We start from the raw sequence: 72,089 nt of genomic DNA on the forward strand, positions 1-72,089 counted from the left end.
AATTACCTAGATAACCTTCAAATTATCCTGAAAATCTATGAATTCAGCCTGAGATTTAAAGAGAGAACAGCTGGAATGCTGCAGTGAGAAGAGTTTGCACTTATATCAAGGTAGGAAGACGGGGAAAAAAGAAATAAAGAAACGAAAGGCCTCCAAGGGGGAGGGGCCCCCGCGAGGAGCCGGGCTGAGGCCGGGTTGAGTGTCCCCAGGACAGGAGAGCCCCGTCCCGGAGACGCAGGAGCTGCACCAACCTTCCCGGGCGGAAAGGGGCTCCCAGGGAGTTGGAGCAGGACCCAGGAGGGCGGGGATGCCCTCGGGTTCCCTGGGACACTAACAGACACCTGCGCCCCGGGGAGAGCGCGCCGAGCTCCCTGAAGGGCTGCAGCGCGCACAGCTGGACCCGGGAGCAGCTCGGAGGGGCTCGGGCAGAGGAAGAGGCTCCGTGTGGAGGGGGCTGCGCGGCCCGGGAGCGCAAATCCAACAGAGCAGGCCCGGGAACACAGGTGCCCGGGGACACAGCCCAGGATCCGGCCTCCCCCGGGACAGGCAGAGGCCGGGAGGGCCCAGGAGAGAAAGGACGCTCCTGCCCCTAGCTGAGCCGATCAGCGGCCCTGCACCGGAGCCTCCAGGCCCTGCAGGCTGAGAGCTCTGGAGTTAATGTGGGAGCTGACTCCAGGGCTCCAGAGCTGGCCGCCGCCAAGGCCTCACGCCAGGCAGGGGACAGAGCAGCTCCCCCAAGTGCTGACACCTGAAAATCAGCACAACAGGCCCCTCCCCCAGAAGACCAACTACACGGACAAGTTCCAGGGGAAGTCAAGGGACTTAAAGTATACAGAATCAGAAGATACTCCCCCGTGTTTGGTTTTTTTGTTTGTTTTGTTTTGTTTTTTGCTTTTTGATGTTTCGTTCCCCCACCCTTTATTTGCCTTTCTTTCCTTTTCTTTCTCTTTTTCTTCTCCCCCTTTTTCTTTTTTTCTTCCTTTTTTCTTTTTTCTTTTTATCTTTTCTTTCCTTCCTTCTCTCCTCTTTTTCTCCTTTTCCCAATACAACTTGCTTTGGGCCACTCTGCACGGAGCAAAATGACTAGAAGGAAAACCTCACCTAAAAAGAAAGAATCAGAAACAGTCCTCTCTCCCACAGAGTTACAAAATCTGCATTACAATTCAATATCAGAAAGCCAATTTAGAAGCATTATTATACAGCTACTGGTGGCTCTAGAAAAAAGCATAAAGGACTCAAGAGACTTCATGACTGCAGAATATAGAGCTAATCAGGCAGAAATTAAAAATCAATTGAATGAGATGCAATCCAAACTAGAGGTCCTAACGACGAGGGTTAACGAGGTGGAAGAACGAGTGAGTGACATAGAAGACAAGTTGATGGCAAAGAGGGAAACTGAGAATAAAAGAGACAAACAAATAAAAAGATCATTAGGATAGATTAAGGGAAATAAGTGACAGCCTGAGGAAGAAAAATCAGTGTTTAATTGGGGTTCCTGAGGCCGCCGAAAGGGACTGAGGGCCAGAGTATGTATGAACAAATCCTAGCTGAAAACTTTCCTAATCTGGGAAGGGAAACAGGCATTCAGATCCAGGAAATAGAGAGACCCCCCTAAAATCAATAAAAACCGGTCAACACCTCGACATTTAATAGTTAAGCTTGCAAATTCCAAAGATAAAGAGAAGATCCTTGAAGCAGCAAGAGACAAGAAATCCCTGACTTTTATGGGGAGGAGTATTAGGGTAACACCAGACCTCTCCACAGAAACTTGGAAGGCCAGAAAGGGCTGGCAGGGTATATTCAGGGTCCTAAATGAGAAGAATATGCAACCAAGAATACTTTATCCAGCAAGGCTCTCATTCAAAATGGAAGGAGAGATAAAGAGCTTCCAAGACAGGCAGGAACTGAAAGAATATGTGACCTCCAAACCAGCTCTGCAAGAAATTTTAAGGGGGACTCTTAAAATTCCCCTTTAAGAAGAAGTTCAGTGGAACAATAAACAAAAACAAGGACTGAATAGATAACATGGTGACACTAAACTCATATCTGTCAATAGTAACTCTGAACATGAACAGGATTAATGACCCCATCAAAAGGCGCAGGGTTTCAGACTGGATAAAAAAGCAGGACCCATCTATTTGCTGTCTACAAGAGACTCATTTTAGACAGAAGGACACCTACAGCCTGAAAATAAAAGGTTGGAGAACCACTTACCATTCGAATGGTCCTCAAAAGAAAGCAGGGGTAGCCATCGTTATGTCAGATAAAATAAATTTACCCCGAAGACTGTAGTGAGAGAGGAAGAGGGACACTATATCATACTTAAAGGATCTATCCAACAAGAGGACTTAACAATCCTCAATATATATGCCCCGAATGTGGGAGCTGCCAAATATTTAAACCAATTAATAACCAAAGTGAAGAAATACTTAGATAATAATACACTTATACTTGGTGACTTCAATCTAGCTCTTTCTATACTCGATAGGTCTTCTAAGCAAAACATCTCCAAAGAAACGAGAGCTTTAAATGATACACTGGAACAGATGGATTTCACAGATATCTACAGAACTTTACATCCAAACTCAACTGAATACACATTCTTCTCAAGTGCACATGGAACTTTCTCTAGAATAGACCACATACTCGGTCACAAATCGGGTCTGAACTGATATCAAAAGCTTGGGATCGTCCCCTGCATATTCGCAGACCATGATGCCTTGAAATTAGAACTAAATCACAACAAGAAGTTTGGAAGGAACTCAAACACGTGGAAGTTAAGGACCATCCTGCTAAAAGATGAAAGGGTCAACCAGGAAATTAAGGAAGAATTAAAAAGATTCATGGAAACTAATGAGAATGAAGATACAACCGTTCAAAATCTTTGGGATGCAGCAAAAGCAGTCCTAAGGGGGAAATACATCGCAATACAAGCATCCATTCAAAAACTGGAAAGAACTCAAATACAAAAGCTAACCTTACACATAAAGGAGCTAGAGAAAAAACAGCAAATAGATCCTACACCCAGGAGAAGAAGGGAGTTAATTAAGATTCGAGCAGAACTCAATGAAATCAAGACCAGAAGAACTGTGGAACAGATCAACAGAACCAGGAGTTGGTTCTTTGAAAGAATTAATAAGATAGATAAACCATTAGCCAGCCTTATTAAAAAGAAGAGAGAGAAGACTCAAATTAATAAAATCGTGAATGAGAAAGGAGAGATCACTACCAACACCAAGGAAATACAAACGATTTTAAAAACATATTATGAACAGCTATACGCCAATAAAATAGGCAATCTAGAAGAAATGGACGCATTCCCTGAAAGCCACAAACTACCAAAACTGGAACAGGAAGAAATAGAAAACCTGAACAGGCCAATAACCAGGGAGGAAATTGAAGCAGTCATCAAAAACCTCCCAAGGTACAAGAGTCCAGGGCCAGATGGCTTCCCAGGGGAATTCTCTCAAACGTTTAAAGAAGAAACTATACCTATTCTACTAAAGCTGTGTGGAAAGACAGAAAGAGATGGAGTACTTCCAAATTCGTTCTATGAGGCCAGCATCACCTTCATTCCAAAACCAGACAAAGACCCCACCAAAAAGGAGAATTACAGACCAAATCCCTGAAAACATGGATGAAAAATTCTCAACAAGATACTAGCCAATAGGATCCAATAGTACATTAATAAAATTACTCACCATGACCAAGTAGGATTTATCCCCGGGACACAAGGCTCGTTTTACACTTGTAAAAAATCAATGTGATTCATCATATCAGCAAGAGAAAAACCAAGAACCATATGATCCTCTCATTAGTTGCAGAGAAAGCATTTGACAAAATACAGCATCCATTCCTAATCAAAACTCTTCAGAGTGTAGGGATGGAGGGAACATTCCTCAACATCTTAAAAGCCATCTACGAACAGCCCACAGCAAATATCATTCTCAATGGAGAAGCACTGGGAGCCTTTCCCCTAAGATCAGGAACAAGACAGGGATGTCCACTCTCACCACTGCTATTCAACATAGTACTGGAAGTCCTAGCCTCAGCAATCAGACAACAAAAAGACATTAAACGCATTCAAATTGGCAAAGAAGAAGTCAAACTCTCCCTCTTCGCCGATGACATGATACTCTACGTAGAAAACCCAAAAGTCTCCACCCCAAGATTGCTAGAACTCATACAGCAATTTGGTAGCATGGCAGGATACAAAATCAATGCCCAGAAATCAGTGGCATTTCTATACACTAACAATCAGACTGAAGAAAGAGAAATTAAGGAGTCATTCCCATTTACAATTGCACCCAAAAGCATAAGATACCTAGGAATAAACCTAACCAAAGAGGTAAAAAGGATCTATACTCTAAAAACTATAGAACACTTCTGAAAGAAATTGAGGAAGACACAGAGAGATGGAAAAATATTCCATGCTCATGGATTGGCAGAATTAATATTGTGAAAATGTCAAAATTGCCCAGGGCAATTTACACGTTTAATGCAATCCCTATCAAAATACCATGGACTTTCTTCAGAGAATTGGAACAAATTATTTTAAGATTTGTGTGGAATCAGAAAAGACCCCGAATAGCCAGGGTAATTTTACAAAAGAAAACCATACCTGGGGGCATCACAACGCCAGATTTCAGGGTGTACTAGAAAGCTGTGGTCTCAAGACAGTGTGGTACTGGCACAAAAACAGACACATAGATCAATGGAACATAATCCAGAAGTGGACCCTCAACTTTATGGTCAACTAATATTCGACTAAGCAGGAAAGAGTATCCACTGGGAAAAAGACAGTCTCTTCAATAAATGGTGCTGGGAAAATTGGACATCCACATGCAGAAGAATGAAACTAGACCACTGTCTTGCACCATACACAAAGATAAACTCAGAATGGATGAAAGATCTAAATGTGAGGCAAGATTCCATCAAAATCCTAGAGGAGAACACAGGCAACACCCTTTTTGAACTCAGGCACAGTAACTTCTTGCAAGATACATCCACGAAGGCAAGAGAAACAAAAGCAAAAATGAACTATTGGGACTTCATCCAGAAAAGAAGCTTTTGCACAGGAAAAGATACAGTCAACAAAACTCAAAGACAACCTACAGAATGGGAGAAGATATTTGCAAATGACGTATCAGATAAAGGGTTAGTTTCCAAGATCTATAAAGAACTTATTAAACTCAACAGCAAAGAAACAAACAATTGAATCATGAAATGGGCAAAAGACATGAACAGAAATCTCACAGAGGAAGACATAGACGTGGCCAACACGCACATGAGAAAATGCTCCGCATCACTTGCCATCAGGGAAATACAAATCAAAACCACAATGAGATACCACCTCACACCAGTGAGAATGGGGAAAATTAACAAGGCAGGAAACCACAAATGTTGGAGAGGATGCGGAGAAAAGGGAACCCTCTTGTACTGTTGGTGAGAATGTGAACTGGTGCAGCCACTCTGGAAAACTGTGTGGAGGTTCCTCAAAGAGTTAAAAATAGACCTGCCCTACAACCCAGCAATTGCACTGTTGGGGATTTACCCCAAAGATTCAGTTGCATTGAAACGCCGGGACACCTGAACCCCGATGTTTCTAGCAGCAATGTCCACAATAGCCAAACTGTGGAAGGAGCCTCGGTGTCCATCAAAAGATGAATGGATAAAGAAGATGTGGTTTATGTATACAATGGAATATTACTCAGCCATAGGAAACAACTAATACCCACCATTTGCTGCAACGTGGATGGAACTGGAGGGTATTATGCTGAGTGAAGTAAGTCAATTGGAAAAGGACAAACATTATATGTTCTCATTCTTTTGGGGAATATATATATAGTGAAATATAAATAGTGTAAGGGAATATAAGGGAAGGCAGAAGAAATGTGTGGGAAATATCATAAAAGCAGCAGAACATGAGACTCCTAACTCTGGGAAACGAACTAGGGGTGGTGGAAGGGGAGGAGGGCGGGGGGTGGGGGTGAATGGGTGATGGGCACCGGTAGGGGGCACTTACAGGTTGAACACTGGGTGTTATTCTGTATGTTGGTAAATTGAACACCAATAAATATAAATTTATTTAAAAGAAAAAGAAAAATACATATCAGTATAATCAATTTGTATGGAAGAATAGTCAGGCAGTAAAAAACAGTACTGGAACTCCTCTGTACCTATCATTCATTTCTCTTCTAACTGCTCTATGTGGCTTCCATCAGAGAGATACAAATGCTAAGGGACTGCTGCTGCTTCTCTGTAAAGATGCAATTGATTTTAAAAGGTCCTTCCCAATCGGTCTGTTGCCTCTCATTTTGCCCCCTCTCTATGTACCTAATAAGAACTTTCTTCTCAGGAACATAGCACATACTTTCAGGCATAGTAAATACACTTCTGCTGAAAAGCTCAATATAAAATTTCTATATCTTATATGATCTATTGTATTCTTGTCCTCATACTCTCAGCACTCCATAGTTGAATCTATGTTTCAACTCTTCACACTGTTCCATTGAGTTATATGTTTATCCTTAAATCAATGACACACTTTCTTGACCAACTAGCTCTATAGTAACTTGGAATCAATGTGAATCCTTCAACGTTTATTTTTTTTCAAAATTGTTGTGTCTATTCTTTTTTTTAATAATAAATTTATTTTTATTGGTGTTCAATTTGCCAACATACAGAATAACATGTTGTGTCTATTCTAGTTCCTTTATATTTCCAAGCAAATTTTAAAATCAGACTGTTATTTTCTGCAAAAGCCTGTTGTTCCTTTGTGGTTTTTTCTCTTAAATTCCACGTATGAGTGAAATCAGATGGTATTTGTCTTTCTTTGATTGACTTTTTTAGCATAATAATATTTAGGTCCATCATTGTGGTTGCAAATGACAAGATTTCACTTTTTTGTGAGGTGTGAGGTGATGTCTTATGGGTGTGAGGTGATATCTCATAATAGCAAGGGGAAAAAAAGAAAGAGAGAGGCAAACCAAGAAACAAGACTCTTAAGCTTAGTGAACAAATTGGTGGTTACCAGAATGGATGGTGATGGGGATTAAGGAGTGCATTTGTGATGAGCATTGGGTATTGTATGGAAGTGTTGTATCGATATGTTGTACACCTGAAACTGTATGTTATCAAATTGGAATTTAAATAAAAAATAAAAAAACCTGCTGTTATTTTTATTTCATTTGTGCTTTATCTACAGATCTTCTTGAAGAGAACCTTATATTTTAACTATATTGAGACTTTCTGTCCATGAGCCTGTTATATATTTCCATTTTTTTAGTTTCTTAAATTTTTATGGCAATGTTTAATAGTTTTCAGTGCCAAAATCTTGCAAATATTTTGTTAAAATATATCTTGACTTCATGTTTTTTTGTTTGCTTATTTGTTTTGCTATTATAAGTGGTATTGCTTCTAAAGTTTATTTTCAAATTGCTTTCTAGTAATAAATAAGAGATACAATTAATTTTTCTATTTTGACCTTGTGCCCTACACCTTGCTAAATTCACTGCTTAATTCTAGTGGATATTTTTTTAGATTCCTTAGGATTTTTTAAATGTGTGTATATATATATATATATATTTAAATTAGTTTATTTTTTATTGGTGTTCAATTTGCCAACATATACAATAACACCCAGTGCTCATCCCGTCAAGTGCCCCCCTCAGTGACCGACACCTAGTCACCCCCACTCCCCGCCCTCCTCCCCTTCCACCACCCCTAGTTCATTTCCCAGAGTTAGGAGTCTCCCATGTTCTGTCTCCCTTTCTGATATTTCCCACTCAATTTTGTCCTTTCCCCTTTATTCCCTTTCACTATTTTTATATTCCCCAAATGAATGAACCATATAATGTTTGTCCTTCTCCGATTGACTTATTTCACTAAGTATAATACCCTCCAGTTCCATCCACGTTGAAGCAAATGGTGGGTATTTGTCGTTTCTAATGGCTGAGTAATATTCCATTGTATACATAAACCACATCTTCTTTATCCATTCATATTTCGATGGACACCTAGGCTCCTTCCATAGTTTGGCTATTGTGGCCATTGCTGCTATAAACATCGGGGTGCAGGTGTCCTGGCGTTTCATTGCATCTGAATCTTTGGGGTAAATCTCCAAGTGTGCAATTGCTGGGTCGTAGGGCAGGTCTATTTTTAACTCTTTGAGGAACCTCCACACAGTTTTCCAGAGTGGCTGCACCAGTTCACATTCTCACCAACAGTGTAAGAAGGTTCCCTTTTCTCCGCATCCTCTCCAACATTTGTGGTTTCCTGCCTTGTTAATTTTCCCCATTCTCACTGGTGTGAGGTGGTATCTCATTGTGGTTTTGATTTGTATTTCCCTGATGGCAAGTGATGCGGAGCATTTTCTCATGTGCGTGTTGGCCACGTCTATGTCTTCCTCTGTGAGATTTCTGTTCATGTCTTTTGCCCATTTCATGATTCAATTGTTTGTTTCTTTGCTGTTGAGTTTAATAAGTTCTTTATAGATCTTGGAAACTAACCCTTTATCTGATACGTCATTTGCAAATATCTTCTCCCATTCTGTAGGTTGTCTTTGAGTTTTGTTGACTGTATCTTTTCCTGTGCAAAAGCTTATCTTGATGAAGTCCCAATAGTTCATTTTTGCTTTTGTTTCTCTTGCCTTCGTGGATGTATCTTGCAAGAAGTTACTGTGCCTGAGTTCAAAAAGGGTGTTGCCTGTGTTCTCCTCTAGGATTTTGATGGAATCTTGCCTCACATTTAGATCTTTCATCCATTCTGAGTTTATCTTTGTGTATGGTGCAAGACAGTGGTCTAGTTTCATTCTTCTGCATGTGGATGTCCAATTTTCCCAGCACCATTTATTGAAGAGACTGTCTTTTTCCCAGTGGATACTCTTTCCTGCTTAGTTGAATATTAGTTGACCATAAAGTTGAGGGTCCACTTCTGGATTATGTTTCATTGATCTCTGTGTCTGTTTTTGTGCCAGTACCACACTGTCTTGAGACCACAGCTTTCTAGTACACCCTGAAATCTGGCGTTGTGATGCCCCCAGGTATGGTTTTCTTTTGTAAAATTACCCTGGCTATTCGGGGTCTTTTCTGATTCCACACAAATCTTAAAATAATTTGTTCCAATTCTCTGAAGAAAGTCCATGGTATTTTGATAGGGATTGCATTAAACGTGTAAATTGCCCTGGGCAATTTTGACATTTTCACAATATTAATTCTGCCAATCCATGAGCATGGAATATTTTTCCATCTCTCTGTGTCTTCCTCAATTTCTTTCAGAAGTGTTCTATAGTTTTTAGAATAGATCCTTTTTACCTCTTTGGTTAGGTTTATTCCTAGGTATCTTATGCTTTTGGGTGCAATTGTAAATGGAATTGACTCCTTAATTTCTCTTTCTTCAGTCTCATTGTTAGTGTATAGAAATGCCACTGACTTCTGGGCATTGATTTTGTATCCTGCCACACTGCCAAATTGCTGTATGAGTTCTAGCAATCTTGGGGTGGAGTGTTTGGGGTTTTCTATGTAGAGTATCATGTCTTCGGCAAAGAAGGAGAGTTTGACTTCTTCTTTGCCAATTTGAATGCGTTTAATGTCTTTTTGTTGTCTGATTGCTGAGTCTAGGACTTCTAGTACTTTGTTGAATAGCAGTGGTGAGAGTGGGCATCTCTGTTGTGTTCCTGATCTTAGGGAAAAGGCTCCCAGTGTTTCCCCATTGAGAATGATATTTGCTGTGGGCTTTTCATAGATGGCTTTTAAGATGTTGAGGAATATTCTTCATATCCCTACACTCTGAAGAGTTTTGATCAGGAATGGATGCTGTATTTTGTCAAATGCTTTCTCTGCATCTATTGAGAGGATCATATGATTCTTGGTTTTTCTCTTGCTGATATAATGAATCACATTGATTATTTTACGAGTGTTGAAACAGCCTTGCATCCCAGGGATAAATCCTACTCGGTCATGGTGAATAATCTTCTTAATGTATTGTTGTATCCTATTGGCTAGTATCTTGTTGAGAATTTTTGCATTCATGTTCATCAGAGATATTTGTCTATAATTCTCCTTTTTGGTTGGGCCTTTGTCTGGTTTTGGAATTAAGGTTATGCTGGCCTCATAGATCGAGTTTGGAAGTAGTCCATCTCTAGAATTTATAGAATAATATATAGGATTTATATTTAAATATATACTATCATATCATCTGTGTATAAAAATAGTTATTAACAGCATTTATAACATCAATTTTTAAAATTCTTATCTGTTATTTCCATTGTTTCTCAGTCTATTTTTATTGACACAGTTTTATCCATTGTTTTTGGCCACATTTTTATGGTTCTTGCATATTTAGTAATAGTGAGTGAATACTGAATATTATGAATGTTTCAGTGTTGATTATCTGGATTCTGTTGGGCTTCATTATGACAGGCAACTAAGTAGTTTGTAAATCATCTTGGTCATTTTAATGATTGTTTTAAGGCATTTTTAGGGTAGATCTGGGGTTGCTTTCACCTTAGAGAGAGTTTGGTCCTATTACTAATGAGAGGTTCTTTCTGGGTTGCCATTGAATGTCTTTTAATTAAATGAAGTCATTTCAATCTGCCTGGTCTGTCCTGGAAGGTCCTTCAGCTCTGCATGACATTTAGGAGTTGTTCAGGTTACAGTGTATGGTGTTCTTTGTCCATATATTCATGGGTTATCAAAAGACTTGCTGGGACAATTATGTAGATCTCTGAAGCTTTTTTCTTCATTTTTCTTTCTTTTGTACTGTATATTCCATAAATCCCAGTCATTCACCCGTATGACTGCTGACCTCTGCCTATGCCTTCTCTTATCATAGTGGTTGCACTGCTGTTTGGGATGCCCTTTCTCTCTCTCTCTCTCTCTCTAAAAGATTGTATTTATTTTTTTATTTATTAATGATTGACAGAGAGAGAGAGAGCGAGGCAGAGACACAGGTAGAGGGAGAAGCAGGCTCCATGCGGGGAGCCCGACGTGGGACTAGATCTGGGACCCCAGGATCACACCTTGGGCTGAAGGCAGCGCTAAACCACTGAGCCACCTGGGCTGCCCCTTTCTCTCTTCATTGTAGTTAGAAAGTGCCTCCAGGCAGAGTGGATCAAATGTTTGTTTGTCTTCCTCTCTAGGATCAAGTTGTAAGTTCTCTGCTTCCAGTGTTTGAAAACAATTATTTCACATTTTTTTCCAGGTACCTGATTGTTTATGACAAGAAAGTAAATCCAGTCCATGCTCTGGCTTAATGACTAGAAACAAAGATCCTATCATCCTCTTAATTCTCTTCAATCTACCAGAGGTAATAGTGAAGGCAGCTGCTGTACACTCTGAACATGGCACAGAATCTGGAATCTGGAAAGACCCCTCCAAGTAAAGAGGGTAACACTGCTTCTTGGTGCCCCAAAATGCCATGGTTTTAGCAATTCAAGAACAAGCTCTCTTAATAGCCCTAATTTTAATATTCTGTCTTATGTCTTGTTATATGACCCAACATATTACAAGTAATCTGCCTTTAATTTGTATAGCCTTGTAGAAGCCTAAAATGAGAAGTATTGGTAGCAGGGATTATAAATCATATTAATTTGTTTTGGGTAGTGATAGTTTAGACAGTTTACTGTTCCTGACATACTCAGTCTTCTAGGTTCTTTGTAAGCCCACACAAAATGAAAGTATCCTGTCCATTCAAAGTTAACATAATGGGGGATCCCTGGGTGGCGCAGCGGTTTGGCGCCTGCCTTTGGCCCAGGGCGCGATCCTGGAGACCCGGGGTCGAATCCCACATCGGGCTCCCGGTGCATGGAGCCTGCTTCTCCCTCTGTCTGTGTCTCTGCCTGTCTCTCTCTCTCTGATGTGACTATCATAAATAAATAAAAAAAATTAAAAAAAAAACAAAATTAACATAATGGGATCAACAAACGCATACAATGGAATACTATTTGGCCACAAAAATAATGGACTGATATATGCTACAACATGGAGAAACCTCAAAAGAATCATATACTAAATGAAAGAAGTCCATCACAAAACAGCATGTATTACATGACTTCATTTGTATGAATTGTCTGAAATAGGCAAATCTGTAGATAAATAGGCAAAATGTAGATTAGGATTTGCTTAGAATTGAGGCTGATAACCAAAACACACAGTGATTTTATGGTGACGAAAATGTTTTAAAATTGACTGTTGTCATAATTGCACATAGTTTTGACTATATTTAAAACAATGGCATTACATGTTTTATTTTTTTGCATTACATGTTTTATATGGGTGAATGATATATTATGTGAATTTTATCTCAGTGAAGGTGCTTAAAATATATAAAATAATGATCCATCAAGAGCCAATATCAGAGTACAGAACTCAAAATTCAATTCCCCAGATGTGACATGAGCATAGGTGGGCTATGTAAGGCAATTTCCTATATGTAAATGTAAATATAAATAATAAAATATAACATATCACAATATAATTGTATTATATTCTATACGTAGGATGTTTTATATTAATAAATAACATAAATATATTTAAAGTATATAATATATAATAAATAATACATAAATGTATATGATATAGGCACATATAATAAATATATAATATGTATTTAGGTATATATTTAGGCATAAAATGCATACTTTTATTTATTTAGATATATACTATATATATAAACATATGTATAATATGTACACATATATATTAGAATATATATATGTAGTGTTTTCTCTGTGTGTGTGTGTGTGTGTGTGTGTGTGTATTCTAGAAAAACAGCCCTTCAGAAACAATTGTTTTCAGGGGCCTGTGTGTGTGGCCTTTGCAATGTATAAGGCAGCAAATATATATGAGGCAAATGGTGACAAATTGATGGTATAGAGGAGCTAATGGGAAAATAAAAATATATCCTTCCATGCATACAGTGATCTCAGAAGAGGACTAAGGCTGACTAAAGATCCTTAAAAGAACCATGAGGAGATGTCCTCCTGGGGTTCAGGGTGCTTCTTATTTATTCACTACCGCCTTTTCCTTCTACTGCCTATCTAAATCTTCTCAGATATTTTACTGGGTTTTATGACTCACTGTTTTTTTGTCACTAGTTTGAGTTTGTCTTTTCTACAGATTTACACAAGTGGAATCACAGCATATAATTTTCTATTGTAACCTCTTTTGTTGAGCATACATTTTAAATAATCATCTATGCTGTGGCATATGTCAGTAGCATTTCCTTTTTATTGTGGAGCAGTACTCTTTTTTATAAAAACATCACCATGTGTTTATCTGCTTACCTGTTGAAGGATATTTGGGTTGTGCCTGGATTGAGGCTAATATAAAGAATAATGCCATGATTATTTCTGAATAAATCTGCAGATACCTACTTAATAAATAACTAGGACTTGGTTCGCCAATTCCTATTGTGAGTGTATGTCTAACTTCATAAGAAATTAACAAACTATTTTAGAAAATAATTATATATATATCCTGAAGACATACAATGCTTAACTATCTTAAAAACTCAGTAGCCTTCTAATTTATGCGCTTCTAGTCAGGTCCTTGTACCAGGATCCATACAATCACTTTTGAGAATTTGCCAGTTAATGGTTTCTTTGCGTTCTCATCCCCAGGATTTTCTCTTGCAACATAAAAGAGGGGGGTGTGGGTGAGGGGGGGGAAGAGGTATCTTTAATCTATTAGGAACAGAAAGGAGAAAGGCTACAACTTTTTGATACTTTTGGTGAGGTATGTTAACCAATCAGTGAATTTTCTTGACCATTTTCTTTAAAAAATATTTATTTTTTAAAGATTTTATTTATTTATTCATGAGAGACACAGAATGAGAAAGATAGAGACATAGGCAGAGGGAGAAGCAGGCTCCCTGTAGGGAACCCAATGTGGTACTTGATCCCATGACTCCAGATCACATGCTGAGCCCAAGGCAGACGCTCAACCGCTGAGCCACCCAGTGTCCCTAAAAAATAATTTAAAATCTCATATCTGTCCCCATATTTTTCCTTCTTTCAATTGGCCTGAACTTCTTACCTGATATCTTTCTTATGGTATTATACTAAATATAGGCAATAGCTGCCAACTTAAGAACTAAGATTCTTTTTTCCAATGTCTTTCCTTCAAGCTGCTGGCTCAGGATGCATGTGGTTTACCTCACAACTTAACGAGGACAGCTGAGTAACTCTATATTTTGTCACCATCAAAGATAGATGATCATCTTTCTAGTCTCAAATATCAGTTTCTACACTGCCTCCTAGCAACTGCTAAACTAATATCAGGTTTTAGTTTTAATGTTATTGTAGCATGCTGATCCTCTGATTGCTACATTAGGTTAGTTCATATTATATTGTGGTAACAAACTTAACCCAAAAGTATCTGTGGCTTAAAACAACATTAGTTTGATATGTACTCATGCTACACATACCACATAGGTGGTAGATACCTGTCCTCCACATAGTTTCTCAGGGACTCAGGATACTAGAACTATAGATTTCACACAGTGTTTTGTTGTAGGCCTTTATCCCACACATTGCAAATATGGAGCCACACATGGAAAGATTTGTTTCCCTACCTCACCTCATTCTCCTTGAAACTCTAGTCAACAAGTAGGCTATCATTTTGAAATCAAACTTAGTCCAAAGTTTATTTCAAGCCATGGGAACATGGGAGCAGTAAAAATGAATGGGCATCAATTACAAAACAAAAATTACAGAATGAAGTCAATGAATTCAGAATCTTTCATGTTAACAGAAAGGAAGTTGCCTTAGCAAGGTGATGCATGTGGGCATAATAAAAAAAGTTATACAAAAATAGACTCACAAATACATAGAACAAACTGGTGGTTGCCAGAGAGAAGGGGCCTGGGAGAATGTGTGAAATAGGTAAAGGAGATTAAGAGGTACAAACTTGGGGGCAGCCCTGGTGGCTCAACAGTTCAGTGCCGTCTTCAGCCCATGGCGGGATCCTGGAGACCCGGGATCGAGTCCCACTTCGGGCTACCTGCATGGAGCCTGCTTCTCCCTCTGCCTGTGTCTCTGCTTCTCTCTCTCTCTCTGTCTTTCATGAATAAATAAATAAAATCTTAGAAAATAAAATAAATAAGGCATGGGGATAACAAATACTGTAGGAAATATAGTCAAGGATGTAATAACATTGTATGATGAATGTCTTTTTTAATTTGATGTGAGACTGAGACCTACACAAATATGAGCCTGGATAGATTTCTTCACCAATCAAGTAACTAAAATATTCTAGCTTAGAGTATTCAATGGTGTTAAATAGACTTGGTGCCCATTCTAGCTTCCAATTATCTTTTAAAGAAGAAAATGCCTGTTCAGATAGCAAATCTCAGATTTCTGCAATCAGGACTACTATACCTGTTATTCAAGTGTAATTAATATGCAGTGTTAAATTAGTTTCAGGTGAACAATATAATGATTCAACAATTCTATACATTACTCAGTGCTCATAATGATAAAGTACACCCTTAATCCCCTTCACTTATTTCATCCCTCCCCTGAATCCACCTCCCCTTTGGCAAACACCAGATTGTTCTCTGTATTTAAGTCTGCTTTTGTTTATTTCATTTTTTGTATATTTTATTTCTTAAATTCTACATATGAGTGAAATCATATGGTCTTTGTCTTTCTCTAATGGACTTATTTTACTTAACATAATACACTCTAGGTTAATCCAGTTGTTGCAAATGTCAAGATTTTATTCTTTTTATGGCTGAGTAATATTCCTTTGTATATATGTACCACTTCTTCTTTCTAATTCATCTATGGATAAGCACCTGAGTTGCTTCCACATCTAGGCTGTTTTAAATGATGCGGAATAAATATAACTGTGCATATGTCTTTTCAAATTACTGTTTTCTTTTTCTTTGAGTTAAATACCCAATAGTGGAATTCCTAAGTTGTATGGTAATACTATGTTAATTTTTTGAGGACACTTTATAATGTTTTCCACAGAAGCTGTGCCAATTTACATTCCCACCACATTTCTTGGCTTTCTATTATATTCTGTTGATACATGTCTATTTTTGTGTCAATACCATTTTTTATTACTATAGCTCTGTATATACTTGTCATATTTTTCTTGGTTCAGTTTCCCTTATATTGTCTCATTTCCACAGATCTTCAATCATTCACTTGAAACAGCAACTGTAACTGATCACCCACATTGATTCATATGTTTCTAGGACTTTCTCCTTCCACTATATCTACACCACAGATTCCTGCCCATTCCATTTGAAGTGGACCATAGTTACAAGTGGAAGTTTAGGAGTAGAAACAATTCTTCGATGTTTTCTTGAATAGTTTTCTGCAATAAGAGTTATGTGAACAACTCTTTACAAGTTATGGTACCAACAAAAATCCCAAAATATTAAGCAATGGCCAAACAGTTGATAGACATTTCTTTTTTTTTGATAGACATTTCTTTTTTTTTTTTTTAAGATTTTTTTTTATTGGTGTTCAATTTACTAACATACAGAATAACACCCAGTGCCCGTCACCCATTCACTCCCACCCCCCGCCCTCCTCCCCTTCTACCACCCCTAGTTTGTTTCCCAGAGTTAGCAGTCTTTATGTTCTGTCTCCCTTTCTGATATTTCCCACACATTTCTTTAAAGAAACTACACAGATGGTCAATAAGCACACAAAAAATGCTCCATACTACTATTAAAGAAGTGCAAATCAAAACCATAAAGAGATACCACCTCATACTTATTATAGAAAATAACAAGTATTAATGAGATTGTGAAGAAATTGGAATTCTTGTGCACTGCTGGCAGGAGCTGTAAATGGTGCAATCACTAGGAAAACTGTGCAATTTATGAAAATTATAAAAATGGAATCACCATGTCATTCTGCACTTTTACTTCTGTGTATATACTCAAAAGAATTGAAAGTGAGGTCTTGAAGAGGTATCTGTGCATCCATGTTTATAGCAGTATTAGTTAAAATAACTGAAAGGAGGTTCCTCAAAGAGTTAAAAACAGATCTGCCCTACTACCCAGAAATTGTACTGCTGGGGATTTACCCCAAAGATACAGATGCAGTGAAATGCAGGAACACCTACACCCCAAAGTTTATAGCAGCAATGTCCACAATAGCCAAACTGTGGAAGGAGCCTCAGTGTCCACTGAAAGATGAATGGATAAAGAAGATGTGGTATATGTGTACAATGGAATATTACTCAGCCATTAGGAACGATAAATACCCATCATTTGCTTCAACATGGTTGGAACTGGAGGGTATTATGCTGAGTGAAATAAGTCATTGGAGAAGGACAAACATTATATGGTCTCATTCATTTGGGGAATATAAAAATCAGTGAAAGGGAATAAAGGGGAAAGGAGAGAAAATGAGTGAAAGTATCAGTGAGGGAGACAGAACATGAGAGACTCCTAACTCTGGGAAACGAACAAGCGGTAGTGGAAATGGAGGTGGGCAGGGGGTTGGGGTGACTGGGTGATGGGCACTGAGGGGGGCACTTGGCAGGATGAGCACTGGGTCTTATGCTATATGTTGGCAAATTGAACTGCAATAAAAAATTTAAAAAAATAACTGAAAGGTGGGAACAATGTAAATTTCCATCGAAGGATGAATGAATAAGTAAAATGTGTTGTTACTTACATACAATGAGATATTATTCACTCCTAAAAAGGAAAATGATTCTGACATATGCTCCAAAATGGATGAACCTTGAGGACATAATTTTAAATGAAATAAGCCTGTCACAAAAAGATAAATAATGTTGATTCTGCATATATCAATTACATAAAGTAGTCATATTAATAGGGGTAGAAAGTAGAATGGTGATTTCTAGGTACTGGAGAAGAGGAAAATTGGGAGTTATTGTTCAGCAAGTCTAAAGTTTCAGCATTGCAGGATGAAAGGAATTCTGAGGACGGTTGTTGGTAATGATTGTACAATGTGAATGTACTTAATACTGAACTATATACCTCAAAATGGTTAATATATATTTGTTAAGTGTATTTTACAATATATATTTTTTTATTTTACAATATTTTAAAAAATCCATTAAAAACAGTGGGAATAGCTTGAAAAAATATCAAGTTAGGAATAAACATGACATATTATTGGGATAATAAAGAGACTAATTTTTCAACATTGTGGATGTGCTAGAGAATAAGGGGAAACACAGTAAATAGGTTAAAGAAGCCAAAGTAAAAGAGGCTAGATTTCATATATAAAGGTGTGGGATCAGATAATAAGTGTGGACAAAATGTGAATTTTCATGCATTGCTGGCAGGATGAAAAATGATGCAAACACGTTGGGAACAGAAATTTCTCAAAAAGTTAAACATGGAGTGATTATTTGGCTCAACAATTCCATTTTCACACACATACCCAAGAGAAATGAAATTATATGTCCACATAAAACTTGTATACTAATGTTCACAGCAGTATTATTCATAATAACCAAAAGGTGGGAACAATCCAAATGGCCATCAATCAGATGCATGGATAGTGAAAATGTGTATATATGTAAAATGGAATATTATTTATCCATAAAAAGGAATGAAGTACTGATATATGTAACAACATGGATGAATTTTAAGAATATTTTTTAAGAATATTTTGATAAATGGAAAAAGCTAGTCATAAAAGCCCATATATTTTATAATTATGTTTATATGAAATGTCCAGAATACTAAATTCATAGAGAAAGAAAGTAGATTATGTTTGCTCAAGACTGAGGAGTGTGAGGGACACAGAGGTAAAAGTCAAAAAGTATGTTTTTTTTGTTGTTGTTGTAAATATTTGATTTTTTTAAAAATTATATTCTAAATTGATTTTGGTAATGGCTTCACAACTCTGTGAATATACTTAAAATCACAAAAGTGTATATATTAGGTGAGTAAATTGTACGATATGTGAATTATATCTCAATAAAGCTTTTATAAAAATGAAAGGAAATAAAAGAAGAAGCCGAGCCTGGGCTTACGTAGATGGAGGGGCAGGAAGAGGTCATAGATAGGTCATAGCTCTCCTACTGTTGTACCATTTTCTGCAGACAGAAAGAGAACCACTTGGTTTTCTCTTAAATGTATGGAGGCCTTTTCCACCTCAAAGAGCAGCTTATTTCTCTTCCTCTCCTCGCTGACATGCTATCTTCTACCTAATAGTGCCCATTACCAGCTTTATATGGACAACAAAGTAGTTTTCATCAGAGTCACCTATTTATTTGAATACTAGTCACAACTTTAAAGTTCCACCTTGTATTATGATAAATCATGGAGCGCGTCTTCAGCAGCCTGTTTATGCCTTTAGAATAAAAAGTCCTCTAGCAAACAGTAGCTTATCATGGACAGAAATGCTGTAAGGATACAGCTCAGACCCTATGCCCAGAATAGCTCTTTATGTGTTTCAGCTGTTTGTTCATGATGTCATCCACAGGCCTTATTGCTTGCCCAATATGCATCTTTATATTAGGGCACAGCGAAGGCCATGTATTATCAGAGTGCATTTCCTTGTACCACTGCCACTTATACAGGGAATCTTAAAGCCGTTAAGCCAACAGTAATATATGAACAAAGGAAGAGATAAAAGGAGTTCATGTTTTTTTTAAATATTTTATTTATTTATTCATGACAGAGAGACAGAGAGAGAGAGAGAGAGAGAGAGAGAGAGGCCAGACACAGGCAGAGGGAGAAGCAGGTTCCATACAGGGACCCCAACGTGGGACTCAATCCCGGGTCCCCAGGAACACACGCCAGGCTGAAGGCGGCGCTAAACCGCTGAGCCATGGGGGCTGACCAGAGTTCATGGTTTTATGTCAGGATATATTTTGTCCTTTCTTAAGGCAGTAAGGCAAAAACTGTCTATGAAGAATTTTGTTAGAAGAATAGCAGGAAAACCAGGAGGTCTCATTGTGTACTATGAAAAAATTGAAGGTATGCATATCATGAGGGCATTCAGGCTTTACAAAATCTTTCCAAGGTCATTCAGTCTCAGCCTATTAGATAACTGTTGTTACTTTTTTCCTTAGAAAGGAAATCTACAAAGTTAGACTGGAGACCACATTTCCCTAGAAAGTACAGTTTCAAACATCCTATGAAATATGTGGCCTGATGCTTAGCATCTACCTCTGAGTCCCACCCTACCATATTTCTAATGGATGGAATTTCATTCCATAGAAGTTATCACAAATATACCTTTGAACAGACCAAATGGTCTGAATTCTGTTGCTTACATGTTTTAGGCTTAATGGAGTTTGCTTATTCTGCTAAGCTTTTGACTTATCCTTTGCCATATCCAATTTGCTTCTAATTCCACATTTATAAATATAGATGATTAAGTATAATGCTTCCTAGTGCTTTATCTAGAAGTTCATGACCCTAACCAGTCACAGTAGCCAAAATCTAGAGATCAACACAAGACAAATGAAGGTAAATTTAGATTTGTCTGTGTATATATAAATAAAAATGATAATTAAAAATATCTGTCTCTGGACGCCTGGGTGGCTCAGTGGTTTAGTGTTTGCCTTTGGCTCAGGGCATGGTCCCGGGTCAGGGGATTGAGTCCCACACCAGGCTCCTTGCAGGAGCCTGCTTCTCCTTCTGCCGTTGTCTCTGCCTCTCTCTCTCTCGGTGTGTCTCATGAATAAATAAATACAATCTTTTTAAAAAATAAAAAATAAAAATACCTATCTCGGGCAAAGTTTTGTTATTTTCAAAGAAAGAAATTATGAATAAGAAAGGGAAGTTAAAAATAATTCCCATCATTCTGGACTACAGTTCTAGAAATCAGCATGAACTCACATTTATCTTAATATCTATATACCTACAAAGATTTATATAAATAAAAATAGATGAAGAAATATAGATATGTGGGTATACATAAGTACATACATAAATCCTTAGCTCTTTTTGCTGAAAAGTCCTAGCAGCAGTGGCAATTCAGTATCAACAAGTACAAATAATTTTGAAATATATTCTCCAACAACAACAAAAACAACAACAAATAAAAAAGCAGAGCTCTGTAGAGAAAAAATTTGATTCTAGGGATAAATCATTAAAAACGTAATTGGAGTCTGGAGCACATTGTATTGTCAGAAAATAAGAAAGTACACACAAAAAAAGTTTTATTAAGTACTTGAAAGTTGTGAAGAAAGTAGATCTTAAGTGTTCCCACAATACACATGCAAAATTAATTATGTAATGTGATGCAGTTGTTAGCTGACACTATTATAGAAATTATTTTATAATATATAAGTGTATCAGATCAACACACTGTACACCTTAAACTTGCATAATGTTATAGGTCAATTATATTTCATATATCTGAAAAAAAATCAATGAATCCATATGAATAGAAATCAATCAATAATTAAGAAGGGAAAAGTCTTCTTTACAGAAGAGTTACAAATAATAAATATATAAGAAAGAAAGAATTCAATACGTTGAATATCACCATAATATTAATCACTGAAGAGAAGATCCATTGATAAATGCTAAAACTAGTTGGTATAACATTAAGGAGTAATAGGATGTGTTTCACACTCAAAGTACCTTCCCTTCAAATATCTTTAACTATTATGGTGACTTCAACACACATCTATTAAATTCTTTGATAGTTCATCCCTCCTGTTGGATGTGGACTGGGCTTAGAGAATTGCTTTTAACACAGACAGGATAGAAAAGGAAAATAAGTAACTATATAGAAGAGAGATCTGGTATATACCATGTTAACCAAAACATCAAGTTTAATATCACCAGTAAAAATTATGTTGGCATCATATATCCCTTATATAATGCAATGGGAAGGATGCCTCACCTCTGTGTTACTCTTCCCAAACAACTATATTCCATGATTCTTGTTTTAGCTCTGGCATGAAAATAGCCTGAGGATTGTCAGTCCCATTTTTGTAACAAGACAAAGCTAGACAAACTGAAAATCAGTTTCTTTTATTGTATCCCCTTCTACCAATAGAACTAAGGCCACAGAGCAAATCTGGAATTTACAGCATGGAGAGAACAGATACAGAGATTCAGAGATATATCAAGCAAGATCTTCTTACCCAGAACAGAAGGTAACAGAACCATAAGCTGATAAGAACACTTAGTGATAATTTTGATGAATTAATGAAGGCTGAACGTGGACTAGTGTGAGAGTGGAGACCCCTGGGAGCCACATTCTACAAAAGACCTTACACTTCCATGGATTTTCCCTCCAAATTCCACCAAATTCTTATGGTTAGGATCCAGGAAAGGAGACTGATGTACCTGACAAGGAAAGAGAAGACCAACTGAGTGAATAATAAAATATATCCAGAGCCTTCTCTGTAAAACCAAACCAAACAAGAACAAGTCATTTGGGGTAGGGATGGATTTTGCCAGAAGAAAATTTGGAAACTTTGTCCCAGTTGTTGAAGGGGATTTTTCCCCAGTGCCATACCCACTGTCTTGCCTGTCCCAACTAATAGGAAAAAAAAATCCATATTAAACTAAAAATAGGGATTTAAGGAGGTGGATTTGGAAGACTATGGCAGTGAAGGAAGTAAGGAGACACGAGGGGGTAAAAAGTGGGAAGTCTCTCCCTCCTAGCACTGGAGAAGGACAAAAACATTTGTAAAGACCACAGCTCCAAGACAAAGGCAAAGTAAAAAAATTGAGATTTACTTGGACGATTGTACATTTCATATTCCTTAGACCCTATCATCAAACCAAGATGGTTTCAGCATAATAAATGGATTATGAAACTTCTGCAAGTCACAACCTATTTTTAAGTTGTAGTACATAAATAATATCCAAAACTAAGGGAAGAAAAAATAATTGCCACTAGAGAAATTTGAAGCTTCAGATACCTATAGCTACAACAAGTGTTACATACAACCCAACTTCTAGTCAGATTAAAATAAGTCCTCGCAGTAAAGTTATATTTGCCTCAGTTTTTATAGGAAGATATAATGTGTCCAGCTCTCAAATATTTTTCCATGAAAAAGAGCAAGAAAAAGCAGACTGGAAAAACAAATAGTCACCTCCCCTTTTTAAAAATTTATTTATTCCTGAGAGACAGAGAGAGAGAGAGAGAGAGAGAGAGAGAGAGAGAGAGAGGCAGAGACATAGGCAGAGGGAGGAGCAGGCTCTCTGCAGGGAGCCCAATGTGGGACTTGATTCCAGGACCTGTGATCATGTCCTGAGCTGAAGGCAGATACTCAACCACTGAGTCACCCAGACATCCCTAGACAGGGAATTTAAAATAACTTGATTAATGAAGAAAAACAGAAAGCATGCAAGAATAGATGGGTAAAGCAGAAAGATGAAAACTCAAGGAAATTTTACAGCAAAGGTACAGAAATGAAGAATGTATTAGATCAATTGACTGACTTGATATGGTTGAGGAAAGAGCCAATGAATTTGAAGACAGACCAATAGAAACTTCTCAACTGAAACAAAAAAGAAAAAAAAATAAAAATTTCAAAAGTAAGAACAAGGCATTCAAAAACTATGTGTCAATATCAAGATGTATAATATATTCATAAAATAGTGGAAGGAAAAGAAAGAAGGAATTGATAATAAGTATTTAAGGTAATAATTATCAAGAAAATCCAAAATTATCGACAAACACCAAACAAACATCCAGGAACCTAAGAGAACAATAAACAATATAAATAATAAAACAAAAGGAAAATATCTATGCACATTACATTCAAGCTACATAAAAACAGACAGAGATCATTTTGATGGATGCCAGAGAATACAAAACTTTACATATAGAAAAACAAGAAGAAAAATTACACTGGACGTTATTCACAAACAATTCAAGCAAGAAATAAATGAAGTAAAATCTTTGAAGTATTAAAAGAAAAGAAAAAAACCTCAGAATTCCATATGCAGCTAAATAACCCATCAAATTGAAATAGAAAAGAAGCATTCTGGAATTACATTCTAAGAACCTCTGAAAATCTGTTCCTTCATAATAGCAATGAGAACATGGCAAAATTTATCAAAATAAGCCTTTTCAGAATTTTGGAAATTAACTATCAACTTACAACAATGGAAGAAGCATTTATTTAAAATCTCAGTAAGCACAATAAATTTGTGTCATTCTAACTTTCCCTATTCCTGTTCCCCTCTCCTGAACTCCACAATGGCCTTGAAATCTAGCAGCTCTGTGACAAATGTAGCTGTAAAAATGAGAATTCTAGCAGCCATTGGAGGTTAAGAATGGGTTTTAAACTTCACCCAAAAATACATTCCTAGATAACTGTCACTATTTTATCAGATAGCTCCCTGGAAAATACCCACCCACAGGAGTTACATTTATTTGATATTAACAAGAGATAGAGAGAATAGCCTATAGCAGGTTTTTTTAAAATAAATTAATTTTTTATTGGTGTTCAATTTACCAACATGCAGAATAACACCCAGTGCTCATCCTGTCAAGTACCCCCCTCAGTGCCTGTCACCCACCAGGGTTTTTATCAGAAACAAAAAACAGTGTTTGTTTGACATTCCATGTGCCTGAGGTGGCAATACAGTTGGGACAAACTGAGGGCTGACTATAGTTAAAAATACAATCTGGGGAACCCTGGGTGGCGCAGCGGTTTGGCGCCTGCCTTTGGCCCAGGGCATGATCCCGGAGACCCGGGATCGAGTCCCACATCGGGCTCCCAGTGCATGGAGCCTGCTTCTCCCTCTGCCTGTCTCTCTCTCTCTCTCTCTGTGACTATCATAAATAAATAAAAAAATTAAAAAAAATACAATCTGGGAAATGAGGTAAGATAATTTGCTGACACGTTGTGTTTCGGCGACAGACAGGCAGACGCAAATTTGGGAGAGTTCTATATGCCCTTAGTGATTTAGAAGGTATGTGCATGTGCAGGACTATATGCATGATCAGAAAAGACTTGAAAAAGCCATAATATGTCACTGGTAACCTTGAAGCTCTGCACAAGCAGAAAAGTGAAAAGGTAAAAATGTCAAGGAATGAAGGTGTGTCCCAACACCTGCACAAAGCCCATTAGCAAAAGCTGGAAAATGTCTCGGTCAAGTCATTTAACCGTCTCTTTCCAATCATAATCTGACCACTTAGTTAAATGACAGAGACTGCAGGCACCACAGATGGCAAATAAGACACAGTCTACAGAACCAGTTCAGGAAAGTCACTAAACAGTAGCAACAACAAATATTAATGGCAATAGACATGAGGAAGGGTTATAATTTTCAGAGTTGTCACATGTTAGTTTTTAAAAACAAAAGTTTAGTTTTCAATAACAAAAAATTAATACAAATAATTTCACAAAATTTGTAATTTTGTTCTGTACTGTGCACAGACCAAGAAAACAGTCAATAAAGACTGTTTCTCCCAAAGCAAGCCTAGATGTTAGAGTTAGACAAAAGCATAAAATCAGCTGTCATATTTATTTCAAAGACTCAAAGGGAAACATGTTGAAATAAGGAAGGAGAAATATATTTCATCAAAAATTAACTGTTTTGAAAATGGAAACTGGGATCCTATAGTGGCTTAGTTGGTTAATCATCCAAGTGGGTCTCAGCTCAGGTCATGATCTCAGGGTTGTGGGATTGGGCCCTGCTTCAAGTGCCACACTTCGCATGGAGCTTGCTGAAGATTCTCTTTCTCCCTCACCCTCTGCCCCTGCCACCCACTTACATGTCCTCTCTCTCTCTTTCTCTCATTCTCTCTAAAACTAAATAAATAATAAATAAATAGATAGATAGATAAATAATTAAATAAATAGGGACACCTGGGTGGCTCAGCTGTTGGGCGGCTGCCTTCAGCTCAGTTTGTGATCCCAGGATCCAGGATCAAGTCCCACGTTAGGCTCCTGTGAAAAGCTTGCTTCTCCCTCTTCCTGTGTGTCTCTCTCTCTCTTTCTCTCTCTCTCTCTCTGTGTCTCTCATGAATAAATAATAAAATAAAATAAAATAAAATAAAATAAAATAAAATAAAATAAGGGTGCCTGGCTGGCTCAGTTGGTAGAGCATGTAACTATTGATATAAGAATTGTAATTTGAATTCCATGTTGGCTGTAGAGATTACTTTAAAAAAGAAAAATCTTAAATTTAAAAATAAAACTACCCTATGATTTAGTAAAGGTACTACTTAGTGTATCTAAGAAGATAAAGAAGATCTATCAAAGAAGAATATTTATCAAAGAAGATAAACAAACAGCCAACAGACACATGAAAAGTTGTCCAACATCACTCAGCATCTGAGATACAAATAAAAATCACAGTGAGATACTACCTCACACCAGTCAGAATGGCTAAAATTAACAACTCAGGAAACAGTAGATGTTACTGAAGATGTGGAGAAAGGGGAACCCTCTTACATTTGGTGGGAATGCAAACCAGTGCAGCAACTCTGGAAAACAATATATAGGTTCCTCAAAAAAGTTGAAAATAGGGCTACTCTATGAGCCAGCAATTGCCCCACTAGTTGTTATCTAAGATACAAACAGTGATTTCAAGTGGGGCACCTGTACCTCAATGTTTATAGCAGAAACATCCACAATAGCCAAACTAGGAAAGGAGCCCAGATATCCATGGACAGATGAATGGATAAGGAAGAAGTGGTGTGTACACACACACACACACACACACACACACACACACACACTGGAATATTACTCAGCCATCAAAACGAATGGTATCTTGCTATTTTCAATGTTGTGGATGGAACTAGAGGGTATTATGCTAAGTGAAATAAGTCAGAAAAATACAAATACCATATGATTTCACTTAGATGTGGAATTTAAGAAACAAAACAGATAAACATAGGGGCAGGGAAGGAAAACTAAAATAAAATGAAAATTAAGGGGGAGGCAAATCATAAGTGGCTCTTAACTCTAGGAAACAAATGATGGTTGCTGGAGTGGTAGTGAGTGGGAGGAAGGGAAAATTGGATGATAGGTATTAAGGAGGGCACTTAAAATAATGAGCACTGGGTGTGTTATATGCAACTGTTGAATCACTAAATTCTACCTCAGAAAGTAATAAAAAATAAAAGAGGAACTTGTCATGATGAGCACTGAGTAATGTATAGAATTGTTGAATCACTATACTGTACCCCTGTAACTAATATAACACTGTATGTTAACTATACTTGAATTTTTTTAAAAAAGAAAAACACACAAAAATCAAATAATAAAGTGAGACATTTGGTGTGAAAAGATAAGACATGAAAACATAAGGAATCCACATAAATAAATAAAGAGTACAAGTAAAGTTAGTTACATAGGTAAATATAAAAGAGAATATAGTTGTATTTTGTTGGTTTTATTTTCCTACCTAATTTAATATATACCTACATCAATCATTAATTATACAACTGTGTTAATAATATTATAATGAATAATGATATAATAATCTTATAATGATATAATTAATAATGATAATCTTATAATGATAATAATTTGCATAACCATAAAACTACAAAGGGTGGGGAGAAGAAGAGAGGCACATTGGAGCAATTTTTAAGTTTGTTTATAGTAATGAATTTAAGTTGGTCTTAATGTGAATTTGATTGGTTAAAGTTCAGATATTATTTGTGATCACCAGGTCAACATATAAGAAAATAATTCCAAAAATTTAGCTAAAGAAATAACAAGGTGATTAAAAAATATACTCTAAAATACAAAAAGAGGCTATGATAAGTATGGAACAAAAAGGAGTTAAGATGTATCAAAATGAGGGTGCCTGAGTGGCTTAGTGGGTTGTGTCTAACTTCTGGTTTTGGCTCAGGTCATGATCTCATGGGCCCTGAGACTGGGGCCCACATTGGGCTCCGTGCTCAGTGGGAAGTCTGCTTGAGATTCTCTCCCTCTGTCCCTTCCCTAGCTCATGTATGTTGCTCTCTCTCTCTTAAATAAAAAAAATCCTAAAAAAGACATATCAAAAGCAAATAGCAAAATTGAAGACATAAATCTTCCATTAATAGTAATTATTAATGTCAAATAGATTAAAAATCCTATCTATTCATATTCAATGCAATTCTTAACAAAATATCAAAATCCCAGGTGCCTTTTCTTTTAGTAATTGGCAAGCTGATTCTAAAAATCATGAAAGTTTTAAGAAAAGTCATGAAGTGACACCTGGGTGGCTCAGGGGTTGAGCATCTACCTTCAGCTCAGGGAGTGATTCCAGGGTCTTGGGATCAGGTCCCACACTGGGGCTCTGGGGAGCCTGCTTCTTCCTCTTCCTCTGCCTATATATCTGCCTCTCTCTGTCTCTCATGAATAAATAAATAAATAAATAGAATCTTTAAAAATCACATGAAAATGATTGGAATCATTTCTGCAAAGAATCAAGAATAGACAAAACATTCTTGAAAAAGAACACAATTTGAAGGAACAACTCACACTTCCTGATTTGAAAGTTCATATAAAAGGTACAATAGTAAGAATAATAAATTGTGGTTCTGGCATAAGGATATATATATGTAGATCATTGGGATAGAATTGGTTGTTCAAAAATGAACTGTTACATTTTGGTCAACTTTTTAAAAATTTCCAAGACAATTTATTTTATTTTTAAAAAGGCTTTATTTATTTATTCATGAGAGACAGAGACATAGGCAGAGGGAGAATCAGGCTCCCTGTGGAGCTCAACCACTGACTCATCCAGGCACCCCTTCCAAGACAATTTAATGTGATTAAAAAACGTTTTTATTTAAATTCCAGTTAGTTAACATACAGTGTTTTATCAGTTTCTTGTGTATTTAGTGATTCATCAATTACATATATATATAACATTCAGTGCTCATCAGAAGTGCCCTCCTTAATACTCATCACCCATTTAACCCATCCCCCTGCTCATCATTCCTCCAGCAAACCTTAGTTTGTTCTCTGTAGTTAAGAGTGTGTTCTATGGTTTGCTCTTCTTTTCCCTCACTATATTAATCTGTTTTGTTTTTTAATACCTCAGAGAAAGACAAATACCATATGAAAACATATGGTATTTCATTATTCTTAATGGCTGAATAATATTCCATTGAGTATATACACCACATCTTTTTTATCCATTCATCAGTCAATGGACACTTGGCCTGCTTCCATAACACAGCTATTGCAGATAATGCTGCTATAAATATCAGGGTGCATGTTTACTTTTGAATTAGTGTTTTTGTATCCATTGGTTAAATACCTATGAGTGTAATTGCTAGATTGTAGAGTAGTTCTATTTTTAACTTTTTGAATAATCTCCATACTGTTTTCCCAGAGGGGCTGCATCAGTTTGCATTTCCATCAACAGTGTAGGATGGTTCCTCTTTCTTCCTATCATTGTCAACAACTTTTTTTCTTGTGTTGTGGAGTTTAACCACTCTGAGAGGTGTGAGGTGGTCTTGGTATCTCTTTGCAGCATTCATTTGTATTTCCCTGACAATGAGTAATGAAGATATTTTCATGTGTCTGTTGACCATCTGTATGTCTTCTTTGGAAGAATGTCTCTTCATGTTTTCTGCCAAATTTTTAATTGAATTATTCATTTTCTGGCTGTTAGTTTGATAGTTCCTTTATATACTTTGGATACTAACCATTTATCAGATATGTAATTTGCAAATATTTTATCCCATTCTGTGGGTTGCCTTTTATTTTTGTTGATCATTTCCTTCACTGTGCAGAGGATTTTTCTTTTGATGAAGACCTAATAGTTCACTTTTCCTTTTGTCTCTCTTGTCTCAGAAAACATATCAAGGTAGAAGTTGTGGTCAGTATCAGAATTTACTCCCTGTATTCCTCATTAGAATTTTTATGCTTTCCTATGTCACATTTAAGTCTTCACTCATTTTGAATTTATTTTTGTGTATTGTGTAAGAAAGTGATCCAGTTTCATTCTTCTGAATGTTGCTGTCCAGTTTTCCCACCACCTTTTGTTGAAGTGATTATCTTTTTCCCATTCAATATTCTTTTCCTGTTTTGTTGAAGATCAATTGACCTATAATTGTAAGTACATTTCTGGGTTTTCTTTTCTGTTTTTTTTTTTTTTAATCTATGTGTCTATTTTTGTAACAGTACCATACTGTTTTGTTGACTACAGCTTCATAATATAGCTTGAAGTCCAGGTTGTGATGACTCCAGCTTTGCTTCACTTTTTCAAGGTTACTTTCACTAATCAGGAGTTTTTGCAGTTCCATACAAGTTTTAGGATTGTTATAGTTCCATAAAAAATGCTGTTGTTATTTGGGTAAAGATTGCTTGAATAATATAGACATTTTAACAATATTTATTCTCCCAATCCATGAGCATGGAATGTCTTTCCATTTCTTTGTGTCCTCTTCAATTTATTTCATCAATGTTTTATATTTTCAGAGTACAGGTCTTTCACCATTTGGGTATATTTATTCGTGGATATCTTACTGTTTTTGTTGCAATTGTAAATGGAATTGATTCCATAAGTTCCTTTCTGCTGCTTCATGATTGCTTTATAGAGATGGAACAGATTAATTAACACTTACTTTGTATCCTGCAACTTTTCTTAATTCATTTATCAGTTCTAGCAGGGTTTTTTTGGTGTAGTGTTTTGGATTTTTTATGTAGAGTATTGTATCAACTGCAAATAGTGAACATTTTTCCTCTTTCTTGCCAATTTGGATATTTTTCATTTCTTATTTTTGTCTGCTTGCTGTGGCTAGGACTTCCAGTACTATGTTAAATAACAGTGGTAACGGTGGACATTCATGTCTTGCTCCTGACTGTACAGGAAAAGCTCTCAATTTTTTCCTATTGAGGATATTAGTTATGGATTTTTCATATATGGCCCTTACTATGTTGATGTAGGTTCCCTCTAAACTTACCTTGTTGAGGGTTTTTATCATGAACAGATTTACTATGTTAACTGCCGTTTCTGTAGCTATCAAAATGATCATATGATTCTTATCTTTTATTAATGTGATGTGTCACATTGATCATTTTGCAAATATTGAACCACCTTTGAAACTCAGGAGTAAATTCTACTTGAATGTGATGAATGATTTTACTAAATATTTTGTTTATTAATGCATGAGAGACACAGAGAGAGAGGCAGAGACATAGACAGAGGGACAAGAGGCTCCTTGCAGGGAGCCAGATGCAGGACTAGATCCCCAGACCTGGGATCATACTCTGAGCTGAAGGCAGATGCTTAACCACCGAGCCACCCAGGTTTCCTGAATGATTTTGTTTAATGTTTGGTTGGATTTGGTTTGCTACAATTTATTGAGAATTTTTGCATCCATGTACATCTGGGATATTGGCTTGTATTTTCCCTTTTCAGTGGAGTCTTTATCTGATTTTGGTATCAGGATAATGCTGTCCTCGTAGAATGAATTTGAAGTTTATCTTCATTTACTAGTCTTTGGAATTGTCTCAGAGGAATAGGTATTAACTCTTCTTTAAATGTTTGATAGAATTCACCTGTGAAGCCATTTGGCCCTGGACTTTTGTTTCTTGAGAGGTTTTTGATTACTGATTAAATTTCTTTCCTGGTTGTCAGTCTATTCAAGTTTTTTTTTTCTATTTCTTCCTCTTTCAGGTTTGTAGTTTATGTGTTTCTAGGAATTTATCCTTTTCTTTCAGGTTGCCCAAATTTTTAGCATATACCTATTCATAACACTCTCTTATAATTATTTTTATTTCTTTGATGTTGGTTTTTATTTCTTCTCTCTGCACTGCAATTTTACTTATTTAGGTCCTTTTTCTTTTTCTTTTGATATGTCTGGCTAGGAGTTTATCAATTTTATTTTATTTTTTAAAAATAAAAACCAGCTTCTGGTTTCATTGACCTGTTCTATTGTCTTTTAATTTTCATATTATGTATTTCCACTCTAATCTTCATTATTTCCCTTCTGCCAGCTTCAGGCTTCATTTTACTGTTCTTTTTCTAGCTCCTATAGGTATAACAATAGGTTGTTTATTTGAGATTTTACTTGTTTCTTAAGTTAGGCCAGTATTGCTATATACTTCCCTCTTAGGATCACTTTTGCTGCATCCTAAAGGCTTGGGGACACTGCGTTTTCATTTTCATTTGTTTCCATGTACTTTTTCATATCTTTGATTTCCTGGTTGACCCATTCATCGTTTAGTAGCATGGTATTTACCCTCCGTGTATTTGTGGTCTTCTAAAATGTTTTTTTCTTGTGATTTATTTCCAGTTTCATAGTGTTGTGGACACAAAAGTTGCATGGTATAACTTTGATCTTTTTGTATTTATTCAGGCCTAATTTGTAACCTAATTTGTGATCTATTCTGTATAACGTTCCATGCTCACTTGAAAAGAATGTGTATTTTACTGTTTTAGGATGGATTGTTCTGAAAATATCTGTTAAATCCTTCTGATCCCATTCGCTATTCAAAACCATTGTTTCCTTGTTGATTTTATGTTTAGATGATCTGTCCATTATGAAATTGGGGTGTTAAGGTCTCCTACTATTATTGCGTTATTATCAATTAGTTCCTTATGTTTGTTATTGTTTTATATATTTGGGTGCTCTCATGTTAGGTGCATACATATTTACAGTTGTGAGAACTTCTTAATTGTCTTTTTTATTATGAAACCCCCTTCTTTGTCTCATGTTACTGTCTTTGTTTTAAAGTCTATTTTGTCTGATATAAGTATTGCTACTCCTGATTTCTTTTGAGAATTTGCATAATAAATATTTCTGTATCTCCTCACATTTATTTATTTATTTATTTATTTATTTGGTATTTTTTATTGGAGTTCGATTTGCTAGCATATAGTATAACAATCAGTGTTCATCCTGTCAAGTGCCCTACCCAGTGCCCATCACCCAGTCACCTACCTCTCCTTCCACTACCCGTTGTTTGTTTCTTAATCTGCTGATGTCTTTAGGTCTAAAATGAATCTCTTATAGACGACATAGAGATAGCTCATTTTTATGACTTCTGATCCCCTATATCCTTTGATTGGAGCATTTAGTCCAAAGTAATGATTGATATATAAGTACCTATTGCTATCCTTTTATTATTCATTCATTCATTCGTTCATTCATTCATTCATTCATTCATTCATTTTGTTGTTTCTGGAGATTTTCTGTGATACCTTTTGTATTTGTCACTTTTGGTGTCTCCTTTCCACTCAGAGTCCCTTTATTATATTTTTTCTCTTTTATTTTGAAAGGCAGAGATGGGAGGAGGGCATGAGGGAGAGGGAACTCACTGTGGGGCTTGATAACACAACCCCACAGTCATGACCTGAGCCAAAATCAGGAGTTGAACAGAGCCGTGTGAACCACCCAGGTGTTCCCCCCACTCCAATATTTCTTGAAGGGCTGGTTTAGTGGTAACAGACTGCTTTAGTTTTTGTCTGGGAAAGTCTTGATCTCTCCTTCTATTCTAAATGATAGCCTTGCTACATAGAGTATTTTTGGTTGAAGAGTTTTCCCATTCAGGACTTTGAATATATCATGCCACTGTCTTCTGACATGCCAAGTTTCAGTTGAGAAATCTCCAGCCAGCGTTATGGGTTTTTCCTTGTAAGTTGAGGACTTCTTTTGTCCTGCTGCTTTTAAGATTTTTTCTTTATCAATATATTTTAAAAATTTAGTTATTATATGTGTGGTGTTAGCTTGCTTTTGTTGTGTTTTTTGTGATATACAGATTAAACCTTTAATTAATTTATTTTTATTTTTTCTAAAGATTTTATTTATTTATTCATGAGTGTCACACAAAAAGAGAGAGACAGAGACACAGACAGAGGGAGAAGCAGGCTCCGTGCAGGGAGCCTGATGTGGGACTCAATCTCGGGTCTCTAGGATCATGCCTCAGGCCGAAGGCAGTGCTAAACCGCTAAGCCACTGGGGCTGCCCATAAACCTTTATTTTATTTTATTTTATTTTATTTTATTTTATTTTATTTATTTTATTTTTTATAATTTTTTTTATTTTTATAAATTTATTTTTTATTGGTGTTCAATTTGCCAGCATATAGAATAACACCCAGTGCTCATCCTTCAAGTGCCCACCTCAGTGCCCGTCAACCAGTCACATACCCCCACCTCCCCTTCCACCACCTCTAGTTCGTTTCCCAGAGCTTTTGTTGGTTTTAATGGTAGTTCTTCATGCCTCCTGGGTCCAGATGTCTGTTTTCTTACCCAGATTAAGTAATTTTTCAGCTATTATTTCTTCAAATAAACTTTTTGCCCTCTTTTCTTTCTATTCTTCTGGGACTCCTATGATACAATTTTTTTTTATGTTTGATGGAATTATTGATTTCCCCATGTAGTCTCATGTGTAATTCTATATTGCTTTTGTTTAGCTTCATTATTTTCCATTATTTTGTTCTCTACATCACTAATTCATTCCTCTGCTTCTTCCAGCCTCCCATTCATTGCATCAAACCCGCTTCCAATCTTGGTAATTACATTCTTCAGCTCTGATTCTTTTTAGACTCTTTTATCTGTATTAAGAGTCTCACAGTTTACTTCTATTCTTTTCTTAAAACCAGTGAGTATCTTTATGATAGTTTGCCTTAAATTCTCCATCATGCATAGATATTACTTATATCTCTTTTGCTTAGATCTCTGGCTATAGCCTTATATTGTTCTTTCATTTGTGATAAATTATTCCTTCTAGGCATTTTGTCTAGGTCTCTGCCTTGTTCTCTGTTAGAAAAGCCAGTTATGTCTCCTGATCCTGAAGGTAATGGCCTTATGAAGAACAGGCCATGTTATGTGTGGTGCTTCAGAAAATGTCTCTGGTGGGTGCTATGTACAATCTGCTGTTCTATTTTGGCTGCTCTATCCTTTGGGCCAGTTGTCTGAAGACACTTTCCTTGTCTACTGTAGGCAATATTTGGTCCCTGGCCTGAATATGGTGAGTTTTAACTAGGTGTTCTTTGATGTGCTTATGAAATGAGGCCTGCCGCTACTTCCAGAAAAAAATAAGGTCCTGTAGAACTCTCTGGTTGTGAGACATGGCATGGACAGGGATTTGTGCTGGTTTCCTGGGGAAGTCTCTACCATTCTGGGACTGAGTATAGCTTGATTGGGAAAGAGAGTTCTCACCACTATTGTTCAACATAATGCTAGAAGTCTTAGTATCAACAGAGAACAAAAAGAAATAAAAGGCATTCAAACTGGCAAAGAAGTCAAACTCTCACTTTTCATAGATGGCACCATACTGTATGTGGAAAACCCAAAAGACTCCATCCCCAAATTGCTAGAACACAGCAATTCAGCAGTGTGGCAGGATTCAAAATTAAGGCACAATAATCACTTGCATTTCTATACACCAATGAGCCAGAAGAAAGAAATTAAGGAATCAACCCCATTTAGAATTACACCAAAACCCAGGAGATATCTAGGAATAAACTTAATCAAAGAGGTAATGGATCTGTACTCTAAAAACTCCACAACACTTCTGAAAGAAATTAAGTAAGGCACAAAGTAATGGAAAAACATTCCCTGCTCATGGATTGGAGACTAAATATTGTTTAAATGGCTAAGCTACCTAGAGCAATCTACACATTAAGTGCAATCCCTTTCAAAATACCATCAAAAATTTTCACAGAGCTGGAACAAATAATCATAAGATTGTATGGAACCAGAAAAGACCCCGAATAGCCAGAGGAATGTTGACAAAGAAAACCAAAGCTGGAGCATCACAATGCCTGATTTCAAGCTATACTACAATGTTGTAATCATCAAGATAATATGGTACTGGCATAAAAACAGACACATAGATCAATAGAACAGAATAGAGAACCCAGAAATGGACCATCCACTCTATGGTCAAATAATCTTTGACTAAGCAGGGAAGAATATCCAATGGTAAAAAGACAGTCACTTCAATAAATGAAGTTGGGAAGATTGTACAGCCACACGCAGGAGACTGAAACTAGACCATTTTCTTACATTATAAACAATGATAAACTTAAAATGGATGAAAGACCTAAATTTCAGACAGGAACCCATCAAAATCTAAGGGGAGTACACAGGCAGCAACATCTATGACCTTGGCTCCATCAATTTCTTGCAAGACACATCTCCAAAGGCAAGGGAAACAAAAGCAAAAATGCACTATTGAGACTTAATCAAAAGAAAAAGCTTCTGCACAGCAAAGGAAACAGTAAAAAAAAAAAAAAAAAAAAAAACCTAAAAGGCAGCAACCTACAGAATGGGAGAAGATATTTGGAAAGGACATATCAGATAAAGGGCTAGTATCCAAGATCTATAAAGAACTTTGCAAACTCAGCACCCCCAAAAAGCAAACAATCCATTCAAGAAATGGGCAGTAGACATGAAAAGACATTTCTCCAAAGAAGACCTACAAATGGCTAACAGGCAAATGAAAAAATGTTCCACAGCAATGGGCATCAGGGAAATACAAATCAAAACTATTAGTGGTATACCACCTCATACCAGTTGGAATGGCTAAAATTAACAGGATAGGAAACAACACATGTTGGTGAGGATGTGGAGAAAGGGGAATACTCTTGCACTGTTGGTGGGAATACAAGCTGGTACAGCCACTCTGGAAAACAGTGTGTGGGAGGGTCCTCAAAAGTTAAAACTAGAACTACCCTACAACTCAGAAATTGCACTACTGGGTATTTACCCCAAAGATACAGATGTAGTGAAATGAAGGGGCACCTGCACCCCAATGTTCATAGCTGCAATGTCACATTAGCCAAACTGTGGAACTGTGGAAAGAGTTGAGATGATTTTCAATAGATGAATGGATAAAGAAGATGTGATATACATATTCACACACACACACACACACACACACACACACACAAACACACACACAATGGAATATTCCTCAGCTGTCAGAAAGGATCAACACTTAACATTTACATTGATGTGGATGGAACTGGAGGGTATTATGCTGAGCAAAATGAGTCAGTCAGAGAAAGACAATTATCAGATGGTTTCACTCATATGCAAAATATTAAAAAAAATAGTGCAGAAGACCATAAGGGAAAGATGGGAAAACTGAATGGGAAAAAAATCAGAGAGGGAGACAAATCATGAGAGACTCCTAACTCTGGGAAAGAAACTGAGGGCTGCAGGAAGAGGGGTGGATGAGGGGGGTGCAGTAACTGAGTGATGGGCATTAAGGAGGGCACATGGTGTAATGAGCACTGCATGTAATACAAATGTGATAAATTATTGAACATTATATCCAAAACTAATGATATACTATAGGTTGGCTAATTGAACTTAAATTTAAAAAAAAATTTAAAAAGGAGAGTCCTGCCAGAGTTCAGAGGAAGGTGGGATTTTGTTTAAGGATGTCAGACATATATAAAAAATAGTGAAAGGGAACAAAGGGGAAAGGATAGAAAATGAGTGAAAATATCAGTGAAGATGACAGAACATGAGAGACACCTAACTCTGGAAAATGAACAAGAGGTAGTGGAAAGGGAGGTGGGTGGGCAGTTGGGGTGACTGGGTGATGGGCACTGAGGGGGGGCACTTGACGAGATGAGCACTGGATGTTATGCTATATGTTGGCAAACTGAACTCCAATAAAAAAATAAAAAGTAAAATAAAAAGCTTATCATTAAAAAAAAGGATGTCAGACAGCCAGTGTCAGCGAGGCAGTGCTTCCTGCAGATGGCTCTGTGTTTATGCTGAGGGGCAAAGATGGGAAATGACACTGGAAAGCTCCTGTGTTCCTGGATAGATGTCTTCAGGCATGCTGCCTCTCAAGGATGTGCTCTGAGAAGAATGAATAATCTCCCCACTGTGTTTCCCAGGAATTCTTCACATTTTTGTTTCCATGCTGTGTATCCCTGGGTTATTTACCTGCCTTCGCTCAGGGAGCAGCACTGTGCCCTCTGGGCTCTTTCCCAGCCACATTCACTAAAGACATTAAGCCCCACTGAATGCAAGAATTCAGATGCTCTCATTTTCCAAGCCAATGGCTTTGGGGAAATGTTCTTGTGTGCTCTCCAAGTGCTCCTCTCTCTCTCCTACTTCTTCATGACCATGGCTCCCTAGCACAGCACCCATGATCAGTTTATCCCCTAAACCATGTCTCCAGACTTCCTGCCTTCTTTGGCATGTCCCATTTCTTCCTTTAGTTGTAGAATTTGTTATGTTAGTCTCCAGGTTGATTTACTGGGTATTTATGATGATTTAATAATTATCTAATTGTGTTCATGGAACTAGACAAGTCTAGGGCACTCTTACTCTGCTGCCATCTTCCTCTGTCTATATTTCTAGGGGCTTACCTCAGATAAACTTTGAGATAATATGTGTATGTGGTTTGAAGCTCGTAAATAATGTAGTAATTTGTTAGGCATCAATAAATAAATAATACACCTGGTGAATAAATTTAATGTGGTTTCCTGGATTGGTTACTGTAACAAAAGAATTGCCTTAATAAAACCTACTTGTAAGGGTCATCTGGGTGGCTCAGTTGGTTAAATGTCCAACTCTTTATTTCAGTTCAAGTCACCATCTCAGGGTTGTGAGATCAAGCCCCACATCGGACTCCACACTCTTGCAGTGTCTGTTGGGATTCTCTCTGCCTCTCTCCCTCTGCCCCTCAACCCTCTCTCTCTCTCTCTCTCCCACCTCTCTCTCTCTCAAAAAGAAAAGAAAAACCTGCTGGTAAAATATGAAGAACTGCATTTGGTTTTCACCACTGTCAATTTCTCTATTTTCATAAATATAATGGTTATGTATAATGTTAACATTACAGTACTGTGAAGTGTATATGAAACTCTTCATACTATCTTAGCTAATTTTTGTAAATCTAAAATTTTTCCAGAGATTTTTTGTATATTTTTTTATTGGAGTTCAATTTGCCAACATACAGTATAATACCCAGTGCTCATCCCGTCAAGTGCCCCATTCAGTGCCAAAGATTTTTTTAAGTTTTATTTTGGAACTGGATTAAAAATCCAAAAAAAGAAACCACAAAGCAAAGACATAAAGAAACAACACAAACCCTTGGGCTCAGAGGATAAATGGACTTGGGGGAGAAAACAAGAAAGCAGTTTCTCTTATACATACACCTTTGCTAATGCAGTTGCACCTGCTTCAGAAAGTCCACCTCAAGTTCCAGGGATTCTCTGGATCTTTACTTTCTCTCTTAATACTCCCCATCACTGTGTCACAACTTTAGTTTCAGCAACCACTTTCTCAAAAATAGGCACCTGTACCTCATAAATCCCACTTTTACACATCCTCTGGCAGTGTATTTGTAGAATGTCACTAGAATTTTTTTCAAAGACATAGCTTCTGGACATTAGAAGCTAACATTGAGAGACATCAATGTTAGGAAACATTAATCACATTTTTGAATTCAGAAGACTTTCTGATGCAGGAATTCCATCTTCAAGTTTTCAAAAGACCAATAATCCCTTTTGAAAACGTATGATAATTTCTTTTCATTTGGCAGACTCCATCATGAATTCATGGGACCATGTAGTTTCTTTACATTCATGTAGTGGATTTCTATAACCCTCTGTGAAGAATGAAGGTCACAGAATAGATTTGGTCATGAGAACAGGTGGTCTGGGTAAAAAAAAAAAAAAAAACAACTTTATAAACATGATGTTTTAGACAGTCCCTGCTTACATTCATTTGAGAGTGAACCTTAGGTACCTGGTATTTGTTAGAAGAAGAGAATTGAATGATTAATTATGTATTGTGCACGGGTGGAGAAAACCTGGTAGAGAAAAGAAGAAAATAAAAGACAAGATAAGAACAAGCACAATAATGCATATCCTAATGCTCCATGTGATGTCTAAGAGATGGGCACAGGTTGAATGACAAGAGCAAATGTGCTGGCTAAATAAAGATCCTCCCAGAAGAGATCACATACTCATCCCTTACACAGCTCCTTTTTTACAGGCTTCAGCACTCCTGTCAGGTAGCACCAGGGTTTTGAGGATTCATATCTAGAAAGGCATGGAACTGCATTCTGTAGTCTCATGGATATACACAAAATCAAAGCTCTTACATTAATACCCATAGTCATGGGATACATTCTCCATACCACATTTAGACCTTCAGTGAGAAAACTAGTACCTGGAGCCAGGAGACCTGGAGTGAGAGTTACAGTGATCTCTATCTAACTGCTGAGATTGAAATAGCTGTAATTTAGAAACATTTGATGCATTTGATTCAAGAAAACTTTTCGCTCCTCCAAGCTCAAAATTTATTCTTAATGAAAGGACAACTCATTTAAATTCCACATCTTAAAACATAGAGGGTTATGCCATTCATTTCACTTTTTCTGGAGTTTTTATAACAGCTAAATGACTTGTCAAATCCCCCTTTCTTCATTTCAATGTACAAATTATAATCTATTGTGATGTGTATTGTGAATGTCATTCCTCACCAAAATATTTACTGAATCATAACCAAAATCAATCAACCAACCAACCAATGACCAAAAATCCCTAAAACCAGAATTGTCAGCCACAATTATATATGGGCAAGGGTGTCTCAACTCATAAATGACAAATAGAAGAGCCAAACAATGAGCCCAAAGTGCTTAGGATTTAGAGAAAACAGAAGATAGACCTAGAATTGTATTGACAGGCACAGATAACACAGTTAAGCATCAAGTCCTCAAAAACTATTCTCTGATAGCCTGCATGATATCTTTCTCACAATATATTAAGCCACTTGTGACCACATTTCACAGAGTCTGGTCTGACCACCAGAATTCTCAGAAAGATACCATTGTAAACATCCCTAAGTCTCAGAACACATCACGAGGCAAGAACACCCCGATGTTTTTAGCAGCAATGTCCACAATAGCCAAACTGTGGAAGAAGCCTTGGTGTCCATCGAAAGATGAATGGATAAAGAAGATGCGGTTTATGTATACAATGGAATATTACTCAGCCATTAGAAACGACAAATACCCATCATTTGCTTCAACGTGGATGGAACTGGAGGGTATTATGCTGAGTGAAATAAGTCAATCGGAGAAGGACAAACATGATATGGTCTCATTCATTTGGGGAATATAAAAATTAATGAAAGGGAATAAAGGGGAAAGGAGAAAAAATGAGTGGGAAATATCAGAAAGGGAGACAGAACATGAGAGACTCCTAACTCTGGGAAACGAACTAGGGGTGATATAGAAAGGGAGGTGGGCAGGGGTGGGGGTGACTGGGTGACGGGCACTGATGGGGAGCACTTGATGGGATGAGCACTGGGTGTTATTCTATATGTTGGCAAACTGAACACTAATAAAAAATAAATTTATATATATATGTATATAAAGAACACATTATCCTGTCTTCAAACTCTAGCTTGAATAAATTATGGATTCTAGTGTATGCATGACTCATATATTTAAGGTCTAGACTGCTGTTCACTTAATTCAGCCTTCCTGAGCTTGCAACTTTGAGTGCAATTTCCATGAACATCCTAAATCATGAATTAGATGAGCTGTTTCTTCTCTTAATAAGTTCACCAGTGAACACTAAAGCCTATTTCAATTCAAAAGTAGAATTGGTCAGAATAGCAAGTAAGCTGAGAAAAAGACACTTTATGAAGGCCATAGTACATCTGCTTAATTGCTGAGAAACCATAAAATGATTTGTATGATCACAGACCATCTGATTAGAAGGAGGAATGAAAAAAGAAAAAGATAGGGACACCTGGGTGGCTCAGTGGTTTAGTGTTTGCCTTTAGCCCAGCGTGTGATCCTGGAGTCCTGGGATCGAGTCCCACATTGGGCTCCCTGTATGGAGCCCGTGTCTCTGCCTCTCTCTCTCTCTCTCTCTTTCTTTCTCTCTCTCTCCCTCTCTCTCTGTGTCTCTCAAGAATAAATAAATAAAATCTTAAAAAAGAAAAAAGATAGTAGTTATGGATCAAGAATCAAATTTGAATGCCACTTACAGAGAGAGAGAGAGCATTACTCATATTTCTAAGATTAGGGTAGAAATTCTCAAGATAAAGCTTCTTCTATCCTTTAGAAAACTATTGTTCCAGTAAAAAATTTCAACTAAATCTTGGCCATTTTTATTTTCCATTTCAATGGATTGAGCCATAGTTTATAATACTATCTCTTCATATATAATCTAGGGATTTCAGTAGTTCAAAAATTCAAATATCTCTAATGATCAAGTAGAATGCAAATGGAATTGTTCGACTTATATAAAACTAAATTTAAGTATGTTTCCTCGTAAGAGACCAGGATACAACAGATGATTTTACACTGAGAAATAGGCAGTCACAGAGACAAATAGTACATTCCATTGATGCTGGAGCATACATTGCACATATTTCAGATAGAGATGCACCTTAAAATTGATAGTGTACAAACACTATTGGCTGGAAGCCAATCATAATGATGTTGTCACTGTATGCATGTGCATGCAATTTGGTCTAGGGATGCCTGGGTGGCTCAATGGTTGAGCATCTGCCTTTGGCTCAGGGCATGATCCCGGGGTCTAGGGATAGAGTCCCACATTAGGCTCCCTGTGAGAAGCCTGCTTCTCCCTCTGTTTGTGTCTCTGCCTCTCTCTCTCTGTGTCTCTTATGAATAAATAAATAAAATTCTTAAGAAAGAAAAGAAAAAAAATTTGGTCTAAAACCTCCCATTGACACCTCTGAGAATGTTATCTTCTTCAAAACTTGCAGACTTGGTGTCAATATGTTGAAAGATACTCTGAGAGAGAGAGAAGTATAAGAATTTTTCAAGAAATGTGGCATCTGTAAAACTCCTGTTTAGCACAGATGATAATAATGTGAGGAAAATCAGACAACATGAGTTGAATAGTGAGTCACAAGAGTTTGACTCTGAGTGGGAGAAATTTCAGGAATACTTTTGTCAGCAAAGTGCTTAATTTTTCATCTCTTATGATCATAAAAGTTATAGAACATAAATGTCCACTTCTATATAAGTTTAGGAGAGATTTTTCATAAGTATAAGATAAAAAATTCTAAGTGACAAGAAATATTTGTGTCATAGCTTGTCACAAATTCTTTCCATCACTTATCCTTTCCTCATGACATTCACAATAATGATGCACCTTATATTTGATACAATCAACTTTGTAATTACTTAGAAAAAGCTCTTAGTATTAGCAAATACTGACTTAGTCGTGATTATAAATTTAGTATTATGTATTATTAACGTATTCAATTCTCACATCTCGAGATAAACACTACTAAGAGTCCCATGTTCCAGTTCTGAATCTGAGCTAAATTCCTATAAGAAAAAAGTGGAAGAATCTCGAGCATGACTCTTTCGGTCTCAAGTCTTTTCATCAACTATGTTAGAATATCTTTTCTCTTTTTTGGTAAATACATTTCCACATATAATTTAAGAAATTTTTCCCTACCCTAATGTTATGAGATTATTTCTCTAAATTAGGTTCTAGATACTGCATTAAATTGTTTTAAATATTTAGGTGTATAATCCACGTGGAATTTATTTTGTGTATAATGTAAGGTCAAAGATCAGATTTTATTTCCCTCCATAGCTATTCAGTATGCTCATGCATTTATTGGAAAATCTATCTTTCCCCCAATGATCTTTCTTATAAATGGTTTGCTTTTATTTATATATTTATTTTAAAGATTTTATTTATTTATTCATGAGAGACACAGAGAGGAAAGCAGAGACACAGGCAGAGGGAGAGGCAGGTTCCATGCAGGGAGCCTGAAGTGGGACTGGATCCTGGGATTCCAGGATCACACCCTGAGCCAAAGGCAGATGCTCAACTGCTGAGCCACCCAGACGACCCAATGATTTGCTTTTATATGCATGTATCTACTTTTGAGCTTTCTTGTCTGTGATTCATTGATTTATTCTTCTTTCTGCAATACCACATTGAGAAAGTCAGGCTATATTCCAATCCTTATCTGTTCCCCTCTGTGGAGGGGTCCCTGAGAATGGCAACAAGGATTCCTTCTAGAGTGAAGAAAAGTTCACAGTGCTCCCAGCATCCCCCTTCTGTTTCCTCGCCTACTGCTTGCTATTGAACTCTGTTCTCAGCAACAAAGATTTTACAGACAAATTTGAAAACCAATTTTAATAGGAGGCACCAACTTAAAAAAATCCCAAAGAATCTTCTGCACAGCAAAAGAAACAGTCAACAAAACTAAAAGACAACTTACAGAATGGGAGATGATATTTGCAAATGACACATCAGATAAAGGGCTAGTATCCAAGATCTATAAAGAACTTATTAAACTCAACAGCAAAGAAACAAACAATCCAATCATGAAATGGGCAAAAGACATGAACAGAAATCTCACAGAGGAAGACATAGACATGGCCAACATGCACATGAGAAAATGTTCCACATCACTTGCCATCAGGGAAATACAAATCAAAACCACAATGAGATACCACCTCACACCAGTGAGAATGGGGAAAATTAACAAGGCAGGAAACCACAAATGTTGGAGAGGATGTGGAGAAAGGGGAACCCTCTTGCACTGTGGGAATGTGAACTGGTGCAGCCACTCTGGAAAACCGTGTGGAGGTTCCTCAAAGAGTTAAAAATAGACCTGCCCTACGACCCAGCAATTGCACTGCTGGGGATTTACCCCAAAGATGCAATGAAACGCCGGGACACCTGCCCCTCGATGTTCATAGCAGCAATGTCCACAATAGCCAAACTGTGGAAGGAGCCTCGGTGTCCATTGAAAGATGAATGGATAAAGAAGATGGGGTTTATTTATTTATTTATTTTTGATTTATTTATTTTATTTTTAAAAAAATATAACACACAGTAGTATATTAATTTCAGGTGTACAATATAAAGATTCAACAATTCTATATTCTCAGAGTGCATCAAGATAAGTGTATTCTTTTTTTAATAAATTTATTTTTTATTGGTGTTCAATTTGCCAACATACAGAATAACACCCAGTGCTCATCCCGTCAAGTGCCCCCTTCAGTGCCCACCACTAGATTCTAGAAAAATGCAGCCAAGAATAAGGAATTACCTTAACAGGGAATGCGACTCACATCTCTGAAATCTGAAGAGCTGTTTCTAGGCGGCAGCCAGTTTTCTCAGGGGTCCTCTGGAAGTCCTCTTTTGCTTCTAGACCCTTAATTCACATATTATAAAAACTTATTCCCTATTTCCTGGTAAATTTCCTGGTAAGATCTCACCTTCAGATATTTATGAGGGTACCAAATCTCAATGCTATGACATATACATGGAGGGAGAAGTTAGGATCTGAGCACACACACATTTCTATTAGGCCATATTTTGTTTTGATTACACAGAGGAAATACAGCAAACATCCCTCAAAGATCCATTAACTTAGTGGAGAGGGAAGGACCCAGCAAGCACAAGGCAACTAGAAATTCCTCCCTTAGCACTCCCTTACCCAGTCTTCTCCAATATAATAGAAATTAGGGTGCAGATGCAAACCTCCCTACCACATGCCAATACAAGTACTCATGGACTATAAAGCTCCATCCAAGTACTAAGGTCAGAAGTGGGTCTAATTTTCCACCTTCCATTTGGCCTTCAGCATCTCCATCACATGAAAATAATCTACACAGTTAAAAGCCCATTATCATACTATTAAAAGATTCAATCTCACATGCTTTGGACAAGATGTGGTCAAATCTCATGCCTATCTAAGTGCTTTAATCCTGAACATTGGCCATGGAATCCCTGGTGACAAGAAGTGTGGAGTGAATATTTTGGTTTCCAGATACTGCCCCTTCCAGTTATGTCTATAAGCATAGTTGGCTGCCTACAGTGCTGTCAGTGTCATCTTATATAAATAAGGGCAAAACACCACCACCTTTTATCTCATCCTTATTCAAACTCATCTTTATTCAAATTTAAAATTTAAATTAAATTTTAAATTCCATATCTTAAGATACCAATATTAAGAATTTGTCTTTACCCTCTGTATCACAACCAGAGACCTTATATTTCACCTCATGTCCCAAATCATCACACATATGTATTTCATTAAATCTAAGAGGTAATTGACTTCAAATACCCCATTATTTTATGTAGCATTAAGGAAAAAAAAACCAAGAACGTACCCAATTAAACGATCCAATTCTAATAACTTGCTGATTTATATTTTAACATCATTATAGATGTTAAAATGTGAAAGTTGGCATATTAAAAAATAAGTATTTATGAATAAAGTCAGGATTGAAGTGAGGCAACAATATTGGAAAGAGATTTTTTTAAATTTTTTAAAAAATTTATTTATGATAGGCACACAGAGAGAGAGAGAGAGAGAGAGAGAGAGAGATAGGCAGAGACACAGGCAGAGGGAGAAGCAGGCTCCATGCACCGGAAGCCTGACATGGGATTCAATCCTGGGTCTCCAGGATCGCGCCCTGGGCCAAAGGCAGGCGCCAAACCACTGCGCCACCCAGGGATCCCTGGAAAGAGATTTATATGAATTATGTCGATAAGGGAGTTAATATTGCTGATCATAAACCACACGAGATGACGAAATATATAGGGAAAAAATGGCAAATCATCTTCCGAAGACCCACTCAGCCTTTTTTATGAACATGGAAATCCTTTGTTTACCAAGAAGTGTGTGCAGGTTCCATGAACATTCCTCTTAGCCAAGAATGAGACAGGGTAGGGAGAAAGGAGTGAGTTTCTTTAATTTCTGGACAAGAAACTAGTCATTACACAATGAAGAAGGAACTTTTTGCCCATATGAGAGCATAATATGGGCTATATGCCAACTGAAGGTAGAACAGACATGGATGGCCTCTTCTCCCAAGCTCCTAAGGCACTAGCTTGCTGTTTTTTTTTTTTTTTTTTAGAAATTATGAGTGCACAGGTGCCATAGTAAATAACAGGAAGCCCACAAACACCAATAGAACCCTCTCACTAGAAAGGATTACGGATTTATCTCCATGCTCCCCTACCTCTTTTCCACTTGCCTTATACCTGTTCTTTATCCCTCATGGGAAAATATAGCAATATGATTATAAGTCTATAATAGATTTCCCTAGTAGAGCCCACTTTACAGTATGACTTCAGCAGCTACAGCGGCCTCCTAGGCAGACAGGGATTGTGGAAATCATAGACTAGACATGAAGAGCTGGGCTGGCAGGATGTCTCAGCTTTCAGAGATCAGGTTTCTTCAGGCACAGTTGTTCTCTTCAGAAATCCTCTAGTCTCCCCTCTGTCTTCTGAAGGCTTTGCCACACACCTGTTGAATTTATGTGTTTCTCTTTCATTCACAGAGTCATAAGTTATTAGAGTTTCTTTTTTAATTTCACATATTTGAAGCACCTCTATCGCCTTTTCCTAGAGCCCCAAGTTACATGAGAGATGGGTCAATACCTGTTGTTTCTTATGTCGTTGATTTTAGCCATTCTGACAGGTGTGAAGTGATATCTGATTATGGTTTTGATTTATATTTCCCTGATAATCAGTGAGATTGAGCATCTTTTCATGTGTCTGTTGGCCATCTGGATATCTTCTTTGGGAAAAAGTCTATTCATGTCTTCTGCACAATTCTCTTTTTTATATAAACTTATTTTTTATGGGTGTTCAATTTGCCAACATATAGAATAACACCCACTGCTCATCCCATCAAGTGCCCCCCTCAGCGTCCGTCAATTCTTAATTGGATTATTCATTTTTTGGGTGTTTAGTGTAATAAGTTATGTATTTTGGATATTAACCTCTATCAGATATGTCATTTGTAAATGTCTTCTCATTCTGTGGGTCGCTTCCTAGCTTTATTGTTTCCTTCACTGTGCAGAAGCTTTGTATTTTGATGAACTCCCAATGGTTTATTTTTGCTTTTGTTTCCTTTGCCTTAGAAGATATATCTAGTGAGAAATAGCTACGGTTGATGTCAAGGATATTACTTCCTGTGTTCTTCTCAAGGATTTTAATGGGTTCATGTTTTGCATTGTATGGTGCAAGCAAGTGGCCCAGATTCTTTCTTTTGCATATTGTTGTGCAGTTTTTGAGAATGTTGAAAAAGGGGTACCCTCTTGCTCTGTTGGTGAGAATACAAAATGGTGCAGCTACTCTAGAGAACAGTATGAAAGTTCCTCAGAAAGTTAAGAAAAAAAACTCTGCTATGATTCAGAAATTGCGCTATTAGGTATTTACCCAAAGGACACAAAAATACTGATTTGAAGAGGTACATGCACTCCAATGTTTATAGCAGCATTATCAACAATAGCCAAATGATGGAAAGGGCCCAAATATCCCTCAACTAGTGGATGGATAAAGAAGATGCATAAAACAATGAAATATTACTCATCCATAAAAAGGAATGAAACCTTGCCATTTGCAGTGATATGGCTGGAGCTAGAGAGCATTATACTAAGAGAAATAAGTCAGACAGATAAAGATAAATACTGTATGATTTCACTCATATGTGGAGTTTAGGAAACAAAAAAAATGAACAATGGAAAAAGGAGAGAGAGAGAGAGAGAGAAGTATGCCAAGAAATAGACTCAAGTACAGAGAATAAATTGATGGTGTTCAGAAGTATAGAAGTATGGTGGGTAGTAAGATGAGTGAAATAGGTGATGAGAATTAAGGAGTGCACTTGTGATATGAAAGAAATGAATCACTCTATTGTACATCAGAAATTAATATTACATTGCACATTAACTGAAATTTAAATAAAAACTTGAAAAAATTAATACTTGGAAGTTTAAGTAAAAATAAAATCCTGTCTCTGGTTTGAACACTATTTTCCATCTACAGTATCTTATCTACACTTCATAGACAAAATATGCTTTAAGGAAAAAAATCCTGAGATAGAGAATGAGGATGGGTGGTGGGCATCTGGGTGTCTCAGTCAGTTAAGTGTCTGCTTTTGGCTTGGATCATGATCCCAGGGTCTTGCGATTGAGCTCAGAGTCTGGCTCCTTGCTCAGTGGGGAGCTTGTTTTACCCTCTCCTCCTTGCTCCTGCTCTAACTCCATCTCTCTTTTTCTCTTTCTCTCTCTCTCTCTCTCCCTCCCTTCCTCCCTCCATCCCTCTCTCTCAAATAAATAAATAAAATCTTTTAAAAAGGGAATGAAGATAGATGGAATGGCAGCTCATATTTGTGATTAGAAAAGCTCCCAAACATATGTACTATCCACACAGCCTTCTGGAAAATCCCTTACCACACACAGACATTTTCCCCCTTGCAACGTCTCATTTAAATATCCATCAATCAGAATTTAGTTTTTCAACTCTCTATATCTTTAGTGTGGATCCTCACACAGTTATCAAAAACAATGTTTGACAAGTACATGTGTACAGAAGACCACTAATCTTAGTGTAGTACCCAACCAGCCCTACTTGTTTTCTCTACAAGGTGATGAGAACAAGAACTGAAGGAATGAATTTAGGGAAGAGAGGAAGACAAGGTGGCACACTTTCTATATTTCTGTTCTTCAAGTAAGAATACAAACAGAAAGCACAGAAGTAATATAAAACCTCCATTCAGAGTCTGGAACAAAACTTTGCCAGCACAGAAGGCTACCAGTTATCTCCCCATCTTTCCAACTGCCTGCCACTGGCTCTGTTCTCAGAAAATGAATCTACAGTATTTTAAGTCTATATAATGTGTCTATAAATGAATCCAGTTGAAAGCCCCGAACACTCAGAAACCAAATCACAAATATGCCATTCCCGATCACCTCACAAATGAGGTTTCTGGGTACCCAAGATCCAGAATGAGAAATGCACAAAGCTTGGGCATGGCAATGGCCATGAAAAAACGTGTACCAGTGAGGGTCCTAGTCTTTCTCATTCAGTACTTAGGAAATGTGTTAGCTGCACCAAACTTTTAACTTAAACACCCTTTACTTTTTAATTTATGTCTTGAATTATTATTAGAGATTTGATTGTTATATTCTTATAAACTCCCTGATATGGGGACTTATTTGTTACCACCGTGGAGCCTAATCTATCCTCAGTAATAAAATGGTTTAAGAGTTCAGGGGAGCTTGGGGACCTGAAAGGAGACAAAATTCAATGAGAATATATAAAATAGTACATCATTTACATTGAATGAGAGAGATGAATGTCAGGTAGAAAGAGAATGGCAAAAACCAAAAACAATCCACAAAGAAGCAGACAGAAATAAACGAGCTTTTCTCCATCTTACTAAACATCCTCCATGTATTTTATGAGCACAGACACAGTCACCATGGAGACCAGATGGGGGCAATATCTAGCCTTATATTGAAAACGGAGAGCAGGAAGATGCTTTGTCCCTATTAAGTAAGGCTACATCTTGATGAAAGCTTAGGGAGCTATGCTTTTTTTGTTTACGTCTTTCTTAAGGTTTGATTCATCCATAGCTTACCTCAATGAATGATACAGAAACATTTGGTGAACTTGGGGAAACATAAATTGCTGGGTCTCACATCCAGAGTTTCCAATTCAGCAGGTCTGGGGTGGGTTCCAATAATCTGTTTCAATTGCAGGCTTAGCCTTGCAATAGCCTTGGCCAAATACTATTCTTTTTTTAAAAAAAACTTTAGTTTCTAATTAGCTCTTCAGTGTTCAAATTGTGCATGACATCCCTATTAGACTTCCAAAATGCCTCCCTGGAGTGTAGTCACAATGGGAGAGGTTGGAGTTAAAGGTACGGATGATAGATGATGGAACTGTGCTGAAATTTGGTCAAGGAATGAATTCATACAAAAAGGTAAAATAGCACAGAGTGATATTGGGGGCTGTATTTAAAAGGGGAGGAGGAGGGTACCTGGGTGGTTCAGTTGGTTAAGCATCTGCCTTTGGCTGGGGTCATGATCCTGGAGTTCCAGAATCAAGCCCTGCATTGGATTTTCTATTCAGCAGGTAGTCTGTTTTTCCATCTGCCCCTCACCCCACTCGTGCTTTCTCTCTCTCTCTCTCTCTCTCTCTCTCTCTCTCTCAAATAAATAAATAAATAAATAAATATCTTAAAAATAAAACAGAAGAAGGTTGTCTGAGCAGTATGTCAATACAAGGGGTTAGGACCGAAATGTTTTGCTGTGAACCAAGCTCTAAACAGCATTGAAAGTTACCTTTAGAATGATAGAGGAAGGAGTAATGCCCAATTACTCCTTATTTCCCTAATCCATTTATTGCCAGTATATAGCAATATTGGCCTGGACAACACAATTCTCAGAAGATAGCCATTTCAAACATGCACACATGCATTAGATCAACATTTGAAGCCAGATCTCAAGGTCACATTCCCACCCTGTAGCAAAGAAAGATTCTGGGGATTAGAAGCCTGGATGAAGGAATGTAGCTGATGGGGCACACAGCTCATATTTCTGCATCTGGGATTGTTAGTTCTCTCTACTCAGACTTTATGAAGGCCCTTTCCACCCTGGACAGTCTCCTGTGAAACTCCTAGCTCAGGTTCACCCAAAATATTATATAGGAACCATTCAAATAACTCCAGGGTTTTGTTTCCCTTTACATTTATAATGTGGACCCCATAGCTCATTCTAAACCATAATATCTTGAATTAGATGTAGCCAGAGGTGTTGCAAATCATTTAATGCTAAGCAAGAATACTACTGAAGTGACATATCATTATGTGGCAGATCCCAGTCCAGAAAACACAGAAAAATATGCTGCAGGAAGATACAAGCAAAGCACTTCTGTGGATGGAAATCAGGGAAAAAGAAATGTATCAATAAATTCCCAGAATCATATAACCTACTCAATTTAAATAATTAATAAATAGAAAATCTAGCAGTGCCTGGGTGGCTCAGTCAGCTAAGTTTCAGGGCAGGTCATGATCTCCTGGTTGAGGGATCAAGCCTCACATCAGATTACACACTTAGCATGGAGCCTGCTTCTGATTCTCTCTATCCCTCTCCCATTGTTCCTCTTGCCACTCTCTCATGATCTCTTTCTCTCTCTCTTGAATAAGTACATAAAATCTTAAAAAATGAAATTGAAAATCTAAACAAACCAATAATAAGGAAGAAAATTAAAAACATATGAGCAACTAATGCCAACAAGTTAGGCAATCTGGAAGAATTGGATGCATTCATGGAAACTAATAACTACCAACACTGAAACAGGGAGAAATAGAAAACTTGGGCAGACCCATAACCAGCCAGGAAATTGAAGCAGTCATCAAAAATATCCCAACAAACAAGGAGTCCAGGGCCAGATGGCTTCCCAGGAGGAGTTCTACCAAACATTTAAAGAAGAACTAATACCTATTCATCTGAAGCTACTTCAAAAAATAGAAATGGAAGGAAAACTTTCAAACTCATTCTATGAGGCCAGCATTACCTTGATCTCAAAACCAAAGATCCCATCAAAAAGAATTACAGACTAGTATTCCTGATGAATAAGGATGCCAAAATTCTCACCAAGATACTAGTGAATAGGGTACAATTGTGTATTAAAAGGATTATTCCCCACACCCAAGTGGGAGTTATTCCTAAGCTGCAATGGTGGTTCAACATCCACAAATCAATCAATGTGATACACATTAATACAAGAAAGAACAAGAAGCATATGATCCTTTCTTTTTTTATAATAAATTTATTTTTTATTGGTGTTCAATTTGCCAACATACAGAATAACACCCAGTGCTCATCCCATCAAGTGCCCCCCTCAGTTCCCATCACCTAGTCACCCCCACCCCCGGCCCTCCTCCCCTTCCACCACCCCTAGTTCGTTTCCCAGAGTTAGGAGTCTTTATGCTCTGTCTCCCTTTCTGATATTTCCCACACATTTCTTCTCCCTTCCCTTATATTCCCTTTCACTATTATTTATATTCCCCAAACCATTTGCTTCAACGTGGATGGAACTGGAGGGTATTATGCTGAGTGAAATAAGTCAATCGGAGAAGCATATGATCCTTTCAACTGATGCAGAAAAAAAGTATTTGATAAAATAAAAACATTCCTTCTTTATTAAAACTCTCTGCAGTGTACAGATAGAGGGAATGAACATATCTCACTATCATAAAAGCTATCTACCAATAGCCCACAGCGAGTATCATTCTCAATAAAAAACAGAGCTTTTCACTTAAGGTCAGGAACACGACACGGATGTCCATTCTCACTACTGTTGTTAAACATAGTACTAGGTGGGAGTGAATGGGTGATGGGCACTGGGGGTTATTCTGTATGTTAGTAAATTGAACACCAATAAAAAATAAATTAAAAAAAAACATAGTACTAGAAGTCCTAGCCTCAACAATCAGGCAACAAAAAGAAATAAAAGGCATTCAAATTGGCAAAGAAGAAGTCAAACTCTCCCTCTTTGCAGATGACATGATACTCTATGTGGAAAACCCTAGAGAGTCCACACCAAAATCACTAGAATTCATAGAACAATTCAGCAACGTGACAGGATATAAAATCTATACACAGAAATCAGTTACATTTATATACACTAACCGTGAGACCAAAGAAAGAGAAATTAAGGAATTCACCCCATTTACAATTGCACCCAAAACAAGAAGATACCTAGGAATAAACCTAACCAAAGAGGTAAAGGATCTGTACTCTAAAAACTACAGAACATTTATGAAAGGAATTGAGGAAGACACAAAGAGATGGAAAAACATTCCTTGCTCATGGATTGGAAGACTAAATATTGTTAAAATGGCTATGCTACCTAAGGCAATCTACACATTCAGTGCAATCCCTTTCAATATATCATCAACAGGGACACCTGGGTGGCTCAGCGTTGAGTGTCTGCCTTCAGCTCAGGACATGATCCCATAGTTCCAGGATCAAGTCTGGCATTGGGCTCCTGCATGGAGCCTGCTCTTCCTCCCTCTGCCTATGTCTCTGTGTCTCTCATGAATAAATAAATAAAATCTTAAAACAAAACAAAACAACCCCCACAAAATACCATCAACATTTTTCACAGAGTTGGAACAAATAATCATAAGATTTGGATAGAACCAGAAAAGGCCCTGAATAGCCAGAGTAATGTTGACAAAACCAAAGCTGGGGCATCACAGTGCCTGACTTCAAGCTACATTACAAGGTTATAATCATCAAGAAAGTATATACTGGCACAAAAACAGACACGTAGATAAAGAACCCAATGATGGACCCTCAACGCTATGGCCAAATAATCTTTCACAAAGCAGGAAAGAATAACCAATAGCAAAAAGCCAGTCATTTCAATAAATGAGGTATGGGAAATTAGACAGCCATATGTAGAAGAATAAAAATGGACCATTTTCTTACACCACACAAAAAGATAAACTCAAAATGAATGAAAGACCTAAATTTCAGACAGGAACACATCAAAATCCTAGAGGATAACACAGGCAGCAATCTGTGACCTCAGCTCCAGCAACTTCTTGCTATACACATCTCCAAAAGCAAGGGAAACAAAAGCAAAAATGAACTCTTGGATTTTTTTTAATTTATTTTTTATTGGTGTTCAATTTACTAACATACAGAATAACCCCCAGTGCCCGTCACCCATTCACTCCCACCCCCCGCCCTCTTCCCCTTCTACCACCCCTAGTTCGTTTCCCAGAGTTAGCAGTCTTTACATTCTGTCTCCCTTTCTGATATTTCCCACACATTTCTTCTCCCTTCCCTTATATTCTCTTTCACTATTATTTATATTCCCCAAATGAATGAGAACGTGGTTTATGTATACAATGGAATATTACTCAGCTATTAGAAATGACAAATACCCACCATTTGCTTCAACGTGGATGGAACTGGAGGGTATTATGCTGAGTGAAGTAAGTCAGTCGGAGAAGAACTCTTGGATTTAATCAAGATTAAAAGCTTCTGCACAGCAAAGGAAACAGTGAAAAAAACTAAAAGGCAACCTATATGACAATGGTAGAAGATATTTGCAAATGACATATCAGATAAAGGGCTAGTATCCAAGATCTATAAAGAGCTTACTAAACTCAACAACCAAAATACCAATAATCCAGTCAAAAAATGAAGAGTAGACATGAACGGAGATTTCTTCAAAGAAGATATACAAATGGCCAAAAGACACATGAAAGAATGCTCCACAGCAATTGGCATCAGGGAAATACAAATAAAAACTACAGCGAGGAAAGGAGGAGCAAGATGGTAGAAGAGTAGTGTCCCCAAGTCACCTGTCCTCACCAAATTAACTAACTTTCAAATCATCCTGAAAACCTACGAATTCGGCATGAGATTTAAAGAGAGAACAGCTGGAATGCTACAGTGAGAAGAGTTCGCGCTTCTATCAAGTACAACTTATTTTGGCCACTCTGCACTGAGCAAAATGACTAGAAGGAAAAATTCACCTCAAAAGAAAGAATCAGAAACAATCCTCTCTCCCACAGAGTTACAAAAATCTGGATTACAATTCAATGTCAGAAAGCCAAATCAGAAGCACTATTATAAAGCTACTGGTGGCTCTAGAAAAAAGCAAAAAGGACTCAAGAGACTTCATGACTGCAGAATTTAGATCTAATCAGGCAGAAATTAAAAATCAATTGAATGAGATGCAATCCAAACTAGACGTCCTAACGATGAGGGTTAATGAGGTAGAAGAACGAGTAAGTGACATAGAAGACAAGTTGATGGCAAGGAGGGAAACTGAGGAAAAAAGAGAAAAACAATTAAAGAATCATGAGGATAGGTTAAGGGAAATAAATGACAGCCTCAGAAGGAAAATCTATGTTTAATTGGGGATCCCGAGGGTGCCGGAAGGGACAGAGGTCCAGGATATGTATTTGAAAAAATCATAGCTGAAAACTTTCCTAATCTGGGAAGGGAAACAGGCATTCAGATCCAGGAAATACAGAGTTCCCCACCCCTAAGTTCAATAAAAACTGCTAAACACCTCGAAATTTAATAGTGAAGCTTGCAAACTCCAAAGATAAAGAGAAGATCCATAAAGCAGCAAGAGAAAAGAAATCTCTTTTATGGGGAGAAATATTAAATTAACAGCAGACCTCTGCACAGAGACCTGGCAGGCCAGAAAGGGCTGGCAGGATATATTCAGGGTCCTAAATGAGAAGAACATACAGCCAAGAGTAATTTATCCAGCAAGGCTTTCATTCAGAATAAAAGGAGAGATAAAGAGCTTCCAAGATAGGCAGGAAGTGAAAGAATATGTGACCACCAAACCAGTTCTCCAAGAAATATTAAGGAGGACTCTGTAAAAGAAAGGGGAGGTCTAAGGGAACAATCCACAAAAACAGGGACTGAATAGGTATCATCATGATGACACTAAATTCATATCTTTCAATAGTAACTCTGAACGTGAATGGGATTAATGACCAGATCAAAAGGCTCAGGGTGTCACACTGGATAAAAAAGCAGGACCCATCTATTTTTTGTCTACAAGAGACTCATTTTAACAGAAGGACACCTACAGCCTGAAAATAAAAGGTTGGAGAATCATGTACCATTCAAATGGTTCTCAAAAAAAAGCAGGTGTAGCCATCCTTCTATCAGATAAACTAAAGTTTATCCCAAAGACTGTAGTGAGAGATGAAGAGGGACACTATATCATACTTAAAGTATTTATCCAACAAGAGGACTTAACAATCATCAATATTTATGCCCCGAATGCGGGAGCTGCCAAATAAGTCAATCAAATAATAACCAAAGTTAAGGCATACTTAGATAATAATATACTATTACTTGGTGACTTGAATGTAGAGCTTTCTACAATTGACAGGTCTTCTAAGCACAATATCTCCAGAGAAACAAGAGCTTTAAATAATACACTGAACCAGATGGATTTCACAGATATTTACAGAACTTTACATCCAAACACAACTGAATACACATTCTTCTCAAGTGCACATGGAACTTTCTCCAGAATAGACCACATACTGGGTCACAAATCAGGTCTAAACTGATACCAAAAGATTAGGATTGTACCCTGCATATTTTCAGACCATAATGCTTTGAAATTAGAACTAAATCACAAGAAGAAGTTTGGAAGGATTTCAAGCACGTGGAGGTTAAGGACCATCCTGCGAAAAGATGAAAGGGTCAACCAGGGAATTAGAAAATAATTAAAAATATTCATGGAAACTAATGAGAATGAAGATACAACCGTTCAAAATCTTTGGGATACAGCAAAAGCAGTCCTGAGGGGGAAATACATTGCAATACAAGCTTCCATCCAAAAACTGGAAAGAACTCAAATACAAAAGCTAACCTTGCACCTAAAGGAGCTGGAGAAAAAATAGCAGATAGATCCTACACCCAGCAGAAGAGGGTAGTTAATAAAGATTCGAAAAAAACTCTATGAAATAGAGACCAGAAGAACTGTGGAACAGATTAACAAAACCAGGAGTTGGTTCTTTGAAAGAATTAATAAGATAGATAATTAAAAAATAAGATAGATAAACCATTAACCAGTCTTATTAAAAATAAGAGAGAAAAGACTCAAATTAATAAATTCATGAATGAGAAAGGAAAGATCACCACCAACACCAAAGAAATACAAACGATTTTAAAAACATATTATGAGCAGGTATATGCCAATAAATTAGGCAACCAGAAAGATACCTCAAGAAGAAAAGGACGCATTTCTGGAAAACCACAAACTACCAAAACTGGAACAGGAAGAAATAGAAAACCTGAACAGGACAATAACTAGGGAGGAAATTGAAGCAGTCATCAAAAACCTCCCAAGACACAAAAGTCCAGGGCCAGATGGCTTCCCAAGGGAGTTCTATTAAACGTTTAAAGAAGAAACCATACCAATTCTACTAAAGCTGTTCAGAAAGATAGAAAGAGATGAAATACTTCCAAACACATGGTATGAGGCCAGTATCACCTTAATTCCAAAACCAGACAAAGACCCTACCAAAAAGGAGAATTATAGACCAATATCCATGATAAACATGGATGCAAAAATTCTCAACAAGATACTAGCCAATAGGATCCAACAGTACATTAAGAAGATTATTCACCACGACCAAGTGAGATTTATCCCCGGAATGCAAGACTGGTTCAACACTCGTAAAGCAATCAATGTGATTCATCATATCAGGAAGAGAAACAAGAACCATAAGACCCTCTCAATAGATGCAGAGAAAGCATTTGACAAAATACAGCATCCATTCCTGATCAAAATTCTTCAGAGTGTAGGAATAGAGGGAACATTCCTCAACATCTTAAAAGCCATCTACGAAAAGCCCACAGCAAATATAATTCTCAATGGGGAAACACTGGGAGCCTTTCCTCTAAGATCAGGAACATGACAGGGATATCTGCTCTCACCACTGCCTGTCAACATAGTACTAGAAGTTCTAGCCTCAGCAATCAGGCAACAAAAAGAAATAAAAGGCATTCAAATTGGCAAAGAAGAAGTCAAACTCTCCCTCTTCGCCAATGACATTATACTCCACATAGAAAACCCAAAAGCCTCCACCCCAAGATTGCTAGAACTCATACAGCAATTTAGCAGTGTGGCAGGATACAACATCAATGCCCAGAAGTCAGTGGCATTTCTATACACTAATAATGAGACTGAAGAAAGAGAAATTAAGTAGTCAATCCCATTTACAATTGCACCCAAAAGGATAAGATACCTAGGAATAAACCTAACCAAAGAGGTAAAAGTTCTATCCCCTAAAAACTATAGAACACTTCTGAAAGAAATTGAGGAAGACACAAAGAGATGGAAAAATATTCCATGCTCATGGATTGGAAAAATTAATATTGTGAAAATGTCAATGTTACCCAGGGCAATGTACACGTTTAATGCAATCCCTATCAAAATACCATGTCCTTTCTTCAGAGATTTGGAACCAATTATCTTAAGTTTTGTGTGGAATCAGAAAAGACCCCGAATAGCCAGGGAAATTTTAAAAAAGAAAACCATATCTGGGGGCATCACAATGCCAGATTTCAGGTTGTACTACAAAGCTGTGGTCATCAAGGCAGCGTGGTACTGGCACAAAAACAGACACATAGATCAATGGAACAGAATAGAGAACCCAGAAGTGGACCCTGGACTTTATGGTCAACTAATATTCAATAAAGGAGGAAAGACTATCCATTGGAAGCAAGATAGTCTCTTCAATAATTGGTGCTGAGAAAATTGGACATTCACATGCAGAAGAATGAAACTAGACCACTCTCTTTCAGCAAACACAAAGATAAACTCAAAATGGATGAAAGATCTAAATGTGAGACAAGATTCCATCAAAATCCTAGAGGAGAACACAGGCAACACCCTTTTTGAACTCAGCCACAGTAACTTCTTGCAAGATACATCCATGAAAGCAAAAGAAACAAAAGCAAAAATGAATTATTGGGACTTCATCAAGATAAGAAGGTTTTGCACAGCAAAGGATACAGTCAAAAAAACTAAAAGACAACCTACAGAATGGGAGAAGATATTTGCAAATGATGTATCAGTAAAGGGCTAGTTTCCAAGATCTATAAATAACTTATTAAACTCAACAGCAAAGAAACAAACAATCCAATCATGAAATGGGCAAAAGATATGAAGAGAAATCTCACAGAGGAAGACTTGGACATGGCCAACACGTACATGACAAAATGCTCTGCATCACTTGCCATCAGGGAAATACAAATCAAAACCACAATGAGATACCACCTCACACCAGTGAGAATGGGGAAAATTAACAAGGCAGGAAACCACAAATGTTCGAGAGGATGCGGAAAAAAGGGAACCCTCTTACACTGTTGGTGGGAATGTGAACTGGTGCAGCCACTCTGGAAAACTGTGTGGAGGTTCCTCAAAGAGTTAAAAATAGACCTGCCCTATTACCCAGCAATTGCACTGTTGGGGATTTACCCCAAACATTCAGATGCAATGAAACGCCGGGACCCCTGCACCCCGATGTTTCTAGCAGCAATGTCCACAATAGCTAAACTGTGGAAGGGCCTCGGTGTCCATCAAAAGATGAATGTATAAAGAAGATGTGGTCTATGTATACAATGGAATATTACTCAGCCATTAAAACGACAAATACCCACCATTTGCTTCAACGTGGATGGAACTGGAGGGTATTATGCTGAGTGAAGTAAGTCAATCGGAGAAGGACAAACAGTGTATGTTCTCATTCATTTGGGGAATATAAATAATAGTGAAAGGGAATATAAGGGAAGGGAGAAGAAATGTGTGGGAAATATCAGAAAGGGAGACAGAACATAAAGACTACTAACTCTGGGAAACGAACTAGGGGTGGTGGAAGGGGAGGAGGGCGGGGGGTGGGGGTGACTGTGTGACGGGCACTGAGGGGGGCACTTGATGGGATGAGCACTGGGTGTTATTCTGTATGTTGATAAATTGAACACCAATAAAAAATTAATTTATTAAAAAAATAAGATAACCAATGGAGAAGAAAAGTGGAGCAGAAGCTAGGAACTCAAAAAAAAAAAAAAAAGAAAACAAAAACAAAAACAAAACTACAGTGAGATACCGCCTCACACTCTTTGGAATGGCTAAATTGAACAGGACAGGAAACAACAAATGTTGGTGAGGATGTGGAGAAAGGGAAACCCTCTTATATTGTTGTTGGGAATGCAAGCTGGTTTATACACTCTGAAAAAACAATATGGAGTTTCCTCAAGAACCTGAAAATAGAGCTACCCTGAACCAGCATTTGGACTATTTACCCCAAGGATACAAATGTAGTGATCCAAAGGGTTTCCTAAACTCTAATTGTCATAGCAGCAATGCCCACGATAGACAAACTCATGGAAAGAGTTGAGATGTCCACTGAAAGATGAATGCATAAAGGAGAAAATATATAAAATATATATAATGGAATATTCCTCAGCCACCAGAAAGATCAATACTTACCATTTACATTGATGTGGATGAAACAGGAGGGTACTATGGTGAGCAAAATAACTCAGTCAGAGAAAGACAATTACCACACGGTTTCACTCATATGCATATGCAGAATATAAAACATAGTGCAGAGGACCATAAGGGAAGGGAGGGAAAACTGAATGGGAAATAATTAGAGACAGAGACAAATCATGAGAGACTCTTAGTTCTGGGAAACAAACTGAGTGTCGCTGAAGGAGAGGGTGGGTGGCAGATATGGTAACTGGATGATGGGCATTAAGGAAGGCATGGGTTGTGATGAACACTGGTATTATACACAACTGATGAATTATTGAAAACTACATTTAAAACTAATGATGTACTATATGTTGGCTAATTGAACTTAAAGAAAAGAAAGAAAAAGAAGGGTGCTATCTACACACACACAAAAAAAACATTTAATGTCCCAAATATAAGAAACTCTTACAATTCAATAGCAATAATATAACCCAAATAATGTATCTCAAACAATCCAATTAAATATGGACAAAGACCTGAATAGACATTTTTCCAAAGAAGGTATACAAATGACCACCAGGTATATGAAAAAGCTCCTCAATGTCATTAATCTCCAGAGAAATGTGGAAAGTAACTACAATGAAATATCACTGCATACCTGTTAGGATGGCTATTATCAAAAAGACAAGCCATTATAGAAAACGGCAAACATTTTATGGTCTCATTCATTAGTGGAATATAAAAATAGTGAAAAGAAATAAAGGGGAAAGGAGAAAAAATGAGTGGGAAATATCAGAAAGGGAGACAGAACATGAGAGACTCCTAACTCTAGAAAATGAACTAGGGGTGGTGGAAGGGGAGGTGGGCGGGGGGTGGGGGTGACTGTGTGGCGGGCACTGAGGGGGACACTTGATGGGATGAGCACTGGGTGTTATTCTATATGTTGGCAAATTGAACACCAATAAAAATAAATTTATATATATAAAAAAGAAAATGGTAGAATGGTTCTTGTGAATATTGAAAATATAATTACTATATGATTAAGCAATTCTACTCTTGGCTATATATATGAAGGAAGTGAAATTGGTATATCAAAGAGATATCTTCACCCTCATGTTTATTGCACCATTGTTCACAATAGCAAAAACATGGAAACAACTTAAGTATCCATCAACAGATAAATGGAAAAAGGAAATGTGGCATATGCACAATAGAATATTATTCAGCCATAAAAAGGAAGGAACTCACCATTTGCAACACCATGTATGCACTTTGAGGGCATTATGCTAAGTAAAATGATTCAGACAGAGAAAGACAAGTACTGTATGCTCCCAATTATATGTGGAATCTTATAAAGCCAGACTCAGAAACAGGGCAGAATGGTAATTGCCAGGGGCTGGGTAGTTTGAAGTAATGAGGGGATGTTGGTCAAAGAATACAAACATCCAGTTATAGGATAAATAAGTTCTGGAAATATAATGTAAAACATGGTGACTATAGTTATAACAATACTGTACTGTATACTGGAAATTTGCTAAGAGAGTTGATCTTAAATGTTCCTAACACACATACAAAAGTAATTGTGTGGTGATGGAAGTGTTAATCATTTCAAACTATATGTTAATATGCATAAAATCTCGTTGTACATCTTAAACTAACACAATGTTATATGCCAATGATATCTTAGTAAAGCTGGGAAAATGCATCTTAAATGGAATATTGTTCATATTTCTCAGATCTGGGCACAAGTTCCTAAATTTCAGCTTCCTCTAGAAGCTGGAAATACTAGGAAACTATCACTCATCTCAAAGCTCAATTCATTACAATTATTTAGCCATTGACTCTTAGGGTAGTACCCATATTTAAAAGAGGGACCCCCTTCAGTCTTTAGAAATCTCAAAAAACAGTCCTTATATCTCAGAAGGGACTTCACTGAGGCCACCACTCTAGGGGTGGACAAGCCAGCATGGGGCCATTTACAGGGATAGGCAGACAAAAGAATGGCAAAGAGGCTTTTCTTTCTTGCTCCTGCAACTCCTTCATGCATTCCTTTACCAGGAAAAGAACTATAGATAACAGGAAGATCCTACATGCTTTCATATGCTGTAGACTCCCGGAAAATTATTCCCCCTTCTGGTAACGTAGATAGCCTTCCAGAATGCCCTATGTGCCTTTTCTTACCCTCTTGGCCAATCTTTTGGGGTTGCTTGACACCCGCTTTATTCTTTATTCTTCAGCACTTTAAAATTAAGGCGTATTTTCAGAGGCCCTTCTCACCTTAAAGAAAACTGTACTGTTTTTTTTTTAAATTATTTTTTTAATTTAATTTTTTTTTTCTGTTCTTGAGAAAGCCCCTCCTATGTACAGACTTATCTGCTCTATTCTCTCCAAAGGGTTTGTTACCATGATATGTTCTTAGGGAACAAATCTGAGTCTATGAATTTCAAAATGTTTCCACCCAGGGGTCCCAGTTATAAATTTCTGAATGTATTCTTTCAGATGAGGCTGCAACACCACACAGCATGTCTTAAGTAGCATAACATGTTGCTTCCAACCCCCTGCCTTGAAATCATTTCCAAGATTTAGCAGCCTGGCTTGAGTAATGAGGCTGACAACGACTCTGTTCTCATAAACTCCCCAAAGATGCTTCGTCGCCCCCACCACAAGCTCACGACAGCCACCTAGTTAGTCACACGCCTTCGCACATACGCATTTAGTGGGCAGAGACCCAGCAGGTATGGGGACAAGGCATCAGCAAGCAAAGTGCTAAATCTGAGCAGAGTCACGTTTTACCCTATCACCATAGCAACAGAAAGTAGAAAACAGGCAATCAAGGATAATAAGCCCCGTGGGCGGGTGAACCTATGAGAGCAAGTTAAGCCCCCATCCTCCCTTTTCTCCTTTTTCCACCCCCATCATCTCTCTTGAATATAAAGAAGCATCAAGGCTTAGTAAAGAGGGCTCTTCAGGGCTCCATGACAACTGCCCTCCCTTCATCTTGCCTTCCCCCACTAGCCTGGATACACCACCTTTCTGCAAAACGCCTCCATCTCAAACAATCTGGTGACAATATGGCCACTTCACAACACCCAATCTCTGAGCCTGACCAGAAAGGACTTCTGAGGGTCAGTGACCTGGACAGTGAGGAATGCAGCAGAGATACAGCAGAGGCTAGACAGCTAAACACAGAACAATGCTGTTCTTTCTTCCCTTCTTTTCCCCAATTATTTATTTTGAAAAATTTCAAACCCACAGGAAAGTTGAAAGGAGAGTAAACCGTTGTATTGTCTGCATCTAAAGTCACCAGTTGTTAAACAATTTGCCATGTTAAAATTCTATCTATACACTATCTATTTATTTATGTATCAATGTGTCTATTTATCATATTTGTTTACCACATAACTATTATGATATTATCACAGCTAAGAAAATTAAGTTCAATTCAACAATATTTAATATGTAGTCCATGTTTATATTTTCTCAATTTGTTTTCAAAATATCTTTTCAAAAAAGCTTTTCAAAAAAGCTATAAAGCTTCTGTATATAGCTATAAAGCTATAAGCTTCTGTCTCCCTTTCTGATATTTCCCACTCATTTTTTCTCCTTTCCCCTTTATTCCCTTTCACTATTTTTTATATTCCCCAAATGAATGAGACCATATAATATTTGTCCTTCTCTGATTGACTTATTTCACTCAGCATAATACCCTCCAGTTCCATCCACGTTGAAGCAAATGGTGGGTATTTGTCGTTTCTAATGGCTGAGTAATATTCTATACATGGAAAATCTTAAAGACTCAATAGAAAAACTACTAGAAGGGAGACAGAACATGAGAGACTCCTAACTCTGGGAAACGAACTGGGGGGTGGTGGAAGGGGAGGTGGGCGGGGGGTGGGGGTGTCTGGGTGATGGGCACTGAGGGGGGCACCTGATGGGATGAACACTGGGTGTTATTCTATATGTTGGCAAATTGAACACCAATAAAAAATAAATGTATATAAAAAAGAAAAAGAAATGAGTACATACATTATGATTAAAGTTAATTACATAAACCAAAAAACAAAACAAAACAAAACAAACACAATTATATGGTCAATTAATTGATGACAAAGGAGGCAAGAATATACAATAGGGAAAAGACAGTCTTGTCAATAGATGGTTCTGGAAAGAAATAAATTGTGCTGAGAAAACTGCACAGCTACATAATGAAGTAAAACTGGACCACTTTTTAACACCATATGCATAAATAAACTCAAAATGGAATAAAGGCCTAAATGTGAAACCTGAAACCATAAAATTCCTAGAAGAAAATAGGCAGTAATTTTTCTGACATCAACCATAACAACATTTTTCTAAATATGTTTCCTCAGGCAAGGGAAATAGAAGCAAAGTAAACTATTTGGACTACATCAAAATGAAGAGGTTTTATACAGCAAAGGAAACCATTAACAAACAGAAAGGCAGTCTATGAAGTGTTGGGAGATATTTATAAACCATACATTCAATAAAAGGTTAATAACTAAAATACATGTTGTATAACTCAACATCAAAAGAAAATCTCCAAATAATCCAATCAAAAATGGTTATAGAATCCAAATAAGACATATAAATGGCCAACAGGCATACAAAAAGACACTCAACATCATTAATCATCAGGGGAATGCAAATAAAAACCACAATGAGACATAACTTTATAGCTGTCAAAGTGGCTTGTATAAAAAAAAAAAAGAAAAAGAAAAAACAAGAAATCACCAATGTTGTCAAGGATGTAGAGAAAAAGGAACACTTTTACATTTTTGGTGGGATTGTAAATTGGTATAGCCACGGTGGAAAACATTATGGAGGTTCCTCAAAAAATTAAAAATGGAAACACTATATGATGCAATAATTTCACTATTAGATATTTACCAAAAAAATAAAAATAATAATTGGAGAATACATACATACACCACTATTTTTATTGCAACATTATTTATCATAGCCAGTATATGAAAACAACCTAAGTGTCAATCAATAGACAAATGATTAAGGAAGATATTGTGTACATATAAATACATATATACATACAATGGAATATTACACAGCCAAAAATTGATGAGATTGTGTCATTTAAGACAACACAGATGGATCTAGAAGTGTTACTAATTAAGTGAAATGAGTAAGACTGAGAAACACAAATACTGTATGATTTTATCCATAAGTGAAATCTAAAAATAATAAATAAACAAACAAACAAATGAAAAACAGAATCATACCTATAAATACAGAGAACAAACTGATGGTTGCCAGAGGGGCAGGGATTAGGGAATGTGAAAATGAGTGAAGGGGAACAGGAGATAATAGGCTTCCAGTTATGGGATGAAAAAGTCACAGAATTAGACATAGCATAAGGAATATAGCCAATGATATTATACTAGTGATGTATGGAGATAGATGTTAACTATGCTGTGGTGACCACAGCCTAACGTATAAACTTGTCATATTACTACGTTGCACACCTGAAATTAATGTAATATTGTATGTTAACTATACGAAAAAACATAAATAATAATAAAATAATTCAGCAAAAATTTTAAAAAGCTAAGACATTAGATCCTTTGCTCTTTGTTATAAATTAATTAATTTATTTATATTCAGTTGTTTAAGGTTTTTTTTAGATGTTTTCATATTAACTTCTTTTTTATTTTTATTTATTTATTTTTTCATATTAACTTCTTAACAGATATATGGTTTGCAAATATTTTCTCCCACTGCATAGGTTATGTATTCACTCTATTGATGTTTTCTTCAAAGAAACATACAATGACCAACAGGTGTGTGAAAAGTTGTTCAACATCACTAATCATCAGAAGAATGGAGATTAAAACCACAATGAGATATCACATCAAAGCTGTTAGAATGGCTATTATCAAAAGACAAGAGATAACAAATGCCAGTGAGAAAGTAAAGTAACAAGAATCCTAGTACACTGTTGGTGGGAATGTGGTACAGCCATTATGGAAACCAGTATAGATATTCTTCAAGAAATTAAAAATAAAACTTCTTTGTGATTCCACAATCCCACTGCTGGATATATATGCAAGGGAATTAAATCAGCATCTTTTTTTGAAGATTTAATTAATTTATTCATTTGAGAGAGAGAAAGACAAATATAGCTACAGGGATAGCACAAGTGGAGAGGGGAGGGAGAAGCAGCCTCCCTGCTAACCAAGGGGCCCTCCCAGTGCCCAATCCCAGGACCCTGGGATCATGACCTGAGCTGAAGGCAGATGCTTAATCAACTGAGCTACCCAGGCACCCCTGAAATCAGTATATTGAGACATATCTGCACCACCATAGTAATTTTGACATCAGTCACAATAGCTAAAATATGGAAATTGTCTTAGATGCTCAAATTGATTGGCAGACACTCAGACATTTAGATTGGATCCATGTTGTCAGACATGGCAGGATGCCCTTTTAAAAGGCTCAATAGCATTTCGTTGTATGTGTATTTATATGTATATGCATATACATGTATATGCATGTATTATATGCACCCACAATGGAATATTACTCCATTCATATGTATAATATATACACAAACAAACACACAATGAAATACTATTCAGCCTTAAAAAAGAAGGGCATTCTGCCATGTCTGACAACATGGATGATTCTGGAAGACATTAAGATAAATAATCTATAATTTTAAAAAAGATTTTATTTATTTATTCATGAAAGACAGAGACAGAGAGAGAGAGAAAGAGAGAGAGAGAGAGGCAGAGACACAGACAGAAGGAGAAGCAGGCTCCATGCAGGGAGCCTGATTTTGGACTCGATCCCAGGTCTCCAGGATCACACCCTGGGCTGAAGGCAGCACAAAACCACTGAGCCATCGAGGGGCTACCCTAAATGAAATAATCTAGACACAAACAGATACATAATGTATCATCTCACATGTGGAACCTAAAAACATTAAATTCATGAAACCAGAGTAGAATGGTGGTTGCCAGATTGTGAGGAAAATGGAAAATGTGGTCAAAGAACACAAAGTTTCAGTTAGGCAGGATGAGTAAGTTCTTCAGATCTAATAAAGAGCAAGTGACTATTGTTAATAATACCATACTGAATACCTGAAGTTTGCTTAGAGGGCATATCTTAGGCATTCTCTTAAAAAAAACAACAGTAACTATGTGAGATGATCAATATGTTACTTATCTTGTGGTAATCATTTTACTTTGTATATTATATGATGTACATTTTAAATATATGTATATATATAATTTTCATTTATCAATTATACATCAATAAAGCTGGATAAAAACTAAGATGTTAGTGCTAGTAGAAAGTATTAACTAATATTTATTCAAAAAACTGACAATTTCTAAGTTTTTCCTTTTTTATCATGACTTTGACATTTAAAGAACAATGGTCAGGTATTTTATAGTGTTTTTGTCTTTGAGTCTATCTGATGTTTTCTTGTTATTAGTTTATGGTTATGGGTTTTGGAGATGGATACCACTGAAGTGAGATGCCCTTTTCATCCACATCACATCACATCATCCACATCACATCACATCATATCACATCACATCACATCATATCACATCATCACATCACATCATCACATCACATCACATCACATCACATCACATCACATCATCACATCACATCACATCACATCACATCACATCAATCACCTAAGAGATACATGATATTGTGACCTAGTAATGGTGATGTTAACCTTGATAACTTGGTTAAGACGGTGTCTTCCAGCGGTATCCCTGGGTGGCTCAGTGGTTTGGCGCCTGCCTTTGGCCCGGGGCGTGGTCCTGGAGTCCCCAGATCGAGTCTGGCGTCCGGCTCCCAGCATGCAGCCGGCTTCTCCCTCTGCCTCTTACTCTCTCTCTCTCTCTCTCTCTCTCTCTCGCTGTCTATATCTATCATGAATAAATGAATAAAATCTTAAAAAAAGACGGTGTCTTCCAGTTTACTTCACTGGAGAGTTACTATTTTTCACTTTTTATACTTGTTAGAAGCAATTAGTAGGCCTATACTCAGGGGAAGAGAATTGAGCTCTGGAGTAGGGATTATCTACATTTATAGTTTGGAATTCTTCTCTAAAGATGACTTATTCTTTCCCTACTATTTATTTGTGTGTCATTATTTTAAAATATCATTATTGATTCATGGGTATTTATTTTCTTCTTTTAATTACAACTCAAAACTACCCTTAATAATTGTTTCAGCTTTGTTTGGCCATTGAGACCTCTTTTGGTCTATTTCTATGTTGCTGTGATATGTCCTTTTTTATTTTTTCATTTTGTTACTTTCTGGCCTATAGGATGTTCAGGCTCACCCTGTACTTCTTCTGTTCCAGCTCTAAAATTTTCTTAAGCCTAGGTTCCTTTATTGGGCAATAGAAACTTCAAACTACCATCTAGGCATTGTATGTGCTCATTGCTACTAGAGTTTTGTTCCTTCTAGGCCCTCTTGGTGAACAGAATCATAAAATATAATGTATGCCTCCTCCATTTTATTCAATAAGTTTTGTAAAAATTCTAGTCTCACCAAACTCTTAGTTTTCCTTCATGAAACCCCATTCATCTACTTCATATCTTAAAAAAATTAACAAAGTTAAATTTCCTCTTCACATTTAATCAGAGGTAGTAACATTCTACCTCAAAAGGAGATCCTCATGATTGCATATAGATAAGCTAAGAAGTAAATGGAACTGGGCAGCTTTTGTGAGCCAAATGAGAGTGTTGTGAAAAAAGATCCAATATGGCTGACCCAAGAGAGTTGAATGATTATGCAAGTCCCTCAGCTTCTCCAGCCTTACACTCCAAAGCCCCCATATGTGCCATGAGCTATAAAAACAATATGGATATAATGGAGACCCATTGCACAGTACATGGACAATAGTATGGAGGTTCCAGGAAACTATCCTGGATTGTCATATTGCTCTTACCTCATACTCCCAGAAGAGCTCTGTTATTACCTCCCCTATTATTATCGAGAACAAAATGTGAAAAATTGAGAAAGTGAATCTCAAATGTCTATAGACAGGAATATTTGGAATATTTGGGCCTTTCTGTATGCATAGGATGCAATGTATTCTCACCATTTTATTCATTTTTTTAATCCCTAAGGTTTGTGGGACTGGAATGAGAAGAGGGGAGAATGCTGATATTTCCTGGGATTTATTAGGCAATACTATTTCCTTCACTCACTTGTTTTAATGTGCAAATCTAAGACTGTCAATGCACACCCCTGAAACTGTAGTTTTTTAACTGCTCCAGAGAGCAGTTGTATACACTTGTGATGTATACTTACATCTTGAATATGCAGAGCACTACCCACAGTCTTAGATGAAGGAGTTATATGATGAGAAAGCAGGTAAACAGAGCAAGACAGTTATTATGGATAGGCATGTCAACCTCAACAAACGTATGAACAATAGAAAAATTCCCCAGAAAACATGAGCTTTGGGTATGCTTGGGGTGGTGGAGGGCCAACCGAGGTAGGGAAGACAATAGACATACAATTTTATTCTCCCACCTCCATAATTTGATCTATAAGAATGGCACAGGTTGAAATGAAGAGGCTAGAGGAACAGCAAAGAATCTGATAATGGAATGTGCTCTCACCTGGCAAAACTAATTTCTGCTGCCTGTTTTCCCCCATAGTGTGCCCAACTGATTGGGCACTGCCACCTCTCTTCCCTGAGTGGCCCAAAAAGCCTAGATTTTTGCTGGACACCACATTTCCCTAGACATCTTCTCAGACACAGTTGCCAACTGTGACTTGAATCCAAACACATTGGGGAACATGGCCTCTCCTCACTTCAGTCCAAACCAGGCTGGACCTAGGGTGAGGAGAGCAACTGGCAAGGGCATAGATCATGTTTCTGAGATCAGGAAGACCATTCCTTAGGTGTTGTTCAGGCCATTTGGCCATGAGGCACCCCTCTGGCTCTCTGAACTCTTACCTCATCTCTGGTCAACTTTCACAGGATTTTCCATTCCTTGTCTTAAATAGATCATGGGCAGCTGTTCTTGTCATTTTATTCTCTATGTTGCTTAACCTCTTGCCAAGTCTCACTTTCATTATTACTTTAGACACTATCAGAAATGGCAGACTGTGCTGGGTTGGAACACAGACTCAGCTTTGTAATAATCTGGGCTCAAACTCTGATTCTGACTCTCATTAACTGTGTGATTCTGTGTAAATCATTTAACCTCTCTGTGCTATTATTTCAACTGTAAAGTGGGGGAAAAATGAAAGCACTGATACCATAGGGTTCTAATGATGTTTACATTAGTTAATATACAAAGTCCTAAGATGAGTACTATACACCTCAGAACTGTTATGGATAATGGAAGTATTAGGCACCTACTAAAAGCTGTCATTGCTCACAAGCCTTTCTGAAATACCAGAACTGCCCAGGTATAGGACAGGAAGGGGGTCTGATACTGTAGGTTAATTTTTTCAGGACCTATAGAGACTAATCATGAAATACCAAAAACCAGAAAATGGCATCCAAAGAGAAAGAATGTTTCCCCAGGATGTGTTGTTTAAGCACAGATAAATAGTTTGAAGATCCTTCCTCTCCTATAAGATCTCACAAATAATCACGTGATACTACAGGAAACTCCATCCAATACTTAATTGTTGAGGCACGGTTAATGATTTTTTCACTGAACAACCCCAAAGTCAGTACCAAATTCCAGGTCTCTCAAACACCTTTAGCTGCAGAAAGCATGCCCAGAAAGAACTGGAGGTAGGCAGAGAGAGCTGGGCATAAATATATTTGAGAATGAAGCTGACAGGGAGTGCTTTCAACTTCCTATTAATGGTTACTTAATGCCTTTGCCTTCAAGACTTCCATATGGCAATAAGTACAACAACCAAGGTCACAGATTAAAGAATGCTTTGTTTGGATGCAAAGGCTTCTCACACTATGAAGATTATTAGTATTACTGCTGTTAATGAAATAAATGAGCAAATGTTGTTCTGTCCATGGTAGGATCCATCAGGTCCCAGAATATTGTCTACTGGTCTCCTCTTTACCCCATCCCCTACTCTGCTACTTATAGTTCTCTGACTCTTATCTTTGTCTTCAACAACCAACCAGACAGACAAAAAGAGCCAGAAATACAGCCATATTCTCAAATACATGTCTTGTATTGAAATGTTAAATTTTTGGCCTCAATATTTTCAAAGGTACTATATACACATATATCTATATATATATATGAGTCACAGTAACTTTGAAATACACACACAAAAAATTTCAATGGAAAAATGTTATCAAATAAATTGTATTTGTTTATGTATTTATTTATGATTGTTTTGACTGTGTTACCAAATGTAGGTGTGGCAAAATAATGTTTTCTCAATTTTATTCCCTGTAGTAGAGAGTACAAACGTATCCAAATAAAGCAGGATGAACAAACAAAAAGAGATGATTTTCACATATTGTAATGAGCA

Source organism: Canis lupus, chromosome 3, assembly GCF_011100685.1.
Source record: "Canis lupus familiaris isolate Mischka breed German Shepherd chromosome 3, alternate assembly UU_Cfam_GSD_1.0, whole genome shotgun sequence".
NCBI lineage: Eukaryota > Metazoa > Chordata > Mammalia > Carnivora > Canidae > Canis > Canis lupus.